Source organism: Lagenorhynchus albirostris, chromosome 13 (assembly GCF_949774975.1).
Source record: "Lagenorhynchus albirostris chromosome 13, mLagAlb1.1, whole genome shotgun sequence".
In the NCBI taxonomy this organism is placed as follows: Eukaryota; Metazoa; Chordata; class Mammalia; order Artiodactyla; family Delphinidae; genus Lagenorhynchus; species Lagenorhynchus albirostris.
The window spans coordinates 12,129,611-12,190,558 of NC_083107.1; the positions used below are offsets into that span (position 1 = coordinate 12,129,611).

Below are 60,948 nucleotides of genomic sequence, written 5' to 3' on the forward strand. Positions count from 1 at the left end.
ATGCCACGCAAGAATCCAGGCTCTGTTGAGGAAGACAGAGGGGTTCCCATTTATTTGGGAATAGAGAATCCAGAAATGTGTCTGTATTGTGAGGACGTCGGAGGACAGCCCAAATTGCAGCTGAAGGTGAGTGACTGAGAAAACTAATGTAGAAAAACCTCAGTTTCTTTTCTGAGAAGTTGATTTGTTAGGAAATCTAATTTTATAATTAAAAAAGAAATATCCTCCTGTTCTTAAGCATACTTATCCCTTCCTCCTTTAGAATAACGTGCCTGCAATAGACTTTAATTTGATTTATCCTGCCCCTCGCTAGTTGAGGGCTCGTCTTTCTAGAATATTGAGACATTCTAGCCGTTGTTTGTTTGTTTTAATTGGGGTATAGTTGCTCTACAATGTTGTGTTAGTTTCTGCTGTACAACGAAGTGAATCACCTATGTGAATACATATATCCCCTTCCTCTTGGGCCTCCCTCCCACCCCACCCCCCGTCCCACCCATCTAGGTCACCACAGAGCACCGAGCTGAGTTCCCTGTGTTATACAGCAGGTTCCCACTAGCTATCTGTTCTACACATGGCAGTGCACATACGTCAGTCCCAATCTCCCAATACATCCCACCCCCCGTGTCCACATATCCATTCCCCACAGCTGCATCTCTATTCCTGCCCTGCCAATAGGTTCATCTGTACCATTTTTCTAGATTCCACATACATGAGTTAATATACAATATTTGTTTTCCTCTTTCTGGCTTACTTCACTGTCTATGAGAGACTCTAGGTCCATCCATGTCTCCATGAATGTTTATTCAAGTATATTCTCTCCTTCATTCTGCCTCCCCTCTCCTTTTCGAATTCCTATTCATCAGTTATTGGAACTTTGAGATCTCACTTCAGTATCTCACCTAATTTCTCATACTTTCTGTCCTTTTTTTTTCTTGTTGCATTCTGGGAGAACTCGTTGGTTCAACATCCCAGGTCCTGATTACCTTTTAATTCACACACTAAATTATCTGCTACATTATCTTTCTATTCTGTTTTTATGAAATTTCAGTCTTTGCTATGCTAATTCTCAAGCTCTCTAGTTGGTTTTGCGTTTTTCTTCTTTATAACTGCCAGTTAGTAAAAACTTGTTTCTGAAACTTCTGTTTACTGCAATTCAATTTAATTCAACTCAATATAATCCAAGTCAGCAAATGTGTGTGTTCTTACTGGCCTCCAGCACTGTTGTGGGCATTTGTGAATCATCAGTGCACAGAATGGCAGAGTCCTGCCCCCCTGGGGCTTGCATTCTAGTGGGAGAGGAGAAATGGTCCACAAGAAGTATAATCATGGGTAAATCTGTGGCATGTGAAAGGGTGTTATGTCTCCTGGGAAAGAACGATTAGAGCCGGGTTAAGAGACTGGCAGTGCCAGTAACAGCTGGGGTCTGGCTGTGTGGTAAATAGTACAGCAGGCATTATCGCAAAGGTGAGATTTTAGCAGATGGGAGAGGAGGCAAAGGAGTGAGCCAGCAGTGTCCAGTGAGGGCAGGTTCAATCAATTCAAATTGTTAGAACGTTTTGAATAGAAGAGTGACATGAATGGACATATGGTTTTTTTAAAAATTATTTATTTATTTACTTATTTATTGGATGCATTGGGTCTTAGTTGCGGCGTGCGGGATCATTCGTTGCAGCATGAGGTCTCTTTGTTGTGGCGCGTGAGCTCCAGAGCGCCCGAACCCAGTAGTTGCTGCGCATGTGCTGTTTAGTTGTGGCCCGCAGGCTCAGTAGTTGCCATGTGCGGCCTTAGTTGCCCTGCGGCACATGAAATCTTAGTTCCCCAACCAGGAATCCAACTGGCATGTCCTGCATTGTAAGACAGATTCTTAACCACTGGACCACCAGGGATTATTTTGTCCGCTACTTGATAGCCGTGTGTGAAGGGCAAAGGGGAGAGTCCTTTTGGAGGCTTTGAGGTGATCCAGGTGTGATCTGATAGATATGGGGATAGCATGGAGGTAGGAAGAAAACGGTCAGATTCTGGAAATATTTTCAGTTGAGTCAATGGGCTTTGCTGACAGAGTGAATGTGGAGTGTGATTAAGAAGATGAGGACCGAACAGTACATTTTCAGCTCTGTAAGCAAGAGCTGCACGGTGTTGACCCTGCAGGCTTTGTTAAGACTTTGAATTTTGTGATAATTAGAAAATCATTCAAGACATTTAAGCCGGAAGGTAACGTGATCTTATTTATTCAATTATTTCAGTTTACAGTTAACTCAACTGCTTTGTGGAGAATGGGTGGTAAGGATGGAGCAGGTGTAGGGGAGGGAGTGAGAAGTGGCTCAGTTCAGGAAAGATTTTGGAAGTAGGGCTCACAGGCCTTGCTGCTGGATTAAATGTGGAGGGATCTAAGAAAGCAATATCAAGGATGAATCCTAGGTTTTTGGCTGCCCAAAGAATTGGCTAGATTAACTGGAAGTTATTAACTGAATAAAGGAATCTTTTGGGAGAATTCCCCCTACTAAGGGTGGAATGTGGCTGAATTATGGACCATTCCTGTGTCTCTTTGGGGAATCTTGGACATAATGCAATTTACTTAGAAATACTTATCTTACCTAAATAGAATGATATGTGAATATATAAATATATACATCCACAAATATACTTCTATATACAATATAGAAACCTTTTCTGATTGTTCTATATACTTTGCTTTTTTGAGTGCAAGTCCTTTGATTTGTTAGACCCTCTTGTGCCTTTTTCGTGGCTCTGACCTTTCTCATATGTTTGGCAATTAATTGGAAACCCAAACACCCCTGCCCTGGCGGTCCTTTGCCAGAGCAGTGGTTCTTGCGGGAGGGGGGCTCTCACGGATGCAGCTTTGGTGAGGGAAGACCTTGGCTTCCTGCAGCAAATTTGCATTTCCTTCCTTTTCCTGGGGGTGGGGTGGTCCCCGCAGCCTCTTGTGCGGGGAGAATTCCAATTTGTCATTCAAGGGTGGCCACTTGTTCATGAACCTGTGCCTTGTGTCACTCCATGCCATCTCTGGAGTTGAGGGTGGGGGGCAGGAAGGTGACATTTCATGCGTGCTCACTCTGCTGTTCCTTTGAAATGGGTTTTTCTAGGCTTGCTCTAATAGACGGATAGGGTTCCTCCAACTTCGGAACATTTATGTGTTGTGTACAAGTAATGTTGAACTACTCAAACAGCCTGTGCTTCTCCTTCTGGCATTTTCTGTCCCATTTCAGGACCAGAAAATACTGGATCTGTACAACCGACCTGAGCCCATGGAGCCCTTCCTTTTCTACCATGGCCGGACAGGCAGTACCTCCACCTTTGAGTCCGTGGCCTTTCCCGACTGGTTCATCGCCTCCTCCGAGCAAGGCCAGCCCATCTTTCTCACTTTGAACCTGGGGAAAATGTACAGTACTGCCTTCCGCATAGATTTAGGATTTAACTCAGCCTAGAGGTGGCAGCTTGGTCTTATAATTTCTCGTTCTCAGCGTGTCTTCATCTGGATTTTCTCAGCATCATTGCACACTGATGCTGAGAGGTGGGCTTGGCCCTGTTCTCATCTTATTTTATGAACGGAGAAGAAGCAATGACCTCGTGGCACCCAAGGAATAGAATGTGGGCTCGAAAGCAGGAGGGAGGCAGTGACGTGTGGCTGTCCTTTCAAGCTGAAACTGTACATCTCTCAAGCCATCTGTACACGGACATCGGGATCCAAAAAACACCTGTCCCAGGGGTGGTTATGAAGAACCACGAATTCAGAGTTCACCCGTCTTACCCAAGATCCTGGGACTAGCATGGAGCTGATCTTTGTTTTTGTTTTGCTTTGTTTCCTTTCCTAATGGGATTACGTTTCCCATAATCTCTCTATGTTTCCAGTATATTGTAAGGGGTGTAATATATCCTTTTAAGGGTTAGGAACTTGTAAAGAAAACCAATTCTTCATTAAATTACTTATGTCTAATTCTAATAATCTGTTACCATAAAACCAAATATAAACTCCACGTGTTTATACGATAAGAAAGCTAAAACAGTTACAAAATGAAATAGGAAACAAGAAGTAATCTGAAATTACCAAGAGTGATGGAATAAGGACACCGCAGTGGGTAAGTCTGGCACTGGGGCTTAGCTGAGGGGAGAAGGGCCCTTATCAATGGTGATAGGGTGGTGGGAGGGATAGCGCATGTAAAAGGCACCACTATTTGACTACTTTCTGTATAGTCTCACAGCCTTGCTTTCTTTTTTTTCTTTTAGCCGTTCTCACCATCCACATACTCCCTTTAAAAACTGCAGTAAAGTTGCCTTTTTTTTTGAACAGAGAGCCTAAATTTCCCACCAGCCATGCTTCAGATGATATATTCTGATGAAATGAAATAACTGACCTCGGGTATAATTGTAGAAGGCTGTAGCTCAGATCTGGTTCTGCATATCATAGATTTCTTATTTTGACAATACCACAAATGCAGAAAATTATGTTCGCTTAAATACAGTCCACAAAATAGCACCAGTAACGTAAATTTTTTTAAAGAACTTTTGGACAACCAGACCATATACGCTATTGGGCACGCTAGTGAGCAATCAGTCAGCCCTGATCTAATGCAGTGTCTCTTGATTCTCAAAAGTTTTCTTCTTCAGCGAAATCTATTTTTAACATGCAGTCAACATTAAAGTGAACACCAAGCTAATTAGTTCTGGAATATCGAATAAGTCATTGGATATTTAGTACTACACTCGGTGCTAATAAATGGTGACAGGTTGTGACATCTGTCAGTTTACATTGCTACCTTATCAACTGTTCCGTCTGACAATTGGGATCCGATGACACATTTGCATGTGACATGATCGTGCATCTCCATCCTCCCAGGCTGTGTGATGATTCAGTTTTCCCATCTCCTTTCTCTACTGTGAAATCTTTGTTCGTGCGGGCACTGTGACACCCTGGATTGTTACTTGGCACGTGTAGACACTCACACGAAACTCTAATATGAGCCCTGGTGCCATATGGCTGGGCTTGGGGGTAAGGTGGTCATTCTGGTCATCCAGAAGAGATTCTGGTAACTTATTTAAGAGTAAATCAAAATGAAAACATATGGAATTCCCAGGTGGTCCAGTGGTTAAGACTTGGTACTTTCGCTTGCCATGGGCCCGGGGTTCGATCCCCGGTCGGGGAACTAAGATCCTGCATGCCGCTCAGTAGGGACAAAAAACAAGCAAACGAACGAAAACAACAACATAATAATCTCATAGCTTGTGGGACCCAGGGAACAGACTTCCATGGACCCCTGGATTACCCATTGCATTTGAGAAATAACGTGCACAGTATAGCACAGTGTCTGAGATCATGGAAGGCCCCTGTGAGCAGCAACCTCATTTTCAGGCAATTGCCTGGTGCGCTTCTGATTTTCACGCATTTGCTGTATCAAATCCTCTTACATTTGAGTATCATGAGCTCCAGGCCAACACTCATTGAAGGATTTGTTTCCTTTGGAGTTTTAGCGACAGACAGCCTTGATGCACTGAGGGGCTTTTGGATTCCAGGGGGGAAATTAAGAACCTTGTCACCAAAATCACAAGTACAGAGAAAACAGTTGAGTGGGATGTTCTTCTGTCGAGCTGCTTTGGGGCTCACATCTTCTGGCGCCAGAGTTGCTGAAGGGCAAAGGCTGTTTCCTGAAGACACTGTCCCTTGACTTGTGAACAACTGGGCATGGGGACTAAAGATGCTGCCCCCAAACCCTGAGACCAGTGGCTGTAATGAATAATTATTCATGTCAATGAAACATCAGTTTTTATTTCTTAGACTTTACGAAGTTATTTAAAAGAAGATTCTTACCAAAAGAGTACATGTCTATGGTTAAAAGCAATATTCTCCCGCCTCAGTCCTATTTCTGAGCCAACTGCTTTCTGTTTCATGAGGCAACTGCTAAGTCTTTTGCAGCTCTTTTTATGTTTTCCTCCATGTGTCTAAGTATATGCTTTTACTTCTATTTCTTTTTTTTAAAGTTTATTTATTTACTTTTATTTTTTGGCTGGGTTGGGTCTTCGTTGCTGCACGTGGGCTTTCTCTAGTTGTGGCGAGCGGGGGCTACTCTTCGTTGCGGTGCACAGGCTTCTCATTATGGTGGCTTCTCTTGTTGCAGAGCACGGGCTCTAGGCACGTGGGCCTCAGTAGTTGCAGCATGTGGGCTCAGAAGTTGTGGCGCATGGGCTTAGTTGCTCCGCGGCATGTGGGATCTTCCTGGACCAGGGCTCGAACCTGTGTCCCCTGCATTGGCAGGCGGATTCTTAACCACTGCGCCACCAGGGAAGTCCTACTTTATTTCTTAAAGTATAAACTTTGTACGTTATCTTTTCTATCAGACTGATGCCATTTACATCTCTATTGGACGAAAGTCACATGCTCTTTATTTTCTACAAGTTAACAGTAAGTAGTAAATCAAATAAAGTTGTGTTTGTAGAGAGTGAGATGATGCTTGAGTGGGCCTGGTAGATAATGGTCTAGTATGACCTTGAAAAGACACACAGTGTTGGTGGGAATGTAAATTGGTGCAGCCTCTATGGAAAACAGTATGAGAGTTCCTTAAAAAACTAAAAATAGAGTTACCATATGATCCAGCAATCTCACTCCTGGGTATATATCCAGAACAGACGAAAACTCTAATTCAGAAAGAAACATGCACCCCAATGTTCATAGCAGCATTATTTACAATAGCCAAGACATGGAAGCATCATGGATGTACACTGACAGATGAATGGATAAAGAAGATGTGGTCTATATATACAACGGAATAGTACTCAGTTATAAAAAAGAATGAAATAATGCCATTTGTAGCAACATGGATGGACATAGAGATTAAAGGCAAATATCATATGATATCACATGTTGAATCTAAAAAAATGATACAAATGAACTTATTTACAAAACAGAAATAGACTCATAGAAAAGAAACATGGTTACCAATGGGGAAAGGTGGGAGGGATAAATTGGAAATTTGGGGTTAACTGATACACACTACTCTATATAAAATAGATAAAAAACAAGGACCTGCTGTATACACAGAGAACTATATTCAATATCTTGTGATAACCTATAATGGAAAAAAATCTGAAAAAGAATATCTATCTATCTATCTATCTATCTATATACATATATATATTGATATATATATAACTGAATCACTTTCTTGTATACCTGAAACATTGTAAATCAACTCTATTTCAATTAAAAATAAAAGGCACACCATAATTATCCCCCCACCCCGTTTCCAGGAATTGGACAGTTTTTCTTAACGACATCATCTCCTTTAGCCTTTTCATTTTATAGGTGAGGAAAAGGAGGTGCATGGCGTGGCTGTGACTTGCGGAGGGCGGCACCGACCTTGAGTATTTGAACTGGAAATAAAGGCACTCTTGATTTGGGGTCCTTCAATTTCTGTCTCCTGGAGTTGGGATATTATGAAACACTGTGGGAGAAATCAGCAACAATTACCCAGAGCAAGACAGCAAATACGAACCACCTCACTCCCATAATTGGGGCTGTACTTACCTAGCAGGGTGTCAGCGGTTGAGCCACCCCAGGCAGAGCACCCCTGGCCACCTAAGCATCATGATGCAATGCCATAAGTGCTGAGCTGTACTGTGCACCGGTTTCTCAAACTTGAAGCAATAGCAGAATCACCTGGGGTGTAAACGAAAAGCTCTGGTGTTTGGGCAGAATTTAGACCTAGTGAGTTAAACCCATTCCCCTCACAATTCCAACTTACTAGGTTTAGAGCTGGGCCTAAGATGAAAGAGATGCGTATGGCGAGGTATGGAGACGGAGCGCAGAGCTCCCTTGCTCTCTGAGGGTGCCACTCTCTCAAGATCTCCACACGTTCACCAGCCCAGAACTTCTCCAAACCCCATCTTTTGGCTTCATTACATGAGTATGATTGATTAAATCACTGGCCATTGGCAATTGATTTCAGCCTCCAGCCTCTCTCCTCTCCCTGGAAGTCAAGGGCGGGTGGCACTGTGAAAGTTCCAAACCCTCTAATCAAACAGTCCGTTTTCCTGGAAACCAGCAAAATCACCTCTTTAACATAACAAAGACACCATGATTGCTCTCCATACCTAGGACATTCCAAGGGTTTTAGGAGTTCCCTGCCAGAAACGGAGACAAAGACCAAATATATGTTTCTTATTATGAATCACAACACATGGTTGCATATTAGCTGGGCTGCGTCCTAAAGAGGTAAAATAGTATTTAGCTGAGTACATGAGATATCAGGAGGCAGGGTTCCATGTACGGACTCTCCCCTTACTGCTCGGAAATCTCCCCCTGTCATATGGGTTGGTAACCAAATCTCGTTCCCAGGCTACAGGGGAAGAGGCACATACCATCTGCAGGGGTTGGGCGTGGGGTGGGAGTGGGGCAGGGAGGACAGAAAAGACCAGTTTTCAGCATTACAGTGGTGAACCACTCCCTACCCATACCTTTGTGTAAGCCAGCTCATAGATGGGTCATCATGGTTGGTGTGACCCCGTCCTAGGAGCTGGTGAGGCCTGGGAAAACACTGGCCATATTTAGGAGAAAATTTTGTTTTGAGAAGTAGAGAGATCAGAGCTAAGAGGACTGGTGACAGATTTTATTTTTCTATGTGGAAAACTCAGGCTGTGTTCATGGTCTTTTAAAAACAATGTTTTCCAGAAAGAGACTCACAGACATGGAGAACAGACTTGTGGCTGCCCAGGGAAAAGGTGGGTGGGGGAGGGATGGAGTGGGAGGTTGGGATTAGATGCAAACGCTTATATATAGGATGGATAAACAACAAGGTCCTACTGTAGAGCACAGGGAACTATATTCAATACGCTGTGATAAAATACTATGGAAAAGAATATGAAAAATAATGCATATATATATATACATGTATATGTATAACTGAATCACTTTGCTGTATAGAAGAAATTAACACAGCATTGTAAATCAACTATACTTCAATAAAATAAATTAAAAAAGTGTTTTCAAGTACATCATCAGTTGTCTAACCCTTAACATTTTTTTTTTTTTTTTCCTGCGGTACGCAGGCCTCTCACTGTTGTGGCCTCTCCCGTCGCGGAGCACGGGCTCCGGACGCGCAGGCTCAGCGGCCATGGCTCACGGGCCCAGCCACTCTGCGGCATGTGGGATCTTCCCGGACCGGGGCACGAACCCGTGTCCCCTGCATCGGCAGGCGGACTCTCAACCACTGCGCCACCAGGGAAGCCCAACATTGACATCTTTGATCTTGCTCACTGCTGGGTGGAAGTTGAACTTTAAGGAGGTAACAACAGAAGCAGGGAGACCATTTAGGGGTTATTGCAATACTCCCAGGGAGAGAGTCGGTGGTGGATTTCAGAGAACAGAACCCTGATCAGTGGTTGTGAGTTACAAGCAAATTTTGGCATAGAATGAGTAGATTTTTTTTCTTAACACTTAGGCCTGAACAACAATAGGGTTTCAAGGGTAATGATTCCCTTTCACCACCAATGTTGAGGCTGAGTCTGATTCCTAATGCAGAGATAGGAAGCCAGGAGATCTCCAAGTTTCCACCTACTACGTGAGTCTCCTTGGACACAGTGCAGTTTTTAATATCCACCACTGAGCACAAGGTGTCCTATGTGCCTCAGTTAACACAAGGTGCAGGAGACCATGACCCAAAGGAAACATATCACATAGTGGTTAAGAACAGAAAGACTTGGCTTTTTATTTTTATTTTTTTGGCTGTGCCACACGACATACACGATCTTAGTTCCCCGACCAGGGATCTAAGCCATGCCCCCCCGCAATGGAAGTGCAGAGTCCTAACCACTGGACCACCAGGGAAGTCCCGAGACTTGGCTTCTAACTCAGCTAAATTTCTCAGTAGCTATGTGACTTTGGGTAAGTTGTGTCATCTCTCAGGGACTATTTTCTTCCATAACAAATAAAGAGGAATGGCCCCTAAAGGGTTGTTGTGAGGATGAAAAGATGAATCAGGGAAATCTCTATCAGATACAGAATGAGCTCTCAATATTTGTTATGCAAAACTCTGAAAGGAGCACAATGAATGGCCCCAAATCAGAGGTGAATGAGGCTATGGGTCACGCACTGTCAGTGAATCAAGAGAGCCACACCTCTGCCTCCAGGCAGTCCGGAAGGAAGTTCTCCTTCACTCAGCGCCTGGCCTTTTCTGTATCTCCTCATTGGTTCTTCCTGGCATTTACTCTGCTCTGGCTTCTCCAGGACCCCAGCCCGGCCACAGCACTGTTGCCTCCCAGTCACCCACTGAAGGCTCACAGGACGTCTGTTCCGGACTAGCTTTCTTGCCAAAGTGGGCACACCAAGAGCCAGGAAATAACCCTTCTTCCTTGCTCATTTAAAGGCCTGGGAGTCCTGGACAGCTTTACTGGGCCCTTGGGTGCAGGTGGAGCTTGAACATTGGACTCGAGGACAAGAGCATCTCTTTGGACAAAGGTAACTCCTGCTGTTCAGAACCATGTGTGGGGAACCTTCTTTCACTGCTCTGTGTCCAACCTTGAGGAGCCTCTCTGGGCCTTGGTCCAAGACACAGGGTGTCAGAGGAGCTGGGACTGCTTCCAATGATGTAGGCTTACTTCCTTTCTGGGGATGACTATAGAATCAGGCACTGCAGAGCCTGAGGCAGAGAAGGATGTGAACAACTGGTTCTCATTGTGGGGAGTTTGTCGTCTTTTGGGGGAACTGTCCTGGGACCCTAACCATACGCCCGGAGGTGGATGTCCCTTAACAGTCAAAATACCTCATGGGGCCCATGGATATCCTTGTGCAGAATCCTTAGAGATGCCTCTTTGGATGAGGGATGGGGGACGATGGGGGTGAGAGAGACAGGGTAGCTGCCCATTATTTAGGATGTTCAAGCTTGAAGTCGGGAGAATTGGTGGCTTACCAGCTGTATGGAGGGCTAAAGGGAGATAGGCACACATTCTTTCTTCCTTCCTCTGAATCCAGAGACTCGCTGCACTAGAAGGTGGTTGAGCTGATGCGCTGGAATCTCCTAACAATCCCAGATGTGGCAGATGGAGGGCATCCTAGGGCCACTGCAGCCACGACAGTGATGGGAGCTTCCAGCTGGGCTTTTATGGCCCTGGAACATGATTTCCCATCCTTAATCTCAAATGTGCATCTATTGATAAGATAGGATCTCAGGGCAGCTTTCTCGAAAATTTTTTTACACAGAATTCTGGGGGAGGGGAGAGAAACGGATAACATGTTTTTCTTCCCTCTTCCCCCACAAGACCAACTGCGGACCCCAACCTGTCCACCATCTAATCTACTTTGTCCTCTTCACAGAAAGCCCTGAAGCCAACACGGAGTTTAGTCCCCTGGGTAAGTGGTGGTGAATCACAAAGCAGCTTGGAAATACTTCCATCTACCCTCTCCAAAGAAAGAGGGTACAAGGGCCCCTATCATTTGCTCAAGTTGTAAATGTGTTTGCTCTTGCTAAAATACTCAGATCACAAAACCCGCATTTGAAAATCTTATTTAGCTCTTTTCTTATGATGTGCATTTAGAACTGCTTATTGATTTTGTAAAGAGGGTAAAGGAGAAACAAACAACATATTGATGCCTGATTTACATATATTTGGTTTTGTTACTACCCAGAAACTATCAGTCAGGGAAAAAGACAAGTCACTGATAACCCTAGAAAAAAGGGTGAATATTGAAAATCTCTCAGACTACGAATGCATGGAGCTCCTTTCAGATGCTTTGATTCACAAACCAGCCTCTGCCTTAATTTCCTTCCCTTTCTCCTATAGTTACTCTTTGTCAGAGCAGTAAATCGCCCCCTAGGAATTCAAAAGCCTTTATTACCAGGATGCAATAGGAGTCCTGAAGTTTATAATAACCTCATGTGTATTTTGTGCTTTTCCGTCATCTGGCAGCACACCTAATTCCCAGTTACCATCTTATTTGTGATTCTCAGCAGATGGTGTGGGTCCCAAAAAGAAATCGGTTAATAGCAGTTCCTTTTGGTAGCAATGTCAAAGCTGGTGAGTGACAATCAAAGCCACTACGTTGCCTCTTAAAGGGACATCATCTCCACTGAGGATGGGGCTGAGCCTGGGAACCAGTTTCCAGTGTCCTCAAGAACGGCAAGAAAGGGCAAGATGGTTCCCTCACATAAAGGAAACCCGTACCCAGAAATGAGGGTGTGATGGAGTGGCAGCTCTCCTTATCAAAAGAAAATGTCCTTAGTTAAGAAGGGATTATTCATTCAATTAGTAGCTGACCTTCTCCTTGGAGTTTCTCTCTTCTAACCGTCGCAACCTCTGTCTTCAGATTTAAACTCCTTCATCTTTCCATTATCATACCTACACTTTTCTAATTTGCTGTCCTTTCTTCTAATAATGGGGGAATATTTCTTCCTCCCATCAGTCCATCACATGTCAATTATACCTCAATAAAGATGAAAAAAAGTTAATCCAAATCAGCTTCTTTCCTCTCTTGTTTGTTCCTTCAATGTCTGATTTAATTCCTCTCTTCCTGGCATATCCCGTCTTTGTCTGTCTACTGGATTCTTTCTATTGCTGATAGACATGCTCTAATATAACATTTCCAAGCTTAATACTAAAAACCTCCTCTGGATTTGCACATTTCATTTCTACAACCATTCTATTTTCCTATGTGGCAATCTATATACTGTTCTACATACAACCACAGTCATGGAAGAGTTGGTTATACAACTTGTCTCCATTTCCCCTCCTGTTCACGCTTACATCAAACAATAAAATTTCTGAACTGTTCTTTGCCCACTCCCCTCCAGCTTCTCTTTCTAAGGTCACCAGACCCACTTCTCTGTCCTCACATCTGGTTCCTCAGCAGCAGTCAGCATAACTGATAACTCTTTCTTTCTTGAGCGCTCTCCATCTTCTCCTTAGGTAAGAACATTCTCTGTGGTTCACTGGCTCCTCCTTTGCATTCTCCTTTCTGACTCCACTTTCTCTATAAAATCTCCAAGTGGTGGGGATTTTCAGACCTCAGCCTGCAATCATCCTACCACCCCTCTAAAGGGATTAGAGCTGGTCTCTTGGATTGAGGTTTTGCCTCTACATTCTGGCATTCATGCTTCCAACCCAGTCGTCGCCTCTGAAAATCCTACCCATGTCCTTTTGATGTCCTCTCAGACACCTCTAACTACATCTATCCCAAGTGGAACCGTGGCTCTGACTCCACAAACTGTTCATGGACCCAGTCTGGAGCCAGAAATACAGGAGACATCTTTAGTCCTCCTTTTCCTCAATTTCCATTTAATCCATCAGCAGACACTGATGAGTCTATGTGCAAAATATGCCTATTTATGAGTTCATATCATCTTTCACCTTGATCACTGTATCACTTCCTCACTGCCCTTCCTCCCACTTCACTTGTGTAGCCTCCTATCCAGTCATCACAAAGCATCAAGAGTGATTTTCTTACTATGTTAATTGAAGAGTATCCTTCCCATCTATTTGTGTTTTAGGGGTGGGAGGTGGGGGAAAGGGAGCAGTGGGGAGATCTCAGGCACAGCAGTCTTCTTTCGGAGACTTGAACTTATCAAGCTCTTTTCCACGTAAGCATCTTTACATTTCCTGTCCCTGTCAACATTTTCATCCAACCCCCTCCACCACTGGCTTCCCATTTCTTCATATATTCGCTTCCTCTTAGCTTTAAGGTCTTGGTTTGAACTTCACCTCAGCAGAGGTCTTTCTTGGTTCCTATTTCTCAGTTTGGTCTGTCTTCTACTGTCCCAGGCCTTGGCCCCTTTCCCCAAAGCAGGTGTTGCGTTTACTGTGGTTCTGGTCATTTCTCTGCTTACATGGTTTCGTCTCATTTTCCGTGGCAATAATGACGATGTCTCTCCTGTTCTCACCTAGATCTCCAGGGTCTTGTCTTGAATGAACACTCAATAAAGAATGTTGAATGGATAAATTCCCTGCCCCTTGCCCAGAAGGATAGATGCAGGACACCCAGGCTCTTGGGAATCACCTACTAAATTAGTTGGGAATTAAATTCAACTGATAGGGACAGAACATCCACCAAACTGGGACTTAAATAAGGTAGAAGTTTCTTTCTTTCTCATGGAAAAGAAGTCTGAGAAGGCAGGTTAAGGCCAGTACGGTGGCTTCCTCATGCCACCAGAATCCAAGGAGTCTAGTGCTCTGCTTTACCAAGTTCAAGGTCACCTCCACCATCATCTAATTATGAAGACACAGGGTATAAGAAATAAAGCTCCTCCCAGCCGAGTCAACTACTTTTAAAGAACATTCTTAGAAATCTCACACAACACTTCCACTCCTGTCTCATGGGCTACACCTTAAGCATATGGTCAAAGTTAGCTGTAAGTGTGGTGGGAAATTTATTTTTATTTTGGGGAAGTCATGTACCCTGGTGACAGCTGGAGTTCTGATATTAAGGAAGAAAAAGGAAATGGGTTTCCTTTCCTTAACAGCACGTACAGACACGGACTTTTACTGTAATGGAAAAGGTACTCCATATTACCTGGGAATCAAGGAGCAAAATCTCTGTCTCTGCTGTACAGAAATCCAGGGCCAGCCTACTTTGCAGCTTAAGGTGAGCGGCTGTACAGCTAATGAGAGAAGCGCAATGAGATGAACTTTCAATGTCATTTAACATGTTACTGAATAAAAGTAACAGGTTTGCAATCCTGGGTATTCAGTGTAAAGAAGGACAGCTGACCTGGCTGATTCCCAAATCAATACAAGCGACCTTTGGAATGGCTGTAACACTCATTTTAATGTCAGAGCATCCTCCGCCAGCCAGAGAAAACACCCATGAAAGTGCTTCAGAAAGGCCAAAGAATGGTGGCTTCTCCATTCTCAGTCTTCTTTAACTGCCTCCCAGAAATTCTCTTAGGTGCTGGGATGCTTCCTCTTAAGCAAAGGCAGTGGAGACAAGAGGGGAGATTGTTAATCAGGTCTTGCAGATGACATACCTATGGTCCCCGTACTGAAAGTAAGATTTGTAGTTTTGAAGTGAATCCTCTGCTTATGACGGAAGCTGTAATGTATAAACCCACTTGGAGGCTGGGAATCTCGTGAGACTGGCCTGAACCATCAGATGGGTGCATCCATGAAAGAGACTTACAATTCCGCCCCGCCCCGCCCGTTCTCAGGAAGACATGCTGCCTTAAGGAATCAGAAACACCTTGTGTGATGGGATCCTGGGGTGAGGCCAAGCTACTGGCAACCAGTGGATTGCCTATTTCTCTTTTTTTTTTTTTTTTTTTTTTTGCGGTACTCGGGCCTCTCACTGTTGTGGCCTCTTCCGTTGCGGAGCACAGGCTCCGGACGCGCAGGCTCAGTGGCCATGGCTCACGGGTGCAGCCGCTCCGCGGCATGTGGGATCTTCCCGGACCGGGGCACGAACCCGTGTCCCCTGCATCGGCAACCGCTGCGCCACCAGGGAAGCCCTGGGTTGCCTATTTTCAAAGCTGGTGTTCCCCTTTCATCAGCCTGTGTCCCTGGCCTCTGTCCCTCCCTTTGGGGAAATGAGACTCTCCCAGGGCTGAGTTAGTTTAGCTTCCGCCTCCCAGCAATCCTTTCTAACAAGCCTCTTTCCTACCCCCAGGAGGAAAATATCGTGAACCTACGTGGGAACTTCAAAGGGCAGGAGCCCTTTCTCTTTTTCTGCATCGAGGAGGTCTCCACTTTCGTCTTTCAGTCAGTCTCCTGCCCAGGCTGGTTCATAGCTACCTCCTCCATGGTGGGCAGCCCGCCACTCTCACCAAGGAGAGGGGCAAAACCGAAAACACTAACTTCTACTTAGAGGGTGAAAACTAAATCCAGCCTGGGCTCTAGGTGGCTGGATCAAGCAGTCAGAGATTCTTCTGTTTGAAAACACAATGGGTCATCTTAAGAGACCACCATGCACTGATGCCCACCCATGGTCTACCTCATTCTCATCACTCCAAAACCATCTCATCCTCTGGACACCCTCTAGATATCCTCAAGGTATACCATGCCCCCCCCCCCCACTTGAGCATCATTCCAGGGTGAACCTACGAGTCACTTTTGATTCTTTCTTGATCTTGTCCCACCATCCACCTAGTTAAGTCCACTTAAGTCAACATCCCCAATGCCTCTTGTAGCCTCTCTTCCTATTCCTTCTGCCAACCCTAGAGATGTGAATTCCAAACAGTTTATTTCATACAACCCTATCAATAAAAGAATATTAATTATTAATTCTATGCCAGTTTATTATAAATACTATGCATTCCAAAAGAGGAATCTAAAGGGTAAGATGAATGTGAAGTAAAAATTTTACATGTCTTGATAATCATGATAAACTCATAATCTCATTAGTTAATAATCTGACACACAGGGGCTTCCCTGGTGGCGCAGTGGTTGAGAGTCCGCCTGTCGATGCAGGGGACACGGGTTCGTGCCCCGGTCCGGGAAGATCCCACATGCCGCGGAGCGGCTGGACCCGTGAGCCATGGCCGCTGAGCCTGCGTGTCCGGAGCCTGTGCTCCGCAACGGGAGAGGCCACAGCAGTGAGAGGCCCGCGTACCGCAAAAAAAAAACACAAAAAAACAAAAAACAAAAAACTGACACACAGTATATACTTTGGTTAAGATTAATCGTTAACCATAGTAAATGTAAATCAGTCTGTATTTCAAAGAATCACTAATAGTGGTTTACATTTTTTTCAGGCATCAGCTATGATATATTCTTGCTATTATTCATGTTTTCTAGACTCTAGTAGAACAGTCAATCAACAGTTTCTTTATTGACATGCTTTTAAGCCAGTTGTCCATTTTGTGAGGATTACTTTAGTTAAAGCCTGTAGTATAATTTACGTATCCAGTTAACCAGTGACGTGTAAATTGCAAGTAACTGCAATGCCCTGAACATGAATGTGAACGTGTCAGTCTCTCTTCCTTCAGGAAACCTTGCCCTTCTTTGCACATGGCGAGCAAGTGTATCGGGATTTGCAATGGCTGGGAATCCTTCACCAATGGGGGATGGGAACGGGTAGGGAAATGCTGCTCTCTTCCATCACTGAAGTGGACAATTCTGAGATGCATTCCACATGGTTCCTCAGAGGGTCCCAGCAGGATTGAGTCACAGTCGCCCACGGGAGTGCTGAGCTCAGGAACACCTCCTTGCATTGGCTTCCTTCATTTTCCTGCTTCAACTTCCCCAGTCCCCATTCTTGTTCCCTGGGATCACTTCTCATCATTCCAAGATAGACAGATGGAGAAAGAGAGGAGGGACAAAATGGCAGAGTAGAAGGACCTCGAGCTCACATCCCCTCACGACAGATGAAAAAAGAGAGCTGTAGCAGTGTTATTTCCCTTGTTCCAGTCTCTGAAACAGTGGTTTCCATGACTTTTTCCTCCAGCCTTTGAAATACTCTAATATTCAAGATGTTGATGCTATTGTTGCTTTCTTAAGCTCGAGTTACGGTGGCCTTACTCAGATCCAGGGCTCTTGGCTGGTGAGTTATCCATAGACTGGCAGAGATGGGGTTATACTTGTGATGCTGAAGGATAGCCTTTCCCCTGAATCTCTTCCATTCAGCAACCTGAACCCCCAAATGCAAGTCTATTTCAGATTCCTACTCCCTCCCACCCATCCTTTCCAATTTGGGTCAGTGTCTATATTTGCTTTTCCCTTTCTTCATCTCCAGTTTCTTTTATTCTTTGGAAGAGAAAATTTCATAGGCTCTGTGAGCTTGCAACTGAGAATTTTTGTCTCTCACTTAGGTTGAGAATTTTAATTTTGTTTATAATCTAATGTGACCTTGAGGCAAGAAAACAACACTAGTTATCAACGAGAAAGAAAAAGAGAAGAGAAATATGCAGAAAATAAACTATCAATTAACTGATCAATTAGCATTTGAGTCATTTATAAGCAGAAGAGCCTTGATTATGAAGAAAATACTCCAGAGTCAACTCTAAGCCGTATGATTGGGTAATGACTCCAGGAATAAGTGGACAGGTCACGTGAAAAGTCATAACAACATCATTCCTCATTGGTTCTCTACTTGGCCAAAGATGCAACTAGAAATGAGATTCCCAATAACAAAGATTGTGCAGCTGATAGAGTGCCATCTCCCAATATCTAATACCAACCATTAAAAGACCAAAACCTACACAGTGATGTTCTCTACTTCTGTGCAATTTAGAAGATCTTTGTGGATTAAAGCTCTGATTAATATCGGCTTCATCTGTGCCTATAATAGCAGCATGACCATAATAAAAGCTGTAACTTACTGCCCAAGGTCAAAGCCAGCAGCAGTGGTTTCCCTAAACTCACCATGTGGCTTGAACCCCGAATACCAGAACTTGGGTTAATTCTCAAGAGGAGTGTCAGGACCAATAATTTCAATCATTTAGCAAATGTTTTTTGAGCACTTACACTGTTCTAAATGCTGGGGATACAGTAGTAAACAAGCAGAAAAACATATCTAACCTCCTGGAACTGACATTAAATTTTGAAGGTTTGGGGGTACAGTCCCTTACCCCCGGTCCCCATCTACATTCAAACAGATAGAGAATACACTGATGACAAAATAAAAATCAAAGTGCCCTTGTTTTTGATGCAGCTGAAATAGAGAAATGAGAGGTACCTTCTACTCCCCACCTCAACTTTTGGGGCCTAAACTGTGTTCATCAACTCTGATCTCATAGTCTCAGGCCACTGTGATGACCTGTCATCTGCAACAGAACCAAGAGAATGAGGCAGAGGGTTAAGCTCCCAGCTGCTCTAGGCAGCCTCAGGGTGGAGTTGGTCCTCTTACCCACTGCTCTATGGTGGTCAGAGTCTTGTTGACCAGAGTTACTTCTCCTCCCTTTGAGAAACTCACAGCCTCTGCTTATAAACTACTTTCCTCACAACCCATTCACTCTTTCCACTTTAAAAAATATAAATTTCAGCTGTTATTAATACATGGCTACATTCTCCTGTAAATAAAGAAAAGTAAAAACATAACTGACAAATCCAAATCCTTTCCCCAAATCCCAATCCCCCCCCCCAACCCAACGATAACCACTGATGTGTTGGCATCATCCTGGCCCATTTCCTATGCATTTACATACTCCTATGTACCTATTGGAAACACTTGGTGTTGTTCTGTGTGTGTGTGTTTCCCTAATTGGTATGATACAATACCTATATTCCTCCAACTTTTTTCACTCAACAATATGTTCAAATAGCTATTTATGCTTATATGGATGGCTCTATCTCATTCTTTTCAACTGCTGCAGTTTCCAATAGAATGATTTTTACCATTGGTTGAATAGTCGTCCCTTCATTGATGGACAGTTAGTTTGTTTCCACTTTTTGTTGTTGTTTTACAATGTGTCAGTGAACGTTCTAGTATATGCTTCCTGTGCACACACACAAGACATTCTTTAGAATAGATTGGTGAATTCCTTGACCATAGATTAAAGACATTCTTTATTTTCTTTTTTCTTTCTTTTTAAAATTTTTGGCCTCTCCTTGTGGCATGCAGGATCTTAGTTCCCCAATCAGGGATTAAACCCGTGCCCCCTGCAGTGGAAGTGTGGAGTCCTAACCACTGGACGGCCAGGTAATTCCCTGGACATTCTTTATTTTCAACTGCTACTGACAATCTGCCCTTTGATGTAGATTTTCCAGTGTATACTCCCAATTATGTGTTCATTCCTCCCTGCCCAAAACTTACTTTCAAGTTAAAAAAAAAAGTTTTGTTCATCAGTGTACAAAGAATAACCTCTCGTTGTTACTTTAATTGGTAAGTCCCCGATTACTAGTAAGCCATTTGCTGTTCACAACATTCTGAAGTCAAGACCTCTGACTTTTGACTTCTCCACCAAAACCTTTCTTTTGAGCCTCACCAATGATGTCGCTGTTGCCAAATCCAGTGGACACTCCACTGTCCTCACCTTAATTGGCATCGGACATGGCCTGCTGCTCTCCCCTCATCCTTACCCTCAGTGCTAGGGGTTCTGCAGCAAGTCACTCCTAGTTTTTCCCCAACCTCGCTCTCCTTTACTGATTCCTCCTTATGTGACTTCTGAAGGTTGAAGTTCCTCAGGGCTCATCCTTGAGTCCTTGTTTCCTCTATACTGTTTCACTGGATGATCTTACTTGTTATGAATTTAAATTCCAAATGGATATTGACAATTTGATCTGGCCCAGAGCTCTTCTTGGAGCTCCAGATTTGCATTGGCAGCTACCAATTTGGATTGTCTCAGAACTTGCAAACTGAGTATGTCCTAAGTAGCACCCTTGATCCTTGCCCAATATGCCTATCCCGACTCCCAGTCCTTTCCATCTCGGTTACTCAAGACAGAAACCTAGGAGTCATCCTTGATTCCTCTTTTCCCTAAAGACCTACATCCAACCATCCAACCCATCAAGTTTTTTTTTTTGCCAACCCATCAAGTCTATCCATCAAGAAGTCTACCTTCAAAATACATCTCAAGTCCATTTGGAATAACTATTGAGAACCTGCTTTAAGCTAGATGATATGGCGGGTGCTTTCTCATAGTAATATCTTCTTCTTCTCTATACTTCCTTATTTTTTAATTTACATTTTAAAACAACCTAGTGAGATATTATTCCCATTTTGCAAACGAGGTGAAGGCACTTGTTTAAGAGTTCTCAGTTAGGGGATGGCAGAGACTAGATCTGATACAAAGTTCAGTTATTTATTTTTTTTGTTTTTGTTTTTCTTTTTTTTTTTTTTGCGGTACGAGGGCCTCTCACTGTTGTGGCCTCTCCCGTTGCGGAGCACAGGCTCCGGACGCGCAGGCTCAGTGGCCATGGCTCACGGGCCCAGCTGCTCCGCGGCATGTGGGATCTTCCCGGACCGGGGCACGAACCCATGTCCTCTGCATCGACAGGCGGACTCTCAACCACTGCGCCACCAGGGAAGCCCTAAGTTCAGTTATTTAAAAAACTCATTTTCTTCACCGCGGACATCAGTTCAGCCCTGGATTACCTGCAGTAAACTGTTGAAACATGGACGGTGATCAATACAGCCCTGATGTGCTGATTTATATACGAAGGAGGAATTCTTCCATCACTCAACACCTGCCTGGATCAGAGCCCCTCAGAGTGTGGTCCCAGCTTCAGCGTCAACCGGCAACCTACCAGAAATGCAAATGCTCAGACTCCTCCTGGACCTGCTGCCTCAGAAAAACTCAGGGGTGAAGTCCAGCAACTGTGGTTTAACAAGCTCTCCAGGTGATTTCATTTTAAATTGAGGTAAGATTTACATAACATAAATTCACCACTTAAAAATACACAATCCGGCGGCTTTTAATGCATTCACAGTGTTATGCAACCATCACCACTAATTCCAGAACATTTTGCTGAGCTCCCAAAACAAACCCTAACCCATGAGGCAGTCATTCCTCATCGCCCCTCCCCCCAGTTCCTGTCAACCACTAATCTGCTTCCTTTCTCTCTGTATTTGCCTAGTCAGGACATTTCATATCAATGGAATCATTCAAAAAAAACCACCTCCAATCCACCTATCCCTCTCCCACTTCTCTGCCACCCACCACTGCATATCTGGCGACCACCATATCTCACCAGTCCTGTAAATCTGCCTCCTGACTGGTGACCTCCATCTACTACTCCATCTATATATTAAATCAGTTCTCTTTGAGCCAGCCAGGATTATCCCCATAAATGGAAATTCAACTATGTCATTCCAATGTTTAGACTTCTTTGATGCCTCCATTTGCAATTAGAATGAAATGCAAATTTTTTAACCATGGTATACAGGTTTGCCTGGATGGTCTGGCCCTTGCTGACCCAACCCTTCTTCCAGGTCACTCTCCCCATTGCCATATTCAGTCATGCTAATCTGTCAGTTCTTTGAACATGCCAAGTCCTTTATAGCCCCAGGACCCTTGCATATGCTATGCTCATGTACATCCCTTTTACGTGTATTGGCTTATTCTCATTCTTTGCCTCTCTGGCTCCTACAAGGAGCTCCTTATATGTCCCATCCCCAAGACACCTTCCCTAACCACCATGTCTGAATTATGCTGTTTCTTCTACCTCCTGAAATTTCTATCTCCAGTTTTCCATTTTTTCCTTCACACAATTTGTAATGACTTTATTTGCCCTTGTCTTTCTTTCCTTCCCTTCTTGCAATATAAAGTCCTTGACTGCAGGGAAGTAGTGTTTGTCAAGTTCACCATTATATCCCCAGCCCCTAGCACAGTATCTGTGTCTAATAAATATATGTTGAATAAGTATATTAATTATTAATAAATTGCTAAGTGAATGAATAAATGAGGAGCTGACTTCCTCCTCAGGCAGCCCACCCTCCCTAGCAAGACTAGCCTCATTCAGAATGAAGCCTACCTTCTCGTCCCTAATCCTAGATGTCACAGAGAAGGGAGCTCCCAAGTCCACACAAGGGCTTCAGCTTGTGAAGGCAGCGCCCACGGCCCTTTAATTTCCATTTGTTGCCAAGGCTGTTGCCCCAGAATCATACCCCTGCCCCTCCCTTGGATGGAAACTAATTGCTCTTATCTAAATTTCAGGAGGAAGCTGCAAAGAGAAAAACAAGAACTGGTTAAAACCAACTAAGTCCAAGATGGGGGAAGATTTGACTTCCATTAGACTGTGAGCTCATTATACACTCATTGTAATGCATTAGCTAAGTCACACACACACACACACACACACACACACACACACACACACACGAGTTGACGGTTGACATGACAACAACCGAAAAAGCCTGACAAGGACTGAAAAGGAGTGTTGCAGCAGTTCCAGGTCCAAACCATACCCCAGTTCACGACTATTCCTCCCTCTCTTTCCAATTCCCTCCCTTTTACCTCAACCTTCTGACATGTACACTGGTGTCTCCACCCAAATTGGATTGAGAAGTTGATTTGTGAACTAAGTTCCCACGTCTCCATTCTTTGGCAGTTGAATAAAGCTTGTGCTCTTCCAGTCTCAGCATCGGTTTTTTTATCGGCTGTGCAAATCCGAGTGGAAAAAGAAACTCCTTGGTTGAGACAAGGGATCTCGGCCAGGGTCTAGTTTACCAATTTGGTAACACTTTCCCCTTTGACATGAACCACCAAAGAGGGAAAGCAGTTCTTACTCATGATGCTTTCTTCCGTGATGCACCTGGCCTTCTTCCTCCCCTGCGCTCCTGCTACCCAAGTGGAGGGAAGACCACACACCCTGGTGCACACCTATTGTCCTGGTGTAATTGCTGATACCATCTTCTTCCACTCTCAAAAGTACCGTATTATAGGATAAATATGGGGTCACCTGACTTATTAGAAGCTGGGGTTGTATGGCCCACCTATTTACCTAGTTTCTATTGGGAACCAACTGAATTAAAGAAAGCATCCCTTCTACTCTGCTCCTTCATTATTTACATTTTTATGAGGAAGTCTGGGAGAGTCCAGAGCTGCCTGTGACTGGGCATGACTGTGATTCTTCCTCAGTGCTTCATTTGTTTGCAAAGAGGAATCCATGGGACTTCCTTGGTGGTCCGGTGGTTAAGAATCTGCCTTCCAATGCAAGGGACGTGCGTTTGATCCCTGTTCGGGGAACTAAGATCCCACATGCCATGGGGCAACTAAGCCCACGCTCTGTAACTACTGAACCCCCGCACTGCAACTACTGAGACCGTGCACCACAACTAGAGAGAAGTCCGCACGCTGCAACTAGAGAAGCCTGCATGCCGCAAGGAAGAGCCACAAGGAAAGATCCCATATGCCGCAACTAAGACCTGATGCAGCCAAATATAAGAAGCAAAAAACTTCCCCAAACCACCCCCCGAAAAAACCAAAAAACCCCAAAAGGAATCCATACCCTCCAAAATCAGCTTTATCAGTAATACCCTTATCAGTAAGCAAAAAATTGGACTTTGTCTTAATTCTCAATTTGTTCATAACTCAGGTGGGAAAGAGGGATGCCATTACACCTCCCCTCAAACGCTAACAATTAACACGGCAAAAAATGCAATTCTGGCCTCACTGCCAGGGTCATCGGTATCAACGGATGTGTCCCAATCCAGGTTGACCTAATATTTGGGTTCAGTCTGAAGTGACAACTAAGCACACGTGACACAGCAGCACCGCTGAAGGAGGAGGCTGGGAACAGCCATCAGGGCAGCAGTGCATATATTAGCCACTCGTCTAGAATATCATGATGGGTACTTGCATCTGCTATCATGGTCCAACGGTGAAGAACCCATGTCTGATTGTCACAGTGTCCCCATCAGCCTAAGACCACCAGGAACAACTCCGTAGCCCGACAACGTCAGGTTAATTGACTCATTGCGATAAGGGAAACTGTCCACCAGGAGCTGTGGGCCAGCTCACCAAACGAGGGAAGAGAGACAGTTATTGATTTGGGGCAAGGGTAATGCTTAGGCAAGATTTAAGTGAAGCAGTGTTTTGCTGGACCCACAGCAAAAAGACTGTGTGGAAAGGGATCAACCTCAGTCTGTGAAAGGCATCCCACATCTGTGTCCTTTGAAAGTACAAAGCTGAGATAGGTCTAGAATGTTGTGCCCAGAGCACTCTCTGAAGCTCTGTGTTCGGGCTGGAAGTCAAGGCTGCTCCTGTGTGTCAAAGTGACTTATATCCTTCAGGTAAAAGTAGATGTTTCATTCTTGCTGATATAATTCAAACAGCTAAATTTCTTTTTTTGGTCTGTATGTCCTTTGACTTAAAAAAAAATTGAAGTATAGCTGGTGTACAATAGTATATAAGTTACAGGTGTACTCTATAGTGTTTCACAATTTTCAAAAGTTATACTCCATTTATAGTTATTATAAAATATTGGCTATATTCCCCACTCTACAATATATCCTTGTAGCTTATTTTATACCCAACAGTTTGTACCTCTTACTCCCCTATCCATTTATTGCCCCTCCCCCCTTCCCTCTCCCCCGCTGGTAACCACTAGTTTGTTCTCTATATCCGTGAGTCTGCTTCTTTTTTATTATATTCACTAGTTTGTATATTTTTAAGGTTCTGCATGTAAGTAATATACAGTATTTGTCTTTCTCTGTCTGACTTATTTCACTTAGCATAATACCCTCCAAGTTCATTGATGTAGTTGCAAATGGCAAAATTTCATTCTTTTTTTATGGTTGAGTAGTATTCTGTTGTGTATATATACATCTTCTTTATCCATTCATCTTTTGGGTTTTTTTGGCTGTGTTGGGTCTCTGTTGCTGTGTGCAGGCTTTCTGTCTAGTTGTGGTGAGCGGGGGCTACTCTTCGTTGTGGTGTGCGGGCTTCTCATTGCGGTAGCTTCTCTTGCTGTGGAGCACGGGCTCTAGGCCCGCGGGCTTCGGTAGTTGCAGCACACGGGCTCAGTAGTTGTGGCATGTGGGATCTAGGGTGCTCGAGCTTCAGTAATTGTGGCACATGGGCTCAGTAGTTGTGGCTCGTGGGCTCTAGGCTTAGTTGCTCCTCGGCATGTGGGATCTTCCCGGACCAGGGCTCAAACCCATGTCCCCTGCATTGGCAGGCAGATTCTTAACCACTGCGCCACCAGGGAAGTCCTCCGTTCATCTTCTTATGGACACTTATGTTGCTTCCATATCTTGGCTATTGTAAATAATGCTGGTATGAACACTGGGGTGCGTATATCTTTTCAAATTAGTGTTTTTGTTTTTTTTGGATATGTACTCAGGAGTGGAACTGTTGGGTCGTATGGCAGTCCTATTTTTAGTTTTTTGAGAAACCTCCATACTGTTTTCCACAGTGGCTCAAACAGCCAAGTTTCTGATAGTCCAGAGTTTTAAAGAACAAAGTCTCCGAGAGTAGAAAAGTGGAAGTCACTCAGAAAAGGGGGGTGTTATGCCACTTTTCAGCTGCAGCATGTTTCCTGTTAATGCCCAGTTGGCTTTCTCTGTGTTGTTAAGCCCAGCCCGAAGAGTGACTGGGCTGTTTTACTCTCTTACACTCCCTCAGCGTCTTCCCACTGGAGGTCCCCTTTTTATTCCTGAAGGGAAGGATGAGGCTTAGGACAACTTATGAAGCCTAGGAGAGCAACAACTCATGGGAAGTAGACTCGTCAGCAGTGCATGGGGGTTGCATTCTCAAAGACTGTGAGGCCAGGGAAGGACCCTGAGGCCTTCCCAACCCATCAACTGCTTTGAGCCTGGGTCCCAAGGGCTGGAGGGATACTCTGGGATGGGCCAGGAAGCAAGCATCACAAAAGGTGAACAGGTGCATCTGCTTAGAACTTGCTGCTCTCGGGCTCTGGATCAGCATCCCCTCCCTGTCCCATGCCGGGACAGCAAGGTACAAGTAGGGGGAAGCGCATTGTCCCCTCTTAGAGATCAATGTCTCCAGGCCTGTCTGCTCCCTGAGGGTCCAAGGCCAGTTCAGGGCCAAAGTCCTTCAATGTTCTTATTCTCTGTCTCTAGTCCCGCCCCTTCCCAGCTCTGTTGTGAGGAACATTGTTTCACCAACTCACTGCCCAATGGGAAGCAGCTGTCTCTTTGAGTCCTGTACAGGCTAAGTCCCTTGTCTGTGGTCACCACAGGCCAAAGGCACAGCAGTGATCATGGGATCAGGGGCAGCAGCTTCCCAGCACAAGCTAGGCTCAGGGGCCCAGACACCAATGTGGATCAGGGTCTCTGTGTTCTCGTAGACACAGCCGGAAGCACAGAAGGACTTTTCTCTGATATTTACTGTAAGAACCTGGTCCACATCCTGGAGGTAAAATTCGCAATGTGTCGGGGCTCCTCTTGATGGGCCCCCTTCCAGTTTTTCATTCTCCGACTTGTCCCCTCGGAGGCTCCAGCGATTTGTCAATTACCTACCCTGGCTCTGGTTCCCACAGAGGATTCAGCTCCGGAGTTTTTGCTCTGATGGCAACTGTATCATCACCACGTGTTGAAAAGACTATTCCTTGTCCCTGATCCAGAAATCTTGTGTCTTCGGCCAGCGTTCCTGAAGCTTGGCAGCCTGACGTGCTAGCAGCTTGCCCAGTTACAGAGGTTGGCGGTCCCCAATCAGAGCGCCAGTGTAATGGAGCTCTGAAGTGGGTGTGGGTACTTTAATCCCTGAGTACTGACATTATCCATCCATCGTGTTTTCATTTAAATAAGGACACATTAAGTTTCTGGAAGACCAAACTTATTGTGATGAAGAGATACAAACTAATGAAAATCCCCTCTTTTTTCACACTAGATATATATACAATACGAAAAATGCAATCATTGCATGTTAGCTTCAATAGCGGCCTTTGTTCAAATTTTGCCATATTTTAACAAGATGATAAAACTTGTACAATCAGTATTATGACATCTATTTTTTTTAACATCTTCATTGGAGTATAATTGCTTTACAATGGTGTGTTAGTTTCTGCTTTATAACAAAGTGAATCAGTTATACATATACATATGTTCCCATATCTCTTCCCTCTTGCATCTCCCTCCCTCTCACCCTCCTTATCACACCCCTCTAGGTGGTCACAAACCACCGAGCTGATCTCCCTGTGCTATGCGGCTGCTTCCCACTAGCTATCTATTTTACGTTTGGTAGTGTATATATGTCCATGCCACTCTCTCACTTTGTATGACAGCTATTTTAATTATACCACAGAGATGTTTCATATCCTGTTTTTTAGATGTTTGTTCTAAATTTAAAATCTATGTGGATCTGTAGTAATCCTCACTTCCTATATGTCTACCTACATCTAACTTGCATTGTTTAATAGTAAAAACATGTAAATGAAGGTGAAAGCACTAAAGTAGTTTATGTATAGATTGACGTAACATATATTTATAATTTTCTCATAGGATAAATATATAGAACTCACATCACACCAGACACTATCTCATTTAATCCTCTCAGCAACACTATAAATATGGTCGTAACACTTAACATGCAAACCAGGGTACTTCTGAGGATGAATAAGATTACTATTAATAATTATTTTGGGACAATAGGCAAAAACCAGGATGACTAGTCACTCCACCAACAGGGTGAAAGTTTTCTTGACTAACACATCCCAGAATGATTCTTCTTTCTCAGCAGTTTTACCCCATTTACAAATGAGGAAATCAAAGTTTAGAGAGGCAAAGGAAATTAACATAAGTCCCACATCTATTAAGCATGTTAGTTGGAATTCAAACTTGGGACATAGGCTAAAGGTGACTGCTATCATAAGAAGTGAAGAAATATGCACATTTCAGAACAGAAATTGTAGCATATTATCATTGGTTAAATCTACATGTGCATGTTTAATTATGAAAGACATATGTCTAGAAAGATACATAAGCAAACAGCTAACAGTGATTACCCAAGAAGAATAGATGGTTGGAAATGGAAAGGCTTTCATTTTATTATGTGTATATTTCTGTATTGTCCATTACCACATGACTCATCCTCCCATAATCTCTCCACTCAGCCAATTGCATTATTTACTTAGAGAAAATATCATCATTGTTTGAATTTTACCTTTTTTATTAGAGACAGGCAAAAGTTAACATGCCTAAAATATTACAGATATAAAAACAAATTTGAACACATTTAAATGACATCCTGCTTTATAAAGATTACACTGATTGCAGGTTTATCATAACTTAAACCAGTATTTTCAATTTTAAATGAAAAGCTTTAGAAGGTTACAATTGTATAATTAAAGCATTGCAAGTGTACTCACATATTGGTGAGGATTAAAAACTATGCTGTATTAAATACTTTAAAATGAAATTAATTAAATAATAGACTTTACTTTTCAAATCTAACTGAGATTTTATCCTATTATTTTCTTGCTTTAGCAGGGTTTCGGCTTAAATAAATGAAATGATTAGTTTAATAAATTAAGTTATAGTAACACTCGACGTTAATCTTTATCACCTGGGGTAGGTAGTGTTTACTAGGTTTCTCCACTGTAAAGTTACTCTTTTTTCCTCCTTTCCATACTGTGATGAATGGAAGGAAGTCACTAATGCAGTCCACACTTAAGACATGTGGAATATGCTTCAACTCTTTGAGGACACAGTACCAACATAAATTATTTGGAACTCATCTGAGTGGGGGATTTGTTTGTTCTTCGCCATTTATTTATTTCATCATTTATTTATATCAGTCTGGTTTCATGAATATTTATTTTATACTTTTCATTATAATCCATTGCTACCTCATTAATTTTGTTGCTCAAATTGTTCCGTCTTTGGCCATTGGATACTCTTTCAGTTAGCTCTTGTGTCTCTTTGATATACCCCATCATTGTGGATTTTTTTTAAATAAGTATTTTATTGCTTTCTGGCATTACAGGGTGATCCAGGCTCATCTTCCTGCCCTAGTACTAAAATCAGCCATTTTCCCAACGGTGTGGGATACTTTTGTATTCCTAAAAATATCCTCCAGCTTTGTTCTGAGATGCAATTAAGCTCCTGGCAAAGAGTTTGATCATTCTGGGTCTTGAGCTCAGATTTGATAGGCGAGGCCACAGTACTTAGTCCAGGTCTCATTATTTTCCACCTCTTAAGCAAGGCCTTTCTGAATACTGTACCCCAATGCCTTGCGAATTATGAGGTTTCTAGTCTGGACGGTGGGAACAGGTATTGTTCCCACTAATCTTTTAGAATGTTTTAATCTCTAGCCTTGGGTAGGTTCCTCCCCTACATGCACTGATTAGCACCCTGGTGATTATGCAACGGGGACCTCCTATAGATCCTCTGGATTCTCTTTCTATGCAGCCCTTCCCTCTCATACTCTATTTTATGATCTCTAAATGCCTTTATCTCCATGAACTGAAAAGTTCCATCTCCTCTACTCACAAAGGATGCGGGGCCCTGCCTGGGTTTCTCCTCCAAAGCTGGGGTAATTATTGAGTCACCTTATTTGTTTCCTGTCTCTCAGGGGTCACTGTCCTTCACTGGCCGATGTTCAGTGTTTTAAAACCACTGCTTCGTAGATTTTATCTATTTTCTTTTTTTTTCAGTGGAGTCAAGTGGGAAGTTAAATTTGGTTCTTGTTATCCCATCCTGCTGGAAGCAGATCTCAGCACATTTTAATACTACGGAAGCCACATTTACATTTATAGCAAGAGTCTCAGATTAGCCACTGTATAATGCAGTATGATTCAGCCTCTCATTGTGCACGACGAATTAGTCTTCTCAAGGTTTTACTGTGTATCTGGAGAGATAAGTCACATGCAGATGAAACTGTTATCAGAAACACCAGATCAAAGTTGGAACGCAGGTAGGTGATAATTCAAATAGATGTTTATAGCATGATATAGTCTTAATATAGGGGGTGGTGCTCAGGTATGGAGAGATACAAAAATACTAAGATCATTTCTTGCCCTTTGCCTGTCATCAGCCTGGTGGGGGGAAGCAGGCCTAGGTTCCCCAATACGTAAAAAGTGGACAATGTGTACCCTAACTAAGGAAGCACGGAGAGGCGACATTTGACTGGTGATCTAGTGGTTGGCAAACTTTTTCTGTAAAGGGCCAAATAATAAATACTTTAGGCTTTTCAGCCCTACAGTCTCTGTGACAGCTATTCAACTCTGTTGAAGTAGCAACACAAAATAGGTATAGACAATGCATAAGTCAATAAGAAAAGCTGTGTTCCAATAAACCTTATTTACGGACACTGAAATTTGAAATTCATATAAATTTTACTGCTATGATATATTCTTTTTTTTTTTTTTTGGTATGCGGGCCTCTCACTGCTGTGGCCTCTCCCGTCGTGGAGCACAGGCTCTGGATGTGCAGGCCCAGTGGCCCTGGCCCACGGGCCCAGCCACTCTGTGGCACGTGGGATCCTCCCGGACCGGGACACGAAACCGTGTCCCCTGCATCGGCAGGCGGACTTTCAACCACTGTGCCACCAGGGAAGCCCTGAAATATTCTTTTAAAAATTTATTTCACTCATTTAAGAATGTAAAAAAACGTTCTTAGCTCATAAACTGTATAAAAAATAACTAGTGGGCCAGATTTGGTCCATGGGGCATAGTTTTCTGACCCCTGGTCTAAATTGGCCTTAATATTCCTTATACCATATACAAAAATTAACTTAAAATGGATCAAAGACTAGAATGTAAGATCTGAACTATAAAATTCTTAGAAGACACAGGGAAAAACTTCATGATGTTGGATTTGATGATGATTTCTTGGATATGAGACCAAAAGACAATAAAAGAAAAAATAGATAAATGGGACGACATAGAAAAACACACAAACCTTGCGTACATCGAAGAACACTATCAAAGGTGCTTGACTAAAAGAATGAAAAGGAAACCCACTGACTGGGAATCATATATCTGATGTGATTAATATCCAGATTATACAAAGAACTCCTACAACTCAACTACAAAAAGAAGAACCATCTGATTCAAAAGTGGGCAAAAGATTGAATTGTCCTTTGCATTTCTCCAAAGAAGATATACAAGTGGCCAATAAGAACCTGAAAAAAAATGCTCAACGTCACTAGTCATTAGGGAAATGCAAGTCAAAATCACAAGGTACCATCTCACACTTGTCAGGATGGCTATTAAAAACAACAACGACAATACAACAGAAAATAACAAGTGTTCGTGAGGATGTGGAGAAATTGGAACCCTTGTGCACTTTTGGTGGGATTGTAAAATGCAGCCATTGTGGAAAACGGTGTGGCAGTTCCTAAAAAAATTAAAAATAGAATTACTGTATGAACCAAGAATTCACTTTGGGGAATATACCCCCCAAAATTAAAAGCAGAGACCTGAATAGATATTTGAACACCCATGTTTATAGCAGCATTACTCACAGTAGCCAAAAAAATGGAGGCAACCCAAGTGTTCATGAATAGACAAATGGATAAATAAGGTGTGGTGTAGCCATACGATGGAATGTTATTCAGTCTTAAAAAGGGAGGAAATTCTCAGACGTGCTACGCATGGATGAGGACATTGTGTTAAGTGAAATGAACCAGTCACAAAAGGACAAATACTGTATGATTCCACTTACACAAGGTACTTAGAGGAGTCCGATTCAGAGGCAGACGTAGAATGGTGGGCGCCAGGGGCTGAGGGTAGGGAGAAATGGGGAGTTATTGTTTAATGGATACACAGGTTCAGTTTTGCAAGATGAAAATTTCTGGAGACGGATGGTGATGTTTGCACAACAATGTGAATGTGCTTAACGCCCCTGAACTGTACACTTAAAAATGGTTAGGATGGGAAACTTCACGTTATGTGTATTTTACCACAATTAAATACAATAATAATTTTTAAAAATTAGAAAAGACAATGTGCAAAAACCTATGCCATAATTGTTACCAAAAACAGCAAATATATATATATATATATATATACATATATATATACACATACACATACTTATATATAAGAAATAGTCCCTGTTCTTGAGGAGCTCAGAAAGGGGATAATTTTGCCCTCTCTGTGCCAAGTGTCACTGACAGAGCCAAGGAAGTCTTAGGGCCTCCTCCCAGGGGAGCCCCGATGCAGCTCCCCTTAGCCCACCTAGTTCTGCTGTGGGCGCTCACTGCTTCAAGTCCTTGGTGGAAAGGAGCAAAGACTACACGGATTGGTCGCAGGATGTTTGAAAGCGATGCATCCAAGCGTGGCCTGCCTGATCCAGCCTTGCCAAGAGCGCCCTCTCTGGTGAGGTCACAGTCATGCACACAGAGCCTAGGCGCTGACAGGCAGGAGGAGGGGAGGGCCCAGGGAGCAGGGAGAACGGAGCCAGAGCAGCGCTCTTCCTGAACTGCTGGTTTTTCCCTTCCACGTTTTTGGTTTAATTCCAATTTCACGCTAGGTCCAGAATCTGGCTCAAATCCTAGCTGTTCCGCAGACAGAAGTCTGGCAGTGACCAAACCACACAGCCCGTGGGAGGGGAGTCCTCAGGCTCTGGAAACCTCTGAGGTACAGACGAGGGAAGCACCTGGACCTGCTCCGGAGGGTCCCACCTGGATCTGGGATAAAGAGGTTGCCAGAGGCTCTGGCCCCGCCCTTGGTGACTCAGACAGGAGAAACTGCCTGTGGGTACAACACGCACAGGGCCTCCCCCTGCCTCGTGCGTCACGCACAGGCTCCCAGATCCCAGCTTGTAGAATTGGCCCATGCCCAGCCCTCCCACCCTGAAAGATTGCACGGGACTAAGAGGGGGAAACAAAGCCACACGTTTCTGGCTCAGCACCCGGCTGCAGCGCCCGCACGTCAAACCTCCCTGTGATTTCACGGGGAGCCCAGTGTTTTCAGACGTGCTAGGAGCCCAGAGGCACCTTGCCCTCTGTCGCTCCCACGGTGACTGCAGGGTGTGTCTGGAGCTGGGGTGGGAGTCCAGGGCCATGTCCCTTTCTGCTCAGGGCTCCCTGGAGGCCGTGTCTGTCCATCACCACCATCTCTTCTGTGCCAGGTGGGGCCTTCATGGACCTTCTAAGCCCCCAGAAGTCACCCCAAGGAGTGAGGAATCCCCGCTGTCCTGATGTCTGCCACTGTATTGTCTGTACTGGAGCCGTTTGTCTCTGGACCAACTGGTGGTTCCCATTATCTTTCTCAAAGTTGCTGCTCTTCTCAAGACTTGGTCCTTCCTGCAAACAGACCCCTGGCGGGGAGGTCCCCTAGCCTCCTGCTCTGCCCTCCTTTCCTCTATTGCCTGAATCTGTACGAATTCCATGGTTTATTTGTTCACAGTAGGGGATGGGGTGAGTTAGTCTGGAATCGAACTGCCTGAGTACCAATACTGGGTCCATCTCTTGCTAGTTTGTGACCTTGCGACCCAAACTCTCTAAGCCTGATTTTGGCGTATCAGTCAAAGGTGAATAAGAATAGGACTCTTCTCACAGGACCCCTGGCACGATGCCTGTCCTGCTTTTGAGACGGTGCAGCGAATGACTGTCACAGCCAGTGACTGTGCAGCGAATGTTAACCTTCTTGGAAATCTTACAGCATGTGCTGCGGCCTCTCAGCCAGGCTGAGGCGGGGACTTCTCCTTCACTGGCCCAGGTAAGCACGTTAGCACATGCAAGGAAGCATTTGGTCTTGAACCAGCCCCAGATTTAGGTGAATGTGAACTTGTCCTCTGCTATGTTCCCAGTTTCCTCTTTAAGTACCTGGGGACGAGTGCAGGAGACCGGGAAACACAGAGAGGGCAGGAAGCAGACGTCTGTGGGTTTGTGCTAGGCGCCCTTTTTTTTTTTTTTTTTTTTTTGCGGTACGCGGGCCTCTCACTGCTGTGGCCTCTCCCGTTGCGGAGCACAGGCTCCGGACGCGCAGGCTCAGCGGCCATGGCTCACGGGCCCAGCCACTCTGCGGCATGTGGGATCTTCCCGGACCGGGGCACGAACCCGTGTCTCCTGCATCGGCAGGCAGACTCTCAACCACTGCGCCACCAGGGAAGCCCTACTCTCATCTTTATAGAGAAACAAAAAGGAGGTGAGATGAATCATTACATCAGAGAGATGAAGCGAATTTCCCAAGGCCATGTAGCTGATGATGATGCTGACGATGGTATAGCTGACATCTGAGCACCTACTATGTGCCCAGCACTGTTCTAAACACTTCACGTACATTAACTCATTTAATCTTAACAACCACTCCTGAGTAAGTACTGTTTTTTTTTTGTTGTTGTTGGGGTAAAATTATTTTACAATGTGGTGTTAGTTTCTGCTGTACAGTGAAGTGAATCAGCTCTATGTATACATTTATCCCCTCTGTTTTTGCATTTCCTTCCCATTTAGGTCACCACAGAACATTGAGTAGAGTTCCCTGTTCTATACAGCAGGTTCTCATTAGTTATCTCTTTTATACATATTGGTGTATATATGTCAATCCCAATCTCTCAGTTCACCCCACCTCCCCCTTCCCCCCTTGGTGTGCTTATGTTGGTTCTCTACATCTGTGTCTATTTCTGCCTTGCAAACAGGTTCATCTGTACCATTTTTCTGGATTCCACATATATGCGTTAATATACGGTATTTGTTTTTCTCTTTCTGACTTACTTCACTCTGTATGACAGTCTCTAGGTCCATCCACGTCTCTACAAATGACCCAATTTCATTCCTTTTTATGTCTGAGTAATGAGTAAGTACTATTTTTATCCCCATTTCACAGATGAGGACTCCAAACACAGAAAGGTTAAATAACTTGACCAAAGGCACATGCTAATAAGTGACAGATTTTTAAAAAATTCTTCTTTAAAAATTTTATTTATTTATCTTTGGCTGCGTTGGGTCTTTGTTGCTGCACGTGGGATTTCTCTAGTTGCGGTGAGCGGGGGCTACTCTTCATTGCGGTGCGCAGGCTTCTCATTGTGGTGGCTTCTCTTGTTGTGGAGTATGGGCTCTAGGTGCATGGGCTTCAGTAGTTGTGGCACTCGGGCTCAGTAGTTGTGGCTCGTGGGCTCCAGAGCACAGGCTCAGTAGTTGTGGTGCACGGGCTTAATTGCTCCACGGCATGTGGGATCTTCCTGGACCAGAGCTCGAACCCGTGTCCCCTGCATTGGCAGGTGGATTCTTAACCACTGCGCCACCAGGGAAGCCCCAAGTGACAGATTTAGGACTTGAATCCAGACAGTCTTGACCAGAGTTCAGCAAATTTTTCTCTAGAGGGCCAGGTACTAAATATCTTAGGTTTTGCAAACTCTGCGGTTTCTGTCACAAATATTCATTGTTGTCATTGTAGTACAGAAGCATTCATAGGCTGTGTTCACAAATGGGTAAGGCTGTGTTCACAAATGGGTAAGGCTGTGTTCCAATAAAACAAACAGTGGGCCCATCTTAGCCCACGGGCCAAAGTTTGTCCACCTGTGGTCTTAACTGCTACATCAAGAGAATGGGGCCAGAAACATCAAAACTCTGAGAAATAAAATCGTAATTGTGAACAAAATGTTAGACAAGTCTCTGGCCTTTTCTACATGACACAGCCTGTAATCCATTCGATGTCATCGCAACATTATTAATTGAAGGCTTACTGTATACTAGGCACCACCTTAAGTGCCTAGAATATGCCAATGAACAAACAGAAAACACCTGCATTTGAATGAGCTTATCTTCCAGCAGGATTGGCAGGGGAGCTGATAAATAATACACATAATTATTATACAAAGAATTATTCAGTGTGCTTACGAATGGTGAGTGCTTTGCAAAGAAATGGAGCGTGGAAAGGGGAATGTGGGAACAGGAGAGAGCAGCATAGGATGATGAATGTAGGTCTCATTGAGAAGGTGACAATTCAGCAAAGCCTTTAAGGAGTAAGGGAGTGAGCCATGCTGATATCTTGGAGAAGGGCTTTCCAGGCTGAGAGAACAGCCAGTGCAAAGGCCCCGAGGCAAGAGCATGCCTCACTTGTTCAAGAAAGAGCAAGAGTTTCATGTGGCTTGAGGTGGTGAAAGGATGAGATCAGCAGTTAGTGAGAGCCTGATCTGGAAGTACGGTGAAGACTTGCCTTTTACTCCCAGAGACATGGGGAACAGGGGGCTGATGGGATTGGACTCAGATTGTGAAACCATCACTCTCACTCGTGCGTTGTGTCTTGGGGTCAATAGCTTTGGACTCGGGTTTCCTGGGTTTGGTTCTGACTCTAATACAAATTGCAGGTCCAATATCAGGAAACAGTTAATCTTTCTATGCTTGGTTTCCACATCCATGAATGAGACATAATAATGGTATTTACCACACAGGGCAGTTCTGAGCACAAAATGAGAAAATTCAGGTCAATCATTAAACATTGTTCTGGGGACATAATGAAGACCAAATGAATACTGTTTGTTTTAATTATTGTTAAATTTATCTTCTTAATAAAAAACTACCATTTTACTATAATACACTTTTTGTGAATGTGTGCTTACATACTGATACAGGTGTGTACACGTGTTGTTTGAATCCTCATCTCTCTGTCAAGGGCGGGAGCCACACCTACCTCCAGGGCACTGCTGCTCAAGGGTGGTGGGAAGTCACCTGGGGTAACATTACCCCTCTGCAGGATGGGACAGCGTCTGGGCACCTCCATGGTCCTATAAAATCTGTGAAGTATTGAGCTGTTTCCTAAGAAGGGAGGATACTCACTGAAGACTGGAGAATGAAAAAACAACAGGAACAACAGAAACAGAAACTGCAGTCGTGATGACAAGGTGTATCAGTTACCTACTGCTGTGTAAGAAATAATCCCCAAACTTAGCAGCTTAAAACAACAAACATTTATTATTTCATATAGATTCTCAGAATCGGGAATCTGAAAAGTGGCGTTAGCTGGGTGGTCTGACTCAGGGTTTCTCATGAAGTTGCAGTCATGATGTCAGACAGGGTTGCATCATCTGATGGCTCTAATGGGGCCGGTAGGTTTGCGAGTGAGCTGTTGGCAAGAGGTCTGAGCTCCTCACCACGTGGGCCTCTCTGCAGGCTGCTTGGGACACGGTAGCTGGCTTCTCCCAGGTGAGTGGTTCAAGAAAGGTCCAGGGGGAAGCTGCAATGCCGTCTACCATCTAGCCTCAGAAGTGGCATGCTACCACTTCCACCATATAGTGTATTCTTTAGAAACAAGTCACTAAGTCCAGCCACGCTCAAAAGAAGGAGGATGAAGCCCCACCTCTTAAAGGGTGGAGTATCAAAGAATCTGTGAACATAATTTAAAGCCACCACACATGGTGTGTGAGTCTGGGGCAAAATAACGTTGTTTTCGCTAACGCCAGTTTAATTTTCAAAAAACCCAGACATGACTCTCATACAAACACATAGTGAGCATGTGTCAAAGATTTATCTTTGGGCTTCCCTGGTGGCGCGGTGGTTGAGAGTCCGCCTGCCGATGCAGGGGACACGGGTTCGTGCCCCGGTCCAGGAAGATCCCACATGCCGCGGAGCGGCTGGGCCCGTGAGCCACGGCCACTGAGCCTGCGCGTCCGGAGCCTGTGCTCTGCAATGGGAGAGGCCACAACAGTGAGAGGCCCGCGTAACACACACACACACACACACACACACACACACACACACACACACACACACACAAAAGATTTATCTTTATTAATAAATGAAGGAACTGGCAGGATGATAAAGTTAATTCAAAAGATAAGGAACAGAGGCTTATATGATCAGTCAGGAAAGAAATTGTGGAGTAGATTGGCTTAGATAAAAAAAAAACTGCTTAATGAATTGCAAGGCAATCCAACTGTACCCTTTGGGGTTATCTTTTCTATTAACCAGGAATCATTTGAAATTTATCAATCTTCTCTTAGTTCACATCTAACTTCACAGAGTTTGATAGCTAATCCATGGTAATTAGTAAGTCAAACAAAGACAGATGTTCCCCAGGGAACTGAGCAATTGTTGGTGGGACTGTTTGAGGATGCTCCAGTATGACACTGAGAGCACAGGATGTCATCATTGTGTTTTATTTTCAAGTTTGGAGAAATTTTCTTAACAGGGGTTTGTTTTATTTTTCGTACTTTCACCTTCCTAGCTCATCCATTTGTTGTCCCGTCCATCCGCTCTGTATCCATCCCCTGCTATGCACATGGTGGAGTAGACCGAGCTGGCGGAGACATCCCCCTGAATCCTCGGCATCCCGGGGGTGGGCAGCCACGTACTGGCTTCATTCTTTATTAGCAGAATGAGGAAAGCGCTTGATGAAGCTCCACGGCAGTGTCCTGGGGTGCAATTCACTGGGGTTAGGAGATCAGAGAGGGCAACCAGGGCAGATGACATTTTATCTTTTTTTTTTTTTTTGCGGTACGTGGGCCTCTCACTGTTGTGGCCTCTCCCGTTGTGGAGCACAGGCTCCGGACGCGCAGGCTCAGCGGGCATGGCTCACGGGCCCAGCCGCTCCGCGGCACGCGGGATCCTCCCAGACCGGGGCACAAACCCATGTCCCCTGCATCGGCAGGCGGACTCTCAACCACTGCGCCACCAGGGAAGCCCGACATTTTACCTTTTTAGGGGAAACAAAATCTTCTTCTCTATTATCACTTTGTAAATGAAAGCCTGTTTGCTTAAAGCCACTTTGCCTAATGGCCAACTCCTTCTGGAGTTTCTTTTTTCTTTTGTTCTTTTTTGCAAGTATTTGCACAAATAGTGTTATTTTTGTTTGGTCAATTTATGGCCAATTCAACAATGTTGCATAAGCCTCTACATTTTCTGAAAGGTGTTTATCACATTAGTGGCATTATGCGTGTTGAGTTATTTTTCTATCCTTTGAACAACTTGATATTTTATTTATTTTTGAACACTTTAAGGACATTTTAGCCCATGAGCCTGAACACAGTTTCTTTAAAAGGTATGCCTTAGGGCTTCCCTGGTGGCGCAGTGGTTGAGAGTCTGCCTGCCGATGCAGGGGACACGGGTTCGTGCCCTGGTCCGGGAAGATCCCACATGCCGCGGAGCGGCTGGGCCCGTGAGCCATGGCCGCTGAGCCTGCGCATCCGGAGCCTGTGCTCCGCAACGGGAGAGGCCACGGCGGTGAAAAAAAAAAAAAGGTATGCCTTAGCAATAAATGGTTATCCGTGGTGCTCAAGACAAAATTAAATTGTCATTATGCACTGACCCTTACCTTTCATTTAGATCCATCACAGAGAGTGTATGGATGGATTAAAACCACATGCATCGTTACACAGTCACATGTTATTTTACCAGTTAGGTACTGAAGAAAGATCAATCATAGATGGCCCAAGCTAGGTTTTATTTCCAAGGGATATAATCAGACACTCGAGCAAAGATGTTTGTCACAACATGCTTTTCAATGACACATAATAATAATAACAATAAGGACTAATAATAACAGATCGGTATAAATAAATGATGTTGCATTTGTAGAATGAAATACTATATGGCTATTCAATATTCTGATATCATTATACTAGGTATGGAAAGAGATTCTGCTATCTTGCTACATGAAAAAAGCGTGCTGGAATGAGTGTAGGTTCTGGGATGCAGTCGTGTGTAAAGCTGTGATGGTTACAGGCGTGTATGTGCAGGGGAAAAACTGTTGTCCTTGGTTTGCTGATGACGCACACACTGGAGATTAGTATCCATGTGTTTTGTTTTGTTTTGTCAATACGGATTTTCACGTTAATCTACAATGAATACATAGACTTAACATCCCCTAAGCAGGAGAGCTCCACCTCCAGCATTTCCCGTAGTCCCGGCAAAGGCAGAAAGGAAGGAAAGAAGGAAGGAAGGAAGAGAGGGAGGGAGAAAAGAAGAAAGGAAAGAGGGAAAGGAAGGAGGGAGGGAACAAAAGAGGGAGAGAAGGAAGGAGGGGAGGGAGGAAGGAGGAAAGGGGGTTGTTCTAAAATCTGCTTTCCTTGAGCTGTTCTCTGCATGATACCCCTGGGTCTGGAAGGGCCACATGTCCAGGAGCTGAGTGCTCACTAAGGGCTGCAAAGCCCTTGGAAGTTCTTCAGAATTGCTAGAAGAAGACTGTCTCCAGCAGCTTCCGTCCCTGAGAGAGATAATGAGCATCAGGTGTTTCTGGAAGCGTCAGGTGGTGTGAAATCACTCTGGAAACCCCCCTTCTCCGGAGGCTGAGGCAGTTTCAGGGGCCCCACCCTAGGGCGTCACTCAAAGGGCTGAGGCAACCTCGGAGGAGTGGGCAGACACCTCGGGTCCTGCCAAGAGAAAGGAGCAGTCTGAGGTGTCCTCTGGGGAGCTGGGCTTCACCTCTCCTAACCTCAGACCTAGAATCCCCTGATCCTTGGGGGCTGTTCGTATGCCGGGGGGCTCAGGGGGCTGCTTACTGGGGCCCCTGCCAGCTCAGCCTCTATCTCCACCTAAGATTTTCTGTTATCTCAAAATAGGAGTGACAACACACAGAAGATCGAGATGGTCCTGAGTGGGGCGCTGTGCTTCCGGTGAGTATCTGAGCCTCTGCTTGGGCCATGTGCTCTGGGGGGGGAGTGAATTCTGGGTAGATCTGTCGTCCAGCCTTTCCGGGGAGGGCGCTGTGATTGTCCCACAGGTGGGATGGGCAGCTGGGAAGGTGTGAACAGCAACTCCCTGCCCTTAGAGGAGTTCTTCCAGCCTCTTCAGACGGGAGCAGGCCCTCTCCTGGGGCTTCCCTGTTGAGAGGGGCTTGTGGCCTCATCCCTCCTAGGGAGTTAGGAGGCCCGGCTTGGAGCCCTGCTGTTACCACCCACTGCAGTGAAGAGATGTCAATCCAACCACTACCTCCTTGCTGCCCTCTGGGACAAGACAGCAGCAGTAAAACTCTTCTATCAGTCAGCCTGTCTGTCCATTGGCATGTGCTGAGCCAGGGGCTCTGCAATGAGCTGGACTTTTGCAACAGTGAATGAGAAGAATCTTGCTCTCACTGAACTCGGAGTCTAGTATAGCTTTTCCCAAGGTGCGTTCTGTGGAACCCCAGTCCTACGAGTGTCTCTATACAATGATGCTCCTCGGTCCAGGAAATGTGGGAAATATGCTTTCTAGGTCCCCTTTAAAGAGGACCATAGCACACTTCAGCATATTAGTCACTTTGAAGTAGAGATTTGTTTAATTGTGTTTAGACAGCATTGAACCAATTTGTACACATCTGGAGGAACCCCCTTTAGAGTACAGCTTTCGCCTCACAGGATGTCAGAAAATCAACTGAGATTGTAGGTGTGAATTAAATTTGAAAAGCAAAATGAACGAATTTTAAATGTAAAGAAATCCCTCACGTGGTAGGGACTATATGGCCAAGCGGAAGTAAATGCAGCAAACAGAAGTAAAGGCGGAAGTCAGTCAAGGCGCATTTTTATCCTGAAGAGGCCTGGGCAGCATCTGTCCCATCTTCTTAGTTTAGCAATGAGGAGACTCAGGCCCAGAGAGGGTGAATAACTTGTCTGTCGTGACTCAGCAGTGATGGCGGCAGAGCCGGGATGAGAACACAGGACTCTGACTCAGTTTAGTTTCTTTTCCAACATGACACCGGGAAGAGTCTGGTTAGCGTAGAAAAGATTGAATAGGATGGGCTTCCCTGGTGGTGCAGTGGTTGAGAGTCCGCCTGCCGAAGCAGGGGACACGGGTTCGTGCCCTGGTCTGGGAAGATCCCACATGCCGTGGAGCGGCTGGGCCCGTGAGCCATGACCGCTGAGCCTGCGCGTCCGGAGCCTGCGCTCCACAACGGGAGAGGCCACAACGGTGAGAGGCCCGTGTACTGCAAAAAAAAAACAAAAACAAAAACAAAAACAGATTGAATAGGATGAAGGGGCAAACCCCAGACTCAGATGGGAGGCTGTGGCCTTGTCCTGGTGGTAGGCATGAGCCCCCAGGGCTGGGAGAGAAGGTTGTGCCATAACTTCTGGCTCAGTGGGAAGACAGGGTGACGGTGCCTGAGACTGGGGGACTCTCAGAGCCCAGGCAAGCTGGAGCACCCACCACCTGCCCTGAGTGTCATCCTGTCCTGATGCTTTAGAATGAAGGATGCGACACTGAAGGTGCTTTATCTGCGTGATAACCAGCTTCAAGCCGGAGGGCTGCAAGCAGGGAAGGTCATTAAAGGTTGGTGGCAAACGAGGACCCTACTTCCCTAGGTTTCTAAATACTCTGAGGGGAGGGGGCCTGAAGAGGGCTTGGAAACATTGGCACAAGCCAACAGACCCTGGGCCTGACACAGTAGACGGGGCGTCAGAAAACCAGGCTCTGAGCAAGGACAAATAAAATAGCACACCTTCCGGCATGGCGTCATGCCCCAGTCCCACCGGAAGCCTCTACACAAAGGTGGGATTATTTTCCAAGATAGCTGTTTTGTCATTTCCTCGCAGGTGGACTTGGGTCCAACATCCCTTTTTCTGGGAGCCAGTGCTGTGGAGAGCCCTAAAGCAGGCTCTCTACACCCTCACTCCCATGTGGGAGTGGGTTTCTGCCCCTTTGCCCCTGGTCCTCTCGGTGCTCTGAGGGTCCTCGGTCACTCAGAGTGGTGGGGCCTAGAGCAGCAGGTGATGCCATCTGGCCTCGTGCTCATTCACACAGCCCCACACAGTGTGACAGGACCTTCTCCCTAGAGTGGTACATACCTACTCGCTTAGAACAGCCTTACTGGGCACTGGGGCCAGGCAGAGCCCTCTGTGAGGCTGAGTGTGTGTGTGTGTGAGATGGAGGGATTTTACAGAGAAAAGTGAGACCCTTTTCTGTTCTCAGGAATCTCACAGAGGCTGGAAAGATACCAACTAACTCTAATGGGAGACTTATCAAGACAGGTTACAGAAAAGAGGCTGGAAGGTCGAGGGGCATTAAAAGAGGTGGTCAGTCTCCCTTGGGGCTTGCAGAAGACTTGAACTTTTGACCCTGGAGTGGGCGTGGGGTTGGGAGGTGGTACCGTGTGCTATCTGCCTTGACTTCCACTGGACCAGCTGGCAGGAGACCCCCCCTTCCCTACATGACAGCTGTTATGAGGCTCCCCTTCTGTCCAGCCTGGGGACAGGAGGCCTGATAGAGCCCATGATGGGGCAGAGGGAGGGAAGGGCGGCCAAGGTCCCTGCATCTGCTTCCTTCCTCTAGGTGAGGAGATCAGCGTGGTCCCCAATCGGTATCTGGATGCCAAGCTCTCTCCAGTCATCCTGGGCGTCCAGGGTGGGAGCCAGTGCCTGTCGTGTGGGATGGAGCAGGAACCGACTCTGAAACTAGAGGTGGGTCCTGTTGGGGGCGCCTCACCACGCGGCTTCACTAAGTCAAAGATGCCGATGCCACGGCTTCCTGGGCTCCTCTCCCTCCAGGGTTCTGTTAATTATGGCTCCGCCTCCCTGTGCCTTGGGGCCGGCCCCTACCCCTCAGCCACCTGCCGTGCCCTTTGATTGCAGCCAGTGAACATCATGGAGCTCTACCACAGTGCCGAGGAGGCCAAGAGATTCACCTTCTACCGGCGGGACACGGGGCTCACCTCTAGCTTCGAGGTGGCCGCCTACCCGGGCTGGTTTCTCTGCACCATGCCCGAAGTGGACCAGCCTCTCCGGGTCACTCAGCTCCCGAAGGACACCAGCTTGGACGGCCCCATCACGGACTTCTACTTCCAGCAGTGTGACTAGGGCGACATGCCCCCAGGGCTCCTGGGGCGGGCCAGCTTGGGCAGGGCCAGGAGGTGTAGGAGGAGACCCGTGGTGATGAACCCACCTCTGCTCTCAGGGCCTCCACCGTGGAGGGGCTGGGCACACGGCCACTCTTCCTCCACCTGTTTCCCAGGTTGGGTAAATCCTTCTGAGATTTGGGGCTTAGTCCACAGTTTTCTTTTCTGCTGGGTGGCACTACTGATGTGAAACCTTGCAGAAAGGTAAACCCCTAAAATAAACCCCTAAGGGGTCAGGGGCAGGGGCAGGGGAGCAGTGGGAATCCTTCATGCTTTGTGGTAACGTACAGGTAACAGTCCTGTGCTTTGACCTGGATTGGTCACAGTCTTCTGAGATTCCAAGAGGTGGGATCCAGCCTCCAAGGGGTCTCCTGGGCTGGTGGAATACTGTTCCCCACAATTCATGTCCTTCTGGGAACCTCAGACTGTGATCTTTGTCAACTGAAAAAAGATGTACAACCTTAAGTTGAGAGTTATGTTTTATTTGCTGGGCATTCTGAGGGCTTCAAGCCTGGAAGACAGCCTCTCAGATAACTCTAAGGGACTGCTCCAAAGAGGCAAGTGGGAAGCCGGGGTATATAGGAGTTTTTGCAACAAAGACCGGGTATTCGGAACATCAAAGATGATTGTTAATTTAAGGCAATCAGACATCTCAAGTTAAGGAATTCAGCGCCTTTCTATGTATGGGAAGATGCAAGATTCTGGGCTCACTGGAATCTTTCCTTTGATAGGCACCTCAGCTGTCTGGGGCCAGTATCCTGTGTTTTCTCATCCGGGGTTTCCTCAGGATGCACTGTGGTGGATGGCTGCAGCTATGGGCATCCTGTTTCCATCCTGAGTTCCCTCAGACCTCACTGCTGGCGGAAGCTGTAATGTGATGGCTTGATGGTTGCCACATCCTTTGTTTACTGAAATGGCAGGCAATATTTTTCATTCACACCTTGTTTGGAGGTAGGGTCTTTGTAGATGCAATTAGTTAAGAGGTCATGCTGTATGAGGGTGAACCCTAAATCCAGCAGGACTTCTGTCCTTGTAAGAAGAAAGAAACCCAGAGAAGGAGGCCATGGGAAGATGGAGGCTGAGGAGAGCGCCACAGGCAAGGTGTGCCAGTGATTGGAGCACCATCAGAAGCGAGGAGGCAGGTTCTTCCACAGAGCCTTCGGAGGGAGCTCGGGAGCCTTCGAATCTCCTGAACTGCGCGAGGATAAATTTCTGTGGTTTGAAGCCACCAAGTTTGTGGTAATTGGTTAGGGCAGCCCCAAGGAATGAAGACAGCAGCCAATGATCCCCATCTCTCGGTATTCACACCCCCTGTGTGCCCCCGCCCACACTGGACCAGAGTTGTCTCCATGACCAGTAGAATGCCGCAGAAGTGATGTTATGCCGCTTCTGAGATTAGGTAATAAAAGACACTGTGGCTTCTATCTTGGTGTCTGTTTCTTTCTTCACTTGCTCTGGGGGAAGCCAGGTACCATGTGTGAGCTGCTCTGTAAGGAGACCCATTGGTGAAAAATGAAGCCTCTTGACAACTGCCACACCAAGGAGCTTAGAGGCAGCTCCTCCAGCCCAGGCAAGCCTTCGGGCGATGCGGCCCTGGCTGACTGCAACCTAGTGAGAGACTCTGAAGAGAATCACCCAGCTAAACTGCTCTAGAGTCCCAACCCTCAGAAACTTGGAGAAAGTTAAGTGTTCCTGCATTAAGTTGTTAAAGTTTGGGGTCACTCGTTACACAGCAATAGATAACTACTATGCAGGGGAAGAGAAACAAATTAGTTATTTTATTATGATTGCAATTTTCCCCATGACTTTTATTTTCCCTCTCAAAATGAGCACCAACCCTTTTATTTCCACAAACATCTGATTTAAAAGCGGATCGTACCAAATTTGTTGAATATTCTCTGTTCCCACAAGGTTTAGATCTTCCTTGACTACCTTTGCACCTTCAGACATACGTGCCAGGGACTGTGACTCCAGGGTCCCTGCCTAAAGTCTGGGGAATGAGAGCAGAAGCCAGAGGAGGGGCTCAAGTCGGAGCCCCAGGAGTTCCATCTGTGCCTCACCAGTCAGACCAGCCTGGCAGGTTCACCTTCTGCTGAAAGACCAGCAAGGGAGAGGCCAGGCCATAGCGTCTGCCTCTGGGGATTGCAGCGGCTCCAGCCCAGACGCAGCTCAAGTCCCTGGGCAGCAGGCAGCACAGCTGCTACCATAGGCCTCTCAGGGCTGCTGAGAACAGACCTAGTTCACGCTCTCCTTCTGCCCACAGGCCCAGCCGCAGTCTCATATTGTCACCTCCTCTGAGGAGCCTTTGCCGAGTGGAGGTCCCTGGTCATCTGCTCTGACAGGGCTTTGTGCTTCACGCTATGCTAACTCCCCCTCCTTGTAATAAATTGACTTGGGGTCTGAGGCCCCTACAATCACCTCCAGGTCAAGGCTGTGTCAGTTTTGTTTCCGAGCACCTCGAATAATGTTTGGCAAATAAGCGGGACCCAGTGAGTGTTGAATGTGGAAACGATTCCTCCACCTTGGAATATTCTTTCTCTCTCCTCCGCCCACCTGGCAGGGAGCGGCTGAAATTTCACTTCATTCTTGAAGCTTTCTGCAGCCTGAAGTGATTGCTTCATCATTTGTAGGATTAAAGAATTCAAAAGGGCTTTAGCAGGGACGAGCTGACACAAGTAGATGAAAAGGGAGGAACAGGGACCTCCCTGGCGGTCCAGTGGATACGGCTCTGAGTTCCCAACGCAGGATCTTTTTAGGTTGCCGCATGCGGGATCTAGTTCCCTGACCAGGGATCAAGGTCCCTGACCAGGGATCAAGGTCAGGGAACTAGATCCCGTATGCCGCAACCACAAAGGATCCTGCGTGCCTCAAAGAAGATGCTGCGTGCTGAAACTAAGACCCAGCACAGCCAAAATAAATAAATAAATATCTTTTAAAGAAATGAGGAACCATGTAAAGGGCTAAGGCCCTTTCAATTCTAGGAATTTATCTTTTTACTCGAGAAGGTTCTCGGTTTCTATTGTCTCCAATATTCCCTTGGACCACAGGTTAGAGAGTCTGGTCTTTTCAAGTGCTTATGGCTTAGCCCCCAGCCAGACTGTAAAGCTACTTAACAACAGGGACCAGGTGTTGTATGCCTTTGTCACAGGGCATTGTCAATGCTCAGTAAGCACTCATTGATTGCCTATATAATACCCTGTACTTTGACCTCTTCCACTGAGGGGACAAGAGATTGGGAAAGGGAGTGAAGAATGACTGTTGGCCTTAGAAAACAGAAATCTGTTCCCGTCTCTGCCCATTTTTTCTCATCTGTCACTCTGCAGACATATGGGTATAGGACTGACCTCTCCCACATCCTTGCCAAGCCTTTTATGGAACGTTGCAAATGACCTGTGAGGAAGAATTACCATAAGGCAGTTGGTCTATGTTGGGCAATATGCCCAAGTGTCTCTGCCCCTTGTGAGTAGGTGGATGAATGGATGGATGGATGAATGGATGGATAGATAGAAGGATGGATGTGTGGGTGGGTAGATGTACTGACGGATGGATGGATGGATGGGTTAATGGACTGATGGAGGGATGGGTGGATGGATGGGTCGATGGACTGATGGGTGGATGGATGGACTGAATTAAGTAATATCAATCAGAGGCCTGAGTGTTTTTCACCCCTAACCCTGATCACACTGAGCCAGGTGCTCTCATAGTCCAGGGCAAAGGGCACCTGCTCAGTTCCAGGATGAATCTAAGGTCAACGTCTTCTGTCTGTAGTGGGTTTCCTTAGACATTACATCTCATCAACTGGTACCAACTAATAGAACCTGTTGAAAAACAGAGACGTGCCTCTCATAATTCCAAACAGGGTCATACTCACAATGCCATCAGTCCCTGTTCTCACATCGCCTCACTGGCCACAGCCTGGCTACAGAAAAAAGTCTGTCCTTAGGCCCTTCAGAAACACTCGCTCTTGCTTCTTCCACCTCCCTATGGCTAGGATGGAGCCCCATGGGGCACCAAAGGAAAGGTGATAGAAAGTCGTCTGACCCCAGCATCGTTTATCTGGCTGCCAAAACCACCCAGAACAATAGCTACGAGCAGAGTCCCAGTGTCTGGCTTTTGCCAAGGCTTTATGGGTGACTCTCTCCCCTTTCAACAAACACTCATTATTGTTCCCCACCTCCTTATTATCCATACTGTGCTGAAGACATTGTGAAATCCCTAGGCCCTTCTTCCGCATCCTGGAGACAATTATAAAGATTGCTACAGGCTTACCCACCCTGACCAGGCAATATAAACTCAGTGCACATGCCCTGGAGAAATCAGTTGGAGGTTCCAGGCACCTGGGATCTGCAGGTCAGTGGTGGACAGGCAGTATTCTATCTTTCTCTGTTTTCTTCTCCCTCTGTCAATAGCTCTGATACGCCCCTTCTTTTTAACTCCTCCTGGCAAGCTCTCTAGTTAGCAAGGTATTCCCTACATAGATCACCATGGGATGCTAAATAAGTCTAGGGTCACATAGAAGGAATTTGAGGAGAAGGTATAGGTTAAGTCAAGATTTTTAAATATTTAGGACCACCGGTTTTAGAAAGTAATTTCAGAAGAACTCATCTAGGCCAGTGGTATTCAACAATGTTTTATGAAGCTTGAGGTTCCTTAGAGATGCCCCAGTGCCTTTTTGTTTTTTTGGGGTTTTTTGCAGTGTTCATTATTTTAGTTTTATTTTTAAAAAATTCAAAAAAATTTTTAAAGTAATTTTTATTGAAATATAGTTGATTTATGTTTTTGTGTTAGTTTCTGCTGTACAGCAAAGTGAGTTATACATATACATCTTTCTAGATGTATACATCCACTCTTTTATAGATTCTTTTCCCATATAGGTCATTACAGAGTATTAAGTAGAGTTCCCTGTGCTATCAGTAAGTTCTTATTATCTATTTTATATATAGTAGAGTGTTTAGTTACCAAGGGTGAAAGGGGGGAGGGATAAATTGGGAGATTGGGATTGACATAATCGATGTCAATGACGTAGTCGATGCTAGCTGGGTCCTGGTGTCACCATCATTCTCTGCTTCTGCAAAAGCAGGTGTCTTTCATCCATTTAACTTTCATTAGTGTCTGTTTAAAATTTCCTTGTGAAACCTAAAATAGTTTTGAAAAATATTGACCTTGCCCAACCCCTCATTCCAATGATAAGAATTTGGAGGTCTAGGGAATAAAGGAATTTTCCAAGGTGACAAAATAAATTGGTAGCAGAGTTAGGTCTGGAACCAACCTTGCCGTCCAAATCTGCGATGAGTGTTTCTATGTCCTGCTCATGAGCACCAGTGTGTCTCAGTGGGGGCAGATGGAGAGAGCTACAAGCTATGCTTTGTGGCTTCAAGAGCTTGTTAACTTTTTATAAGGGAAAAAGTGTCTATACATAAAACAATAAATAACACATTGAAATTTAATGGGACTTCAGAGTAAGTTTGCAATGGTAAAGTAAAGAGTCTTTAAACTCTGAGTCACGGAATCATTGATTGTTTGATCTTGAAAGAATCTTAATAACCACATCCTCTAACTCCATGATTTTATAGATGCTGAAAACTGACGATTGGAGGGTAAGTGACATGAACTTTTATGTCTGAGCTGTTTCTCTGAGCTGATAATTAACTTGGCAGAACTAGATACTCAACCTATAGATAATAATGCCATGTCCAGTGACCTTAATGTCAAAGATTTGAATGGACAATGATGAGGTCGGGAAATGAAAGATAACTTTCACTGTCGTGGCCTCTCCTGTTGCGGAGCACAGGCTCCGGACGCGCAGGGTCAGCGGCCATGGCTCACGGGCCCAGCCGCTCCGCGGCATGTGGGATCTTCCCGGACCAGGGCACGACCCGTGTCCCCTGCATCGGCAGGTGGACTCTCAACCACTGCGCCACCAGGGAAGCCCGAAAGATAACTTTGAGTATGCCTACCGAGAAGATAAGAAAGAAGTCTCATTGCCTGGGAGATGGTTTAGTGTCCACGGAGAAGTGAGATACACTTAAGATAAGTATATCATACAATGGAAAGCCCATGTGGATTCTAGAGCTGGATGGGGATGTGATGAAAGCAGTACTTAGAATACAAGTCCAGGAACCTCACATAGGTTGGGCTGGGTTGAAGGTAGAGAAACCAGGAATACAGGTGCAGTTTCAATGGTTATGAAGAAAACAAAGTTATATTTTAAAGAAGTTATTTATTGGGACTTGATAAATCTGACATAGGGTCAGGAAAAGTGGGAGAAATTGTCAACAGTTCTCAGGATTTGAACCTACCTGTCTAGAGGAAGATTATGGCAGTGAGAGAAATGAAACCAGGAGGGATGAATGAGCTGGGAGGAGAAGGTGAATTTGACCTTAGATGAATTTGGTTGGGTATGATGGCAGGATATCCAAAGGGTGGTGTCCTGTAGGCTGTTGGAGATAAAGGAGGATGTTCAGTCTGGACTTGGAAGGCATTAGAGAAAGATGATCTTGCAGCTGAGGAAATGGATGGATTGCAGCTTCATGTGATATGAAAGAGAAGAGCTTAGGACCTTGGCTGGTGACTTCCAGGTTTAGGGGTGACCCCCAAACAAAGGGAGAATGAATCTACAATGCATCTGAGAAGGAGAGAATGGAGAGGCGTGAATCAATATCAAGGGGTCCCAGGGGCACAATGGCCAAAGATCAGAGGAATCAAAAAAAAATCTTCGGATTTGGCTCCACAGAAGTTAATATTTGTCTTGGAGGGAACAGATTCCATGGAGATAGTGTGTAGGAGGATGAAGGAGAGGCTGGAACAGGTGTGATGTGCAAAAGGGCATGGGGAAGCCCAGGGCTATTTGGTGGTGGTATTTGACCCAGGATAGGTGAATTGATGAGGTCTGAGACAGCCAAGGATGGGGTCCAGAGAGGGGTATAGACCAAAGTCCAGTGAAAGGTCACTTGGGGACAATAGGGAAGGGAAAGCTTGGGGAATGGAGTTTGTGGTGCACTGGGAGGGATCATGGCAAACACTCAAAACCAGGAGCCCAGGCTCTCTGATGGACTAGAAGTCAGTTTCTCACTCCTACACAATCCTCACTTCATCACAATCTATACCAGGATCCCAGGCAGGGGTTCCTCATATGGGAGTCTGTAGGAGAGACACTGGAATTTGGGGCTGGCAGGACAACAGGACCCCAGCGATCCAGGTGGACTTGATCAGTCCTGAATTTCTGCCAGCTCTTTGAGCTGACACGGACCAAGAGGGGGAGTCATCAGCTTGCCTATCCAGCTTTACACAGGGACCCTCCACTTTGCTCCGGCCAGCCCTTGGCACAGCTGCTAGGCTGGCCATATTTCTGCTGCTCCAACCAAAGAAGCCCCAGTAGCTTGGCCAAGGGAGAGCACAGCATCTCACTCATATGGGCTTGCATGGAAGCCATGCTGCTGTCGACCTATCAGGGCTGGGGGATCATCTGGTCCTTTGTTACTAAAAGTGTGGTCCAGGGACCAGCAACATTAATGTAATTTGGTTGCATGTTTGAAACACAGTCTTAGGTCCCACCCCAGACCTAGGGAATCGGAATCTGTATTTTAACAAGAGCTGCAGGTGACTTACACGTTTATTAGAGAGTGAGAAGAACTGAGCTAGTGTATAAGTTCCCAAGACCAGTTGATCACTGAGTCATTCAAGAACCTTCAGCCCAGGGAATAGTACTTCTCAAGAGTCCCCCAGGTGATTCTATGGGCAGGCACATTTTGGAAAGCCAACGACTGTAATTGAATGCTTCATTAAAAAAAAAATTAAAACTTACCATATACTACAAAGGAAATTTATTTTCATATAAGGAAAAATGTTGAAATGATAAAGTAACTAAATAAAAATCACCCATAATCTTGTCAGCCATAGAGAAGTGCTGTAAAGTGTCGAACATCTTTGTTTCTACGTATGTGGGCAGATTTAAATGGAATCATAACGCACACATTATTTATAACCTGTGCTTTTCACTTAATGTATTTTGACCATTTTTATATCATAAAATGTTTTTATACATCGTCTTTAATGTACACATACTTTCTTATTTACCATAATTTTTTAACCAGTCACCTATTATTGTGCAGGTAGATTATTTTCAGCTTATTGTTATTATAAAAAATGATGCCGTGAACATCTTTATTATTAAACATTTGGGCAATTCCTTATTTTCCCATAGAATAAGGGCAACAGGTGAAATTACAAAGTACATCGAATGCTTTAAGACTCTGATTCACATCACCAACATCCATCCAGAATTTGTACTCCTGTGATCCTTTGCTCTCATCAACCCTTAAACTCTCACTGCAAAGCCAAGGATTAGGAAATGACTTGTCCAAGGTGATCAAGTGGCAGATCCAGTACTAAAAGCCACCTTGGCTAAGTCCTTCTTCTAAGATCCAGGCCATGTTGCTCAGGGATGCTGAGATGGCCGGAAGTCCTGCCATCAGCATCAATCTGCTTCTCCTTACCTGCTTCCCAAAATGTCCCTCAGTGTCACTCTCTCCTGCTCTGAGTCCTGCTTCCTCATTCCTACCTTTCTCCTATTTCCTCTTCTTTTCTGCTTTCTTATCTTTTCTCTTCTCTTTCCCTTCTTCCTTGGTGAGAGAATCAGCCCTAGCCATCCTTGCTTTTACTTTTCTGGGCTATTCTCCAAGTCCTACCACCCTCATGCCCTGATTGGCTCTGGGTTTCTTTCCATGCTGGATTCCGGAATGGCCTTTCTGAAGGTGGTCATTTCAGGGAAATGCTCTAGGGACGGATAATCCAACCGGAATGAGTGGAGCCACGTGCAGCTCTGTGGCTTAGGGTCTGTACAGGAACGCTGGCTTCAGTTTTTAGATCATTCCTCCGCAAAAACGCAAGTCTGTGTATCTTAAACCTGTGCTGTTTTCCATCTGGAACAGAACAGGGGAGTGTGCATGGTCTCTCACAGATCACAGTCTTGGCAAAGCGATCCAGTCCCCAGAACGACACTCTCTAACTGCAGAGAGACCCCGTCCTGGCTGCAGGTGGGAGGTTCCTCCTAGTAGCAGAGGAAGCAGGGGGAGGTGGTGACTCTAAGGCCAGGCTGGGAGTGGGACAGGATGTCAGTCAGGTTCTTCCTTAAACTGTGAGGCTAGAGCACACCCCACCCCAGTCTGAGCCCCAGGAAGGGCTCCTGGCTGAACTCTTTGGGAAACCTGTCATCCTGTTTCCCAGAACCGGCGGCACCAGTGCACAGTCAGGCTCACACCCCTGCCAGCTCGACTCGGGTGGCCCCAAGTGAGGGAGACTCAGAGCTGCCTGGAGCTTGCTGGGCTGAGGAGCCCTTGGTGGATTCTGGTAGATAAGCACCTAGTGAGAACTTTCCACCCTGTGATTGGGTAATTTGGCTCCTTGGGATGTCTGCTCCCTAGCTCCACCCCCTTCTTTCTCTGACAGCCCCCCTTTTTTTTTAAATTACAGCCATTCTTTTTTAAAAATAATTTCATTGAAATATAGTTGACTTACAATGTTGTGTTAGTTTCAGGTGTACAACAAAGTGATTCTTTTTTAGATTCTTTTCCATTATAGGTTATTACAAGATATTGAGTATAGTTCCCTGTCCTATACAGTAGGTCCTTGTTGGTTATCCATCTGTTTTATATATATTAGTGTGTATATCTTAATCCCAAACTCCTAATTTATGCCCCTCCTTTCCCCTTTGGTAACCGTAAGTTTGTTTTCCATGTTTGTGAGTCTATTTCTGTTTTGTAAATAAGTTCACTTTTAATATTTTTTAATATTCCACATATAAGCGATATTATATGATATTTGTCTTTCTCTGTCTGGCTTACTTCACTTAGTATAATCTCTGGGTCCATCCATGTTGCTGCAAATGGCATTATTTCATTATTTTTTTATGGCTGAGTAATATTCCATCATGTATATATGCCACATATTCTTTATCCATTCATCCTCTGATGGCCCTTTTTTTCCTTCCCTCTCAGCAAGGACCAGTCACCCCTGATTGCAGGAATGTGCTCCCTCCCCATGGCAAAATACTACATGTAAGTCTTCCTGGAGTCTTCCTTTTCCTAATCAGGGTGTCTGGAGATGACAGAGGAAGAGGAAAGAGGGCTGAATCAGTCTCCTTCTCACCCCAGAAATCTCAAGTGCCCCATAATTAAGCTTAATCATCATCATAATCACAAAAGCTTTCTTTCCTGAACTTCTGTAAGATGCCAGCCATTCTACTGCCCTGCCTCCATCCTGAGAAATCTACAAAGGGAGCATTACTAAGCCTATTTTATAGATTTGGAAACTGAGGCTCAAACTTTATAACCTCAAAGAGGTTATAAAGTACCTAATGTCACACAGCGCCAGGACTCAGACTCCAGGTTCTCTGTGCTGCTCCGGCCTCCATTCTCTAAAAGCTCAGAGATAATTTTGAATCTCAGTGACAGCATCTTTGTATGTTAGCCTCTGTGGCCTCTATTCCCAGTCTGGGCTTCCAACTCTTACCTGCATTTTATCTCACTTGACATTTGAGTCTTTACTTTTAGTTTACCACTTTATTGTCTGTGATTTTTGTTGTAAATTATCTCAAGCTCTTCGAGGAATGAGTTAAGGCATGATAAAAATAAAATAGGATTGACACCTGGGATGTATTTCCTCAGCTCCTCCATGGGCCCATCCTACCCTAGACATGGGGGGCTGGTCAGGGCCTCTGGGAAGGTACAACGTAGCTGGGAAGACAAGACACAAGTGCATGGACCACGCAGATGACAAAACAGATGTCAACTCTCTGGGGTATCTAGCCTGGGTTCTGGTCTCTGAACAGAATATTGCTGACAGCTAAGTTATCCACAGTTCTTGGTTGTCCAGGTTGGAGGGAGAAGGCCAGCTGGCAAACCCAGGCTCTTTTCAGATCTTCGTTTTTATTGTACAGGGGAACCTGCTTTAAACACATACAGTCATTGGCTAAGGGTATTATAATTAGCTGTTACTGAGAGAGAAGAATCTCCTGGAAGTGTGGTGTTGGCCAGGAGGTTCTGCTCTTGAATATAAGGAGGGCTCCCCAGGCCTGAGAGCAGCTGACGACCATGTCTGAAACCAACCAGCCATGGGCTAATAGTGTGGGCGTGGCTTTGAGGCTGCACAGCCTCACCACGGTTCCTTCTCAGCCTCCCTGGCATGAGTTTACCCTCCCAGGCTGATCGTCAGAACCACAGGCAATCCCAGGGCCAGCTCCCTGCTGACCACCTGTATTTGGCAGCCATAGCCCCGCCCCGCCCAGCCCAGCCCTTACACACTCACCGGAGCAGGGTGGCCAGGCCGGCATGCTTACCATCACATCGGACTTTTTTCCCCCCTCATTTGTGGATTTTCTTCTATAAAAAGCCTTTAAAATATCTGAAAAACAAACCACACGTTATTATATACTCAATTAATCCCTTTACTGAAGAGAATAAACATATGAAAAATTGGGTGGGCCCAGAAAATCTGGGAGAAGTCTCACCACATCCCAGAGACATCGGAACCTCGTTAGGAAATTTCTCAGGGGAGGCATGGAAAAGGGCTGGAGCGTCAGGAAAACTCTACCTTTCAGTGGGAAGGCGCAGGCTCCGGTCACCACCCTGAGGGCCTGACAGGGGCCAAGCTCGGTAGAGACAGAGGTGGACTGGGAGGACTTCCTTCGCCTAAAGCTGACCTGGTCTTTGTTTTGTTTTGTTTTTTGCGTTATGCGGGCCTCTCACTGTTGTGGCCTCTCTCGTTGCGGAGCACAGGCTCCGGACGCGCAGGCTCAGTGGCCATGGCTCACGGGCCCAGCCGCTCCGCGGCACGTGGGATCTTCCCGGACCGGGGCACAAACCCGTGTCCCCTGCATCGGCAGGTGGACTCTCAACCACTGCGCCACCAGGGAAGCCCCTGACCTGGTCTGGACATGCTCTTGGGTGGAGTAGCACCCCTACTTCTCACCTGAAGAAGGAGAAGAGGCCCTAGTTCTCCATGCTGTCCTTCAGAGTGTGGGGTGGGAGGGCCGTGGGGCTCAGGGGTGCCTGAAGGGGGCGGGCCACCAGCACTGCCTCCTGTTTCAGAATTAAGGATGCAGAGCAGAAGGCTCTGTGCACGAGAGACCGCCACCTCCTGGTGGGGGATCCCGCCGCAGACAACTGCCGAGCAGGAGCATCTGGGGCCTCGACGCCCTGGGACTCACCCAAGCTCCGTCTACCCCAAGCTCTCCCTTTCCTACTGAAGGGTCAGGACCCCTGTAGGAGTCCCAGCTCACCCTGCAGCGTGCATGCGGGGGTGCGGCCAGCTGTGCCCTGGCCCAGCTCCTTCCTGTTCGAGCTTGTGATCTGGGGTCCCCTCATCTCCTGGCTCTCTTTTCTCCTCCCCCCGCCCCACCCCAGAGATGATCTGCATACTCCCCAACAGAGGCCTGGGCCACACCAGTTTCCCCGTCTTCCTGGGGATCCAGGGAGGCAGTCATTGCCTGGCATGTGTGGAGGCAGGGGAGGGGCCTTCCCTGCAGCTGGAGGTGAGAGACCGCACCCTGTTTTGGGGGCCCCTGCAGACCTGGCCTGGCCTCCAGGGTGCTCTGCCATCTCTGTGCTCATCTGTGGGTTCTGGCCAGGTCCACACATCCCTCCTGGTGAGGTTTCCACCCTCTTTCCCTGCACCCAGCACACAGACCCTTGCCTCCAGAACCTTCAGAGGGCAATTCCCTGGGGAAAGAGCCACCGTCTCAGGTCCCTTGTTGGCCAAGCCCCAGAGGCCTCGAGGGCTGACACGCAATCAGCAATCTTATCCAACAGCCGCCTTCAGGCTGGAGGCTGCTTCCTGACCTGACTGGTTTCTCTGTGGCTCAGCTGAGCCCCAAGAGCCTGTACGACTCACCAAGGAGAGTGAGCCCTCAGCCTGCACTGAGCTCTACTTTGAACAGAGTCGGTAGAGAGGCAGGAAGCTGGGTTCCGGCCTGGCGCCCCCAAACCAAGCTCATTCTGCTCGGGGTCTGTGGGAGGCAGAATAATAACGCCCCCCAAAGATGTCCACATCCTGGTCGCAGAACCTGTGAATATGTTACCTTACACGGCAGAAGGGACTTCACAAATATGATTAAGGCTGGTCTATCCTGTAGTATCCCAGTGGGCCCAAGGTAATCAAACACCAGGGTCCTCCTATGAGGGAGGCGGGAGACTGGAAGATGCTATACCGCTTACTTTGAAGATGGAGGAAGGGGCTGTGAGCCAAGGAATGCAGGTGTCCCTAGAAGCTGGAGAAGGGCAGGGAATGGGTTCTCCCACAGAGCCTCCAGAAGGAGCACAGCCATGCCAACAACTTGACTTGAGCCCAGTGAAAACCATTTCAGACTTCTGACCTCCAGAACTGTAAAATAATAAATTTATGTTGTTCTAAGCCATTGCATTTGTGGTAACTTGTTACAGCAGCTGTAGGAAACTGACCCAGGGAGTGAGTGGGCCTCTGTGTGCACTATTCAATGCAAAGGGACTGGATAACTTGGTGAGTCCTTCTTGGAAGCCTGGCCATGGCTTCTCCTCTGGCCCCTCTGCTCCAGAGCTTCTAGAAGCAACTGAGAAACTCCAGGCAGAACCCAGCTCTCCTCCTCTGTCCATGGACAATGTCTTGGGCTGCTTACAATTTCAGTTTTAGTTCAGGTCACGATTTTTCTATCAGATACTTCTCAACGAATCAGTCATCCAACCGACTGACTGGTACCATTAGTTGCCTGCTACTGTTGATGTGTGAGGACCAAGAAGGAGCAGTGATGGAAAGGCAGTGAGCTTGGACTGGACGTACTGAGTTTAAGGTTACTGTGGAACTGATGAGTTGAGTTGACTGTTTACAGCTGGGAATATAGGGCTGGCCCTCCACTGAGAGTTTGTAGTTAAAACTGACACTCATCCTCAGAGCCCCAAATCCCTCTCCATTTCGTAGAGGATCTATAGTCAAACAAGCTAGAGCAGAGAGCCCGTGGTGTCAGGGCTCAGAGGGGTGGACTGCTGGTTCTCTTCCTCTTGTACAACCATTCAGCATCTGTCCAACATGTACTGTGGGCCAGGACATTTAAGAACAGTGTATCTTCACCCTCACAGCGACCCTGCAAGGCAAGTATTCTTACCTGCATTTGACAGGTAAAGAGACTAGACTAAAGGAAGTGACATACGTAACTCGCTGAAGGTCACACAGGCTGTACATGTACGTCTGGTCCATTTGACGCCAACATCATTCCACAAATTTTTATTCCACTCTTATTCTAGGAGTAACAAAACTAAACTTCCTTGGAGCTGATAATTGAGTGGAAGAAACACTAAACAAGCAAATTCACAAACAAGAAAACAAACAAGGGCAATTTACATGAGAGAGGGTGAGGGCAGTAGGTATCCAATGGTAACATTAGAGAGGGTGGTCAGGGGAGGTGACCCTGACTTTTTGCAGGAGGTGACATTTGAGCTGAGGCTGAAGGGCAGGAGGCAGTGGGACTAGAAAGTGATGCAGGAGAGAAATAGAAAATGCACAGCCCTGAGACAGAAAGGGCTAATTGTGTCTGAATAGCAGTGGAAGGCTGGGGGGCTGGACCCTGGAGAGGGTTAGGAGGTGGGCAAGAGAAACAGGGGCTGGATCATGGGGGCGTCTTGAAGGCAAATAAAGGTTTCTATTTATTTTTAAGTGAAAATGGATGCTATGGGAAGATTTTAAGCAGAGGAGAGACATACTGAGCTTTATGGCTCTGATAAATTTAGATTCTTTCCCTGCCTCTCCATGGCCTTCATGTGGCCCATTATTTTATCACCTGGCGATGACATCCTAACTATGTATTTATGTGCCGGGACTACTCTGTGCTTTTTGAGGGGGTGTAGTTCAATTTTGGGTCACCAGTGCCCAGGACAGCTGCTGGTACATTGAAGGTGATGAGTAAGTGCAAATTCTTGAACAAATTAATGGATGATCACTTGGTTCTCGTTAGACATTCAGGATACAGTGTGAGGACATCTATGGCAGCAAGGTAAATGGACGCCACTGTAGCATGGAGGTGCAGCTGGTGGAGAGGACTGGATGGGTCTTCACAAAGGAAAGGGCATTTAATCTGGGCCTCAAAGAAAAAGTAGTTTCAGGGCAGAGAATGTGTGGATGGGCATTTCTAAGCAGAGGGAGCAACTAAGGAAGGTGTGATGGAGGAGAGCTCCCAGCACACTTGGGGCGTGATGAGTCATCCACGTGCAGGGACCCGAGGCTTGTGGCTGAGGAGTTGCCAAAAATTAAGATGGGAAGGTATGTGGGGCCTAACTGTAGATGCCTGGTGAAGGAGTGAAGGAGGAAGCCTGGAGGAATCATCCAAGTATTTCAAGGAGGACCCAGATTTTAAGCCTGGGCCCCTGAGGTCAGCACTGGACCAATCCACCTGCTTCTAGGGCTTCTGCTCATCTCAGCTTTCTCTTTGCCCTACCTCTCACCCCACCTGCCTTCTGTTAGGCTCTGCCCTGGGATCAGCTTTGATGTTGTGGTTCCATGGTTGGCCTGACCCCTGCTTCATCTTTCCACATCAGCTTATCTACCTCCTTCACCGGTGGTAACTCAGCTTGACCCCGCTTGGAGCAGGGCCAGTAGTGGGAGGAGACCTGGGTGGGTGGCAGGCACATTTCACAAGAGAAGGGCCAGCAAAGATGAGTTGAACATGTTCTCTATTTAAGTAGAAACACATTTGGAGCTTTAATATATGTCAATTCTATATGAATGCTTCGGAGAGGAAGAGGATACAAGAGATTTAGAAGACACGGTCCCTACCCTTTAAAGACATATGGTGTGGGTGGGGACACCAGACATTATGAACAAAAGCCAACATCTATTGACTGCTTCCTATGGAATGACTAGTAAACACTCCAAACATTACTCAGGGAGCCTTGGGTTGAAATTCTGCAGGGCTCAGGTAGAAATAATGATGAGATGCTGCTATTATAATTATCATTAATAATAATAATGATATCAGCTTCTGATAGACACCCCTCCCAAGTCTTATCCCTGAAATTCTTTTTCCTTCCTTGTGACCATGCCAAAGGCTTCTTTCCACAACCAGCCCATCAGAGCTGTTATTATGTAAATTCCTGGGAGAGGCACACTTTAGGTCACGTCCACTATTTACATCTCAGAGTGAACTGAACAGGCAGGTCCTGAGCCAGAAACCAGTAAACAAGTGAGTAGAACACAGTGTGGTAACCTCTCCTTCAGGCAGCACCAGGGAGCTGGACTACTGAGTGGTCCCATCCCAGGGGGTCAGGAAAGGATTTAGAGGAGGTGGTGTAGGCATGGGGGCCAGCCAGGTGAGGGGCAGGGGGAGGTGTGGGGCAGGCAAAGGAGACAACCATATACAGGCTTGAAGGAAGTCCTGAGTGTAGCTGTGTGTGTTAGTGTGTGTGTGTATGCATGTGCACATATGTGTGTGCACATGTGTGTATGGTGTGCATGTATGCATGCATGAACCTGTGTCTGCATGTGTGTGTATGTGTGTTGACAAAAAGCTCCAGATATAGCTAGTGACTAATGCATAGAGGAACTTGTTTTTATTCTGAGAAGATCTGAAGCAACTTTATACAAAAGGGTGATGTGTTCAGGGTCTCCTGAAACCTGTGTTTCCTAAGTCACGTGGATTGAAAATCTATCACACTTCCTTTGTGACCCAAATTTTCATCTTGTGATCCCAAGCCCACACTATAGCCCCTATATTACTATAGTCTCCACAAACAAGTGCTAAAAACATCACGCACAGGAAGCAACCTAAATGTCCATCAACAGAGGAATGGATAAAGAAGATGTGGTACATAGATACAGTGGAATATTACTCAGCCATAAAAAAGAAAAAAATAATGCCATTTGCAGCACCATGGATGGACCTAGAGATTGTCATAGTGAGTGAAGTAAGTCAGACACATGTCACATATTATACGATATCACTTATGTGTGGAATCTTAAAAAATAAAGGGT

The 60,948-nt window shown here is 45.7% G+C and overlaps 4 protein-coding genes across 6 annotated transcripts in view; all 4 read left to right on the forward strand.

Annotated features, from left to right (window-relative positions):
• The window catches only part of IL36G (interleukin 36 gamma), a 5,866-nt gene extending 1,945 nt beyond the window's left edge, over nucleotides 1–3,921 (forward strand). The window contains exons 4-5 of the mRNA XM_060169481.1: nucleotides 1–126; nucleotides 3,228–3,921. The exon at nucleotides 1–126 is cut by the window's left edge and continues 14 nt beyond it. Of these exons, the coding sequence (XP_060025464.1) occupies nucleotides 1–126; nucleotides 3,228–3,446 (345 nt within the window). The 3' untranslated portion in view covers nucleotides 3,447–3,921. The remainder of the gene's footprint in view (nucleotides 127–3,227) is intronic.
• A 10,516-nt stretch (nucleotides 3,922–14,437) lies between these two features.
• Nucleotides 14,438–16,084, forward strand: LOC132531910 (interleukin-36 beta-like). Its single transcript, XM_060170013.1, is given in 3 exon segments — nucleotides 14,438–14,581; nucleotides 15,599–15,728; nucleotides 15,731–16,084. Coding segments are annotated over 3 exon segments (354 nt in total). The 3' UTR covers nucleotides 15,811–16,084.
• Nucleotides 16,085–40,256: 24,172 nt separating this feature from the next.
• IL36RN (interleukin 36 receptor antagonist) lies at nucleotides 40,257–45,381 on the forward strand. Of its 3 annotated transcripts, none has more exons than XM_060169723.1 (5): nucleotides 40,257–40,401; nucleotides 40,715–40,768; nucleotides 42,313–42,398; nucleotides 43,398–43,525; nucleotides 43,697–45,381. In XM_060169723.1, exons 2-5 carry the CDS (start codon nucleotides 40,740–40,742, stop codon nucleotides 43,919–43,921), a joined length of 468 nt encoding a protein of 155 aa, XP_060025706.1. In that variant the 5' UTR covers nucleotides 40,257–40,401; nucleotides 40,715–40,739; the 3' UTR covers nucleotides 43,922–45,381. The 3 variants fall into 3 exon arrangements, with proteins under 3 accessions (XP_060025706.1, XP_060025705.1, XP_060025707.1); XM_060169722.1 differs by lacking the exon at nucleotides 40,257–40,401 and adding an exon at nucleotides 40,497–40,551; XM_060169724.1 differs by lacking the exon at nucleotides 40,257–40,401 and adding an exon at nucleotides 40,608–40,624.
• An 8,601-nt stretch (nucleotides 45,382–53,982) lies between these two features.
• On the forward strand, nucleotides 53,983–56,902 carry IL1F10 (interleukin 1 family member 10). Its single transcript, XM_060168802.1, is given in 4 exon segments — nucleotides 53,983–54,014; nucleotides 56,046–56,133; nucleotides 56,363–56,514; nucleotides 56,725–56,902. Coding segments are annotated over 4 exon segments (450 nt in total).
• The last annotated feature ends 4,046 nt before the right edge of the window (nucleotides 56,903–60,948 follow it).

Bases quoted from the DNA above. Each gene is read 5' to 3' on its own strand.
- IL36RN (XM_060169723.1), top strand. From the start codon at position 40,740: ATGGTCCTGAGTGGGGCGCTGTGCTTCCG. The intron at 42,399-43,397 runs GTTGGTGGCAAA...TCCTTCCTCTAG, and splicing joins AGCAGGGAAGGTCATTAAAG to GTGAGGAGATCAGCGTGGTC. The intron at 43,526-43,696 runs GTGGGTCCTGTT...CTTTGATTGCAG, and splicing joins AACCGACTCTGAAACTAGAG to CCAGTGAACATCATGGAGCT.